This window comes from Bos taurus, chromosome 5 (genome assembly GCF_002263795.3).
Source record: "Bos taurus isolate L1 Dominette 01449 registration number 42190680 breed Hereford chromosome 5, ARS-UCD2.0, whole genome shotgun sequence".
Taxonomy (NCBI): Eukaryota; Metazoa; Chordata; class Mammalia; order Artiodactyla; family Bovidae; genus Bos; species Bos taurus.
The window spans coordinates 18602087-18674175 of record NC_037332.1 but is presented as its reverse complement, the minus strand read 5'-3'; the positions used below and the strand labels follow the sequence as shown (position 1 = coordinate 18674175).

The 72089-nt window shown below is 38.0% G+C and overlaps 1 long non-coding RNA gene across 1 annotated transcript; it reads left to right on the top strand.

Annotated features, from left to right (window-relative positions):
• The first annotated feature begins 18534 nt into the window (after nucleotides 1-18534).
• Nucleotides 18535-69130, top strand: LOC104972350 (uncharacterized). The gene is made up of 2 exons (XR_806532.4): nucleotides 18535-18999; nucleotides 65985-69130. It is a non-coding gene; the product is annotated as an uncharacterized lncRNA (long non-coding RNA).
• Nucleotides 69131-72089: the final 2959 nt, after the last annotated feature.

The following is a 72089-nucleotide window of genomic DNA, read 5'->3' as shown; positions in this document are numbered from 1 at the left end:
CAGTTGTGTCTGACTCTTTGCGACCCCATGAATCGCAGCACGCCAGGCCTCCCTGTCCATCACCAACTTCCGGAGTTCACTCAGACTCATGTCCATCGAGTCAGTGATGCCATCCAGCCATCTCATCCTCTGTCGTCCCCTTCTCCTCTTGCCCCCAATCCCTCCCAGCATCAGAGTCTTTTCCAATGAGTCAACTCTGTGCATGAGGTGGCCAAAGTACTGGAGTTTCAGCTTTAGCATCATTCCTTCCAAAGAAATCCCAGGGCTGATCTCCTTCAGAATGGACTGGTTGGATCTTCTTGCAGTCCAAGGGACTCTCAAGAGTCTTCTCCAACACCACAGTTCAAAAGCATCAATTCTTTGGCGCTTAGCTTTCTTCACAGTCCAACTCTCACATCCATACATAACCACAGGAAAAACCATAGCCTTGACTATACGAACCTTTGTTGGAAAAGTAATGTCTCTGCTTTTCAATATGCTGTCTAGGTTGGTCATAACTTTCCTTCCAAGGAGTAACGTCTTTTAATTTCATGGCTGCAGTCACCATCTGCAGTGATTTTGGAGCCCCCCAAAATAAAGCCTGACACTGTTTCCACTATTTCCCCATATATTTGCCATGAAGTGATGGCACCGGATGCCATGATCTTTGTTTTCTGAATGTTGAGTTTTAAGCTAACTTTTTCACTTTCCACTTTCACTTTCATCAAGAGGCTTTTGAGTTCCTCTTCACTTTCTGCCATAAGGGTGGTGTCATCTGCATATCTGAGGTTATTGATATTTCTCCTGGCACTCTTGATTCCAGCTTGTGCTTCTTCCAGCCCAGTGTTTCTCATGATGTACTCTGCATAGAAGTTAAATAAGCAGGGTGACAATATACAGCCTTGACATACTCTTTTTCCTATTTGGAACCAGTCTGTTGTTCCATGTCCAGTTCTAACTGTTGCTTCCTGACCTGCATATAGGTTTCTCAAGAGGCAGGTCAGGTAGTCTGGTATTCCCATCTCTTTCAGAATTTCCACAGTTTATTGTGATCCACACAGTCAAAGGCTTTGGCATAGTCAATAAGGCAGAAATAGATATTTTTCTGGAACTCTCTTGCTTTTTTAATGATCCAGCGGATGTTGGCAATTTGATCTCTGGTTCCTCTGCCTGTTCTAAAACCAGCTTGAACATCTGTAAGTTCACGGTTCATGTATTGCTGAAGCCTGGCTTGGAGAATTTTGAGCATTACTTTACTAGCGTGTGAGATGAGTGCAATTGTGTGGTAGTTTGAGCATTCCTTGGCATTGCCTTTCTTTGGGATTGGAATGAAAACTGACGTTTTCCAGTCCTGTGGCCACTGCTGAGTTTTCCACATTTGCTGGCATATTGAGTGCAGCACTTTCACAGCATCATCTTTCAGGATTTGAAGTAGCTCCACTGAAATTCCATCACCTCCACTAGCTTTATTCATAGTGATGCTTTCTAAGGCCCACTTGACTTCACATTCCAGGAGGTCTGGCTCTAGGTGAGTGATCACATCATCATGATTATCTGGGTCATGAAGATCTTTTTTGTACAGTTCTTCTGTGTATTCTTGCCATCTCTTCTAAATATCTTGTGCTTCTGTTAGGTCCATACCATTTCTGTCCTTTATCGAGCCCATCTTTGCATGAAATGTTCCCTTGGTATCTCTAATTTTCTGGAAGAGATCTCTAGTCTTTCCCATTCTGTTGTTTTCCTCTATTTCTTTGCATTGATCACTGAGGAAGGCTTTCTTTTCTCTTCTTGCTATTCTTTGGAACTCTGCATTCAGATGCTTATATCTTTCCTTTTCTCCTTTGCTTTTCACTTGTCTTCTTTTTACAGCTATTTGTAAGGCTTTCTCAGAGAACCATTTTGGTTTTTTGCATTTCTTTTCCATGGGAATGGTCTTGATCCCTGTCTCCTGTAAAATGTCACGAACCTCCATCCATAGTTCATCAGGCACTCTATCTATCAGATCTAGTCCCTTAAATCTATTTCTCACTTCCACTGTATAATCATAAGGGATTTGATTTAGGTCGTACTGAATGATCTAGTGGTTTTCCCTACTTTCTTCAATTTCAGTCTGAATTTGGCAATAAGGAGTTCATGATCTGAGCCACAGTCAGCTCCTGGTCTTTTTGTTGACTGTATAGAGCTTCTCCATCTTTGGCTGCAAAGAATATAATCAATCTGATTTCAGTGTTGACCATCTGGTGATGTCCATGTGTAGAGTCCCTTGCGTTGTTGGAAGAGGGTGTTTGCTATGACCAGTGCATTTTCTTGGCAAAACTCTATTAGTCTTTGCCCTGCTTCATTCCGTATTCCAAGGCCAAATTTGCCTGTTACTTACTTCAGGTGTTTCTTGATTTCCTACTTTTGCATTCCAGTCTCCTATAATGAAAAGGACATCTTTTTTGGGTGTTAGTTCTAAAAGGTCTTATAGGTTTTTATAGAATTGTTCATCTTCAGCTTCTTCAGTGTTACTGATTTGGCCATAGACTTGGATTACTGTGATATTGAATGGTTTGCCTTGGAAACGAACAGCGATCATTCTGTTTTTTTTTTTTTTTGAGATTGCATCCAAGTACTGCATTTCGGACTCTTTCGTTGACCATGATGGCTACCCCATTTCTTCTAAGGGATTCTTGCCCACAGTAGTAGATATAATGGTCATCTGAGTTAAATTCACCCATTCCAGTCCATTTTAGTTCACTGATTCCTAGAATGTTGACGTTCACTCTTGCCATCTCCTGTTTGACCACTTCCAATTTGCCTTGATTCATGGAACTGACATTCCAGGTTCCTATGCAATATTGTTCTTTGCAGTATCGGACCTTGCTTCTATCACCAGTCACATCACAACTGAGTATTGTTTTTGCTTTGGCTCCATCCCTTCATTCTTTCTGGAGTTATTTCTCCACTGATCTCCAGTAGCATATTGGGCACCTACTGACCTGGGGAGTTCCTCTTTCAGTATCCTATCATTTTGCCTTTTCATACTGTTCATGGGGTCAAGCAAGAATACTGAAGTGGTTTGCCAGTCCCTTCTCCAGTGGACCACATTCTGTCAGATCTCTCCACCATGACCTGCTCATTTTGGGTGGCCCCACACTGCATGGCTTAGTTTCATTGAGTTAGACAAGGCTGTGGTCCTAGTGTGATTAGATTGACTAGTTTTCTGTGATTATGGTTTCAGTGTGTCTGCCGTCTGATGCCCTCTTGCAAAACCTACTGTCTTACTTGGGTTTCTCTTACCTTGGGCGTGGGGTATCTCTTCACGGCCGCTCCAGCAAAGTGCAACCATTGCTCCTTACCTTGGACGAGGGGTATCTCCTCACTGTCGCCACTCCTGACCTTGAACATGGAATAGCTCCTCTCGGCCCTCCTGCCCCTGCGCAGCCACTGCTCCTTGGACATGGGGTTACAATATTATGAAATACTAAATTCCTATTTTATGCCATATACACTCTTTTAGGCACTTTATATTATCATTAGTCCTCAAAAAGCCAAATAGCATAGAATTTTTATTCCATTGAACATACACATATACACAAGCACACAAATACAGAGTTGGTTAGGTTAATAAGATATAGAGGTTGGTTTAGTTCCAAACCATAGCTCCTTACTCTAGGATACATGACCTTTTGATATGACCATGGCAGACAAACTAGGAGCTGTGTCTACCACCATCCTTTCTACTCTCAGAAAGACCAATTAATCTCAGCTAAAGGATTGCCTGGCTCCCAGGTGGCTCAGTGGTAAAGAGTCTGCCAGCAAATGCAGGAGATACAGTAAGCACAGGTTTGATCCTGAGTTGGGAAGATCTCTTGGAGGAGGAAATGGCAACCCACTCCAGTATTCTTGCTTGGAAAAGTCCCACAGAGAGAGGAGCCTGGTGGGTTACAATCCATGGAGTCACAAAGAGTTGGACGCAACTAAGCAACTGGACACAAAGCAGTTGGACACAAGGAGCACACACAAAGGACTGCTTATTTCTAAAAAGCTTATTTCTTACATTGTTTGTGTCTTATGTTCTCTAATTTCTTCAACAAGAAATATTGGTCATTCACATTTACTTTCAACCAATATGTAAATGCGACTATTTAATAATATTTTTCTTTTGAAAATTGAAAGCTGTGTTTTTTTTCAACAGGGATGTGCACATTTCTGCATCTCTGAAAGGATAGCATATTAACTTTCAAAGCTTACTCAATATTATACTTTTAAACCTGGAAAAGGAAAGTCATACTTATTGTTTTTGTAATGTTAACAGTAGGGATGAGCACTACAGACTCTTCTGTGCTGATTGTGGAGAGGCACATGATACTCACTCTGCGAGGGGTGTAATGGGGAGAGGAAGGTTTTTGCTGCTATGTCAGTGGAAAGCATAGTGGAAGGGAGGAACATTTAAAATACACACATACAGGACTTTCCTTTTTTTTTATTTATTTTTTAAATTTTATTTTATTTTTAAACTTTACAATATTGTATTAGTTTTGCCAAATATTGAAATGAATCTGCCACAGGTATACCCGTGTTCCCTATCCTGAACCCTCCACCCTCCTCCCTCCTCTCCCCTCCCTCTGGGTCGTCCCAGTGCACCGGCCCCAAGCATCCAGGTCCAGTGGGTAAGACTCCGAGCTCCCAGTGCAGGGGGGCCAGTTTCAGTTCCTTGTCAGAGAAGCAGATCTCTAATGCTGCAACTAAGACTCGGTGCAGCCAAGATAAATAATATATATACATAAAACAAAATGCACACACACTCACTCAAAGGGGCTGTGAGATAATAAAAAGATGAAAAATATTTATCTTGCAAAATAAAAAAGAACATAACCTCTTTTTGGATACTCTCTAATCAGTTGACTTTAGCAGAGTCAAGAATCTGCCTGCCAATGCAAGAGACACAAGAAACTTGGGTTCTATCCCTGGGTCGAGAAGGTCCCCTGAAGTAGGAACTGACAACCTGTTCCAGTATTTTTGCCTGGAAAATCCCATGGACAGAGGAGCCTGGCAGACTACAGACCACGGGGTCTCAAACAGTCAAACACAACGGAGCACAACGTGAACACAACCGATTAAATTTTAGGCTTCCATGTGGCTCAGACAGTAAGGAATCTATCTGCAATGCTATAAAAATCTTTTGGTATTCAGCCTTCATTTGTAAGGTTACACTTGAAAACATTTGAGTGATGACTGAATTTCTGAAAGCCTTGGTATATTTAATGAGAACTGAAAATTTTTCTTAGTTCATTTAAGCAAGGAAAAACCCCAAGATAGAATTCTTGCACCCCACAAATAAATCATACCAGAAAAAATTTTCTCATCCTTTGTGAATTGTGAAAGAAGTGACTCTCCCACAGAGAGTTCTCATCTTTTGCTTTGTGTGAAAAACATCAGTTTCACCTGTGTCACCAAATATAACCTGTATCATCTCCACAATGGCTTCCAAATCTCTAACCATTCCAATGGACACCAGGTCAAAAGTTGGTTATAAGCAGGGTAGTTGGCAGCGATCTGAAGGAGTCAAATATTATGGGGAAAGCTGAATTGACTCATTTTTATATATTGTCAAAATATAAGTATTTATTGACTTACTGTTTTTTGTTTTTATTAAGGAAAAGTTTTGCATGTGGCTTATGAATTTAAAAAGCTCATGTTCATACAACTAATGTGTAGGCATTGTTATATAATGCATATGAAACATATAAAAATCAGCATATTCATGATAAAGGTTATCAGCATATAACAATAATAGTTCAGTAACTGTTACTAGTAATATCATTTGCTTGATCAGTGATGCAATATGTATATAAACATTTTTGTGGCATTTTTAAGGAGCTTTTTCTTCTGCAGAATCACATTCTTTCTTGTGTAATATGACATAGCTCAATATAACGATCTCCAAGGGAGTAACCAAACTGTTTTTCTGTACTATACTATTTTGTAATAAATATTGTTTAAAAGGAAGGAATTAGTCTGTGAATTCATTTGCCTTAGCTATGATGTATTTCCCTGGGGCTAAAAATGGATGAAGAAAAGGGAGGACTTGGACACTGGGGACAATGAAAGACAAAATTCAGTAAAGTTTAAAAATTACTCATGAAAGAAGAAAATGCAAATTTGAAGATGAAATAATTTCAAATGACACAAAATAATAATTCTATAAATAAATAGAGAATAATTATCTGCAGCAGATATTGTCATTGGTGGTCTTGATCTCCCCACCTCCCACTTTCCTACTTCCCCTCCTACCCGCCTGCAGGTCCCATTTGCCTGCTGTGTAGGTATTAGCTTCTAAGGACTTATATCTTTCTTTCACTTGAGGCCTGGCCTTGGTTCATAGGAGCTTCCTCATCAGGGGATACTGGAAACCCATTACCACAGATTTGATGAGACAGGAATGTAAGAGCCCAGCTCTCTTGCTTCTAGGTGAAGATAGTCTCTGCGATGCAATCCAAGCTCCAGAACTCCCTACAATATCAGGAGGCTGCACCTCTCCTAAAAGCCTTATTGACTTAGCTATCCCCACATTAACTTACTCCTTTCATACCCTTATAGGTTTCCCATAGGAGTAGTTCTTCAAACCATCACTTGCATTAAGAATCACTGTCTTATCTCAGCATTGAAGGAGCCTGACCAAAGACAATTCCCAGTGTCACATAGTTGTGTAGACAGCAGCTTAACATTTTTAGTTGTGAGACTGTGTTTTATAGAATTATTCCTCTACCTTGCATTGCTGAATAGGTGTCACAGTAATTTTTTATCATCTGGTTGCTTTATTCTTTGAATTTGTTAACTTCTTTTATAGCTTCTTTCACCAAAAGGAAACTGTACAGTTTTAGATAATATATTTGCATAAGATGCAAATCTAAGTGATGAAGCTAATATTTTTTTTTCCAGTAAAGGATCAATACAAAAGACAGAGAGCAGGATTTGGAGCTCAGAAATACTTATATACTAATCTTGACTCAGTCATTTATTAGCCATGGGACTTTGGTCAAATCACATAAATTTTCTGAGCCTTATCCAACTTTTTGTTTTAATTGGAGGAATGATGCCAATGTCACTTCATTGTTATGATTACTAGCATTATGATAATGTAGATGGCATACTTAGTGTATAGCACATAGTAGGTGCTCAGTAAATGAGATATTTAGCAATGAAAAATGATTTAAATACAGATGTCAGCAAATCAGTTAATTAAGCCTGAGTTATCACTCTGCTTTCCATCATTTGGTCAGTTTTCTTAACTGATGATGATGGATGCTTCCTTTAGAAGCTTTCCAACAGGATCTGTTTAACCTGAATCATAGTGTATACATGAATATCCTAAGTGGAACCGCACATTCAGCCTGCTGGGGTAGATAGGAAAATGGTGGTATTCAAGTTGTAGAACTTCTAGGCCAAAAGAGATTGTAAATTAGTAACCCATAGGAAAATCTATTTTTTTCAGACCAATTTTGTCTTATACAGAAAATAAAGATAAAAATAAGAGTTGTTGTTCTTGTTTAGTTGCTAAGTCATGTCCAACTCTTTGAGACCACAAAGAGAGTTGAACTAACATTAAATATCAGGTGACTACACCCCAAATCCAAAGCTGGCTTCTCTTGAAAAAGCAGAGATCTTTTATTCCAACTTGACAGCAGTTTTCTGGAGCCAGGTAGAAGCTTCCTTTTTTAGGTAGAAAATGTGCTCTCCAGTTCTTCAGAGTTAGGGTAGCCACATAATTGATTGCTTAAGCCATCAGACTTTGGACATAATAGGTGTCAGCTCAGCTCAGTTCAGTTGCTCAGTCGTGTCTAACTCTTTGGACCCCATGGACCACAGTACGCCAGGCCTCCCTGTCCATCACCAACTCCCTCAGCTTGCTCAAACTCATGTCCACTGAGTCGGTGATGCCATCCAACCATCTCATCCTCTGTTGTCCCTATCTCCTCCTGCGATTAATCTTTCCCAGCATCAGGGTCTTTTCAAATGAGTCAGCTCTTCGCATCAGGTGGCCAAAGTATTGGAGTTCCAGCTTTAATGATAGGTGTAGAATCAATAATTATACCAAAACAACAGGCATTAATCAGGACTGGCCCTGGGCAAACTGGGATAAGCCCCACCATAGCCACGGTCCTTTCCACTTCATATCCCTTCTCACATGGAATCACTCTATTCTACTTTATCATTTGCCTTTCACCTGTGGGTATCTTAAGACTCTCTTCAAGAGCATCTGGTCCTTTGAGTGAGCGCAAGAATGAGTAATTAATGTATTGGGTTCAGTATTCTTACAAGTAAATTCCTATTAAGTCAAAAGTACCTATACTATCTGACTAGGATATGCAAGATGACATACAGTACTTAAATAATTATGTTTTCTCTATAATTTCTTTGAACTAAAACATTTCATTATTAAAATATTTTTTAAATGTATACAGACTTGTACATAATGAAAACAGAAAAAAAAATAGGCACAGTTTTCATATTAGTGGGATGTCAACAATTTCTCCAAGTCAGCGGGTTTGTGGATTTCATTTGAAGAACACCTCTGCTGTATGTGATGAAACATCTTTTGAAAGGAGTGATGAGTGATCGGTGACCATAGAAAAATGACACAGATGGCATGTAAAGTCGGAGACATGAACACAACCAGCTTCAGAGAGAAACAATGCAAGTGTATTTAGAATGGACAGCAGGCTTTGCAATCTGTTGCACTGGAGTTTTAGGGACTTACCACAGACAGTGTTTGCTATTGCAGAACATTTTGCTTCCCAGGAGGAAGGAAGATTAACCAAAAGAAATACAACATTGAAAAATACACAGATGATACAGCAAAATAAAGTCCTAAACTGTAAACCACAAAAAGCCCAATATATTTGCTTGGGAATTATTAGAGTAGCCCACAATCTAATGCTTCCATCCTAAGGATGTTTATAGAAAGAGAAGATTGAGTAATGCTTGCCCTGGCTTCAACAAAGTCCCTGTTACCACCTCCCACAATCCCTATGCTCTTGAGGCTTCTTGGGCTTCTGTAATTCTCCTTTGACACGTTTGACTTTTGTCTCCTAAAATCTGGCTTGTTTGTGGAATGTGTGTCAAAAAGCAAACCTTATTTACTCATTGGGAAACTGACCACTAGTGTGGAGTTGGGCATACCTAATGTGAAGAAAGGAAGAGGGGCCACGTGCTCACCCACCCACCACAGAGGACAGCCACTTCCAGGCAATGTACCATCTTGTTCCTACTAAGGCAATGAAACCACAAGTCAGGCCTACTGGCATCTCAGGCCTAGAGTACACTGGTTAATTGATGTTCCAGCCAGAAGTCTTCTCTAAGTTCCAGAAATTCCTTCCTTGTATTCTGAGATATCTGAAATTCTTCTTTCTCCCCTAAAAGGATAGTGTTTAGGGTTGTTTAAAACTGCTTTGCTCTTTAATTCAACCACAATTGAGATAGTGTGTGAATAATGTTTCTATGACATTTAACCTAGCTTTGTAAACCAGTAATTACTTTCACTTTTATTTATTCTTCCTAGTATAGCAACCCTATGAAGGAAGGATAAAACATAAAACATTTCAAATAGCCCTATTTGAGGAGGAAGGAGACTATTATTTTTCCTTTAGGGTCATATTCGATAGCTTTGAATACTGTTATGGTAAAGCTGGAGGAATGTATCCATTGACATTCCTACATGTATAGTGGCCATTCTCATGCTATACTTCCTATTATACCTCCATAAAAATAAAAATAACAGCAACAATAACAAAAACAAATATATAAAATATTGGAAGGGATGAATCACAAGCTGGATTCAAGATTTCCTGGAGAAATATCAACATCCTTAGATATGCAGATGATAGCACTCAAATGGCAGAAAGCAAAGAGGAATTAGAGAGTTTCTTGATGAGGGTCAAAGAGGACAGTGAAAAAGCTGACTTAAAATTCAACATTTAAAAAATGAAGATCATGGCATCCACTCCTATCACTTCATGGCAAAAAGAAGGAAAAGTGGAAACAGTGAAAGATTTTATTTTCTTGTGCTCCAAAATCACTGCAGATGGTTAGTGCAGCCATGAAATTAAAAAATGCTTGCTCCTTGGAAGGACAGCTATGACAAACCTAGATAGCATATTCAAAAGCAGAGGCATCACTTTGCCGACAAAGGTCCGTTTAGTCAAAGCTATGGTCTTTCCAGTAGTTATGTATGGATGTGAGAACTGGACCATAAAGAAGGCTGAGCACCAAAGAATTGATGCTTTCAAATTGTGGTGCTAGAGAAGACTCTTGAGAGTCCCTTGGACAGCATGGAGATCAAACGAGTCAATCCTAAAGGAAATCAACCCTGAATATTCATTGGAAGGACTGACACTGAAACTGAAGCTCCAATAGTTTGGCCACCTGATGCAAAGAGCCAACTCATTGGAAAAGACCCTGATGTTAGGAAAGACTGAATGCAGGAGAAGAAGGGGGCCACAGAGAATGAAATGGTTGGATGGCATCATTGACTCAATGAATGTGAGGTTGAGCAAATTCTGGAAGAGAGTGAAGGACAGAGAAGCCTGAAGTGCTGAAGTCCATGGAGTCACAAAGAGTCAGACATGGCTTAGCAACTGAACAAATAAATGAAAATAATAGCATTAAGAATTCTAACTAGAAAACTTTTAACCTCTCATTGAATAGCTTACTTTTGACTCATGTTACTGTACAGTCATTATAATAATTCAATTCAATCAATTCAGTTGCTCAGTCGTGTCTGACTCTTTGCGACCCCATGAATCGCAGCACACCAGGCCTCCCTGTCCATCACCAACTCCCAGAGTTCACCCAAACACATGTCCATTGAGTCGGTGATGCCATCCAACTATTTCATCCTCTGTCATCCCCTTCTCCTCCTGCCCTCAATCTTTCCCAGCATCAGGGTCTTTTCAAATGAGTCAGCTCTTTGCATGATGTGGCCAAAGTACTGGAGTTTCAGCTTCAGCATCAGTCCTTCCAATGAACACCCAAGACTGATCTCCTTTGGAATGGACTGGTTGGATCTCCTTGCAGTCCAAGGGACTCTCAAGAGTCTTCTCCAGCACCATAGTTCAAAAGCATCAATTCTTCGGTGCTCAGCTTTCTTCACAGTCCAACTCTCACATCCATACATGACCACTGGAAAAACCATAGCCTTGACTAGACGGACCTTTGTTGACAAAGTAATGTCTCTGCTTTTTAATATGCTATCTAGGTTGGTCATAACTTTCCTTCCAAGGAGTAAGTGTCTTTTAATTTTATGGCTGCAATCACCATCTGCAGTGATTTTGGAGCCCCCCAAAATAAAGTCAGCCACTGTTTGCACTGTTTCCCCATCTGTTTGACATGAAGTGATGGGACCGGATGCCATGATCTTAGTTTTCTGAATGTTGAGCTTTAAGCCAACTTTTTCACTCTCTTTTTTCACGTTCATCAAGAGGCTCTTCAGTTCTTCTTCACTTTCTGCCATAAGGGTGGTGTCATCTGCATATCTGAGGTTATTGATATTTCTCCTAGAAATCTTGATCCCAGCTTGTGCCTCTTCCAGCCCAGTGTTTCTCATGATGTACTCTGCATAGAAGTTAAATAAGCAGGGTGACAATAGACAGCCTTGATGATTGCTTTTCCTATTTGGAACCAGTCTGTTGTTCCATGTCCAGTTCTAACTGTTGCTTCCTGACCTGCATACAGGTTTCTCAAGAGGCAGGTCAGGTAGTCTGGTATTCCCATCTCTTGAAGAATTTTCCACAGTTTATTGTGATCCACACAGTCAAATAACTGTTGCTTAATATGGGTTTACTTTGTACCAGGTGACTTTCTAAGCACTTTATATTTATTTTCACATTTAACCAATAAGATAGCCCTTTAAAATAGTATGACTAATATCTCTATTTTATAGTTTTTTTTTATTGATGTTTAAAGAAATAAGCAGTTTATTAGAGATTATGTAGCTTACTAGTGACAAAGTGGGGATTACAATGTGTATATGTGTCTGACTCTAATGTCCCCAAGTTCTTTAACCACTGCTATACTTATTACTTCTATTGTCCTTAGGCTCTTACACAAGCCAGGTTCTCTGAAGTGTTGGTCTGCTCTTTGGGGCTCAGATGGTAAAGTATCTGCCTGCAATGCAGGAGACCCAGGTTCAATCTCTGGGTCAGGAACATCCCCTGGAGAAAGGAATGGCAACCCCCTCCAGTATTCTTGCCTGGAGAATCGCTGGTGTTCTACCGTCCATGGGGTCACGATGAGTCGGACAAAACTGAGCAACTAACACTTTGACTTTAAGCTCAACTAAATTTCAACTAAGACTTGTTGAACCCTTGCACAGTCCCAGGCATACAACCAAAATATTTTTCTAGACAGAGGTGTCTTTGCCTCTCTTCTTTGCAGTTTCTTTAATGTAAATAAAGATAACAGTATCTGCCTCACAGGATTGTTGAGTATAGTATCAGTAAAGGATAGCTATTATTATTATTAAAAATAAGTTCCTGGAATAAGGTGGTTAATCAATAAATATTGGATGGATTAATGAATGAATGAATGAAGGTATAATGAAACAGAGTCTTGTCTATAAGAAGTTAATAGTCTGGTTATAGGAGCAACAGAAATACCTAAGTATCTGTGCTTCAGTGGCATGAGTTTTATATTAATAAGACACATAGGTATTGCTGAGGCAGAAATGAGCAAGTTAACCTTGAGAAGGAATGACAAGGCAGCAAATTCTGGGAGGTTTTTTGGCGGAGGAAAGAAAAAAAAAAAGGCAGTCTGAAAATGTCAAGGTGGCTCAAGGATTAGAGTGAAAAAGACAAGAAATAGGAAAATGAATTAGAAGATTATTCGATTATTACAATCCTTAGGACAAAAAAAAAATTTTGATGAAAGTTTGAACTTGGCAGTAATAGGAAATGAAAAGATAAAGATGAATTCTGGGGGTACTGGAGTGTTTGGCAAGGCTTAGTGACTGATTAAATGAAGGAGGTGGAGGAGAAGGAAACAAAACCAGGCTTCTGGTTTATTAAACTCAGTAGAGGATGATGTCGTTGAGATGAGAAACCCAGGTTCCAAAGTGCAATTCTAGGGAATTTATTATCTTCTTAATCTTTGCTTTCCTGTTCTATAAACTTATGATTGTAACAGTCCTTATCATATTCAGTTGGGGCGAGGATAGAGATACGACAACAGATGAAGAATTTAGCACAGTGGCTGGCACGTTGAAGTGCTCAGGAGATAGCTCTCTTACTCTATGGGACTAGCAGGCGGGCTGGAACAGCAAAGAGCAAATACATTCAGTGTTGTGGTATCTGAGTTTGAATTACATATAAGTTATCCAAATCAGTATGTGGATCCTGGAAGACCATCTGATAGTTTGTGAACGTCAGGAAAAGAAGACGAACCCTTTTATCTGAAATGTGATTTTTAAGGACTTTTTCAACTTAAATAAAAGCAATCACAAAATCAATCATGGAACTTTCTGAGGGTTGGTAATAGGATTAGCCAGTAAGGAAGGGATGTTTGAGGAGGAGTCTCTATCACCCCCATTAGAGGACAAATCTAGGACTCTCACAGTCTCTATAACTCCATCTTGAAAAGCAGACTGATTGCTCATTTCTGGAATGCAGTGCTGCTGCTGCTGCTGCTAAGTCGCTTCAGTCGTGTCCGCGACCCCATAGACGGCAGCCCACCAAGCTTCCCCATCCCTGGGATTCTCCAGGCAAGAACACTGGAGTGGGTTTCCATTTCCTTCTCCAGTGCAAGAAAGTGAAAAGTGAAAGTGAAGCCAGTCAGTCGTGTCCGACTCTAGCGACCCCATGGACTGCAGCCTACCAGGCTCCTCCATCCATGGGATTTTCTAGGCAAAAGTACTGGAGTGGGTGCCATTGCCTTCTCCACTGGAATGCAGTAGTCACCACCCAAACCCAAAAAACTATCTTCCTTCCTTCAAGTTGCGCTTTAGAGGTCATAATCACTCTTGACCTACTAACGGGGGGAGGGGGTTAAATTTACTCTTTAATTCAATTTTAATTAATATATTAGCATGCTCGATCTCTTGCTATTTTGTATTTGACCACTATTTGCTCTGTAATCATTTCTCCTGCTTTCTCTGTATATTCTTTTGCTGCTTGAAATTGGATTTTGGTTCATACTGCCATTTAAAATTTCCTCACGGTGTTGATATTTAAAATAGTTTATGGTCTTTGGTTCCTTTTGATGAAATAAAATTACATCTAGCTTATTCCTTGGTGAAACTCATCTTCTACTTTACTCAGGAACTGGAGTGGGATGTGATGGATCCTTTTATTTTGGGGGATTTTTAGTGGGTGCCTGTATTTTAAGAGTATATAGTGTGTGTGTGTGTGTGTGTGTGTGTGTTGTGTGTTGTGTGTTAGTCCCTCAGTTGTTTCTGACTCTTTGCAACTCCGTGGACTGTAGCCCACCAGTATCCTCTGTCCATGGGATTTTCCAGGCAAGAGAACTGAAGTGGATTGCCATTTCCTTCTCCAAGAGATCTTCCCAACCCAGGGATTAAACCTGTGTCTCTTGCATTGCAAGCAGATCCTTTACATTTGAACCACCAGGAAGCCCCTATTGTAAGAGTAAGTGAATTGCAAAGATGAACTCTTTTTTCATACTATATCCAACCATTTAACTCTCAGCCACAGAAAATTCATTATATTCTATAGTCAATTATTTGCCAAATTAGTGAAGTATCTGGCTCTAGGATGTTTATGTCAATTTTTGATAGCAAAGAACTGACATGTATATTAACTTCAGTTCCTAAGGCAGCATGTAGACATGTGGATATATTCTTTTTTTAATTATAGTGCAAACTAACTCAAGTCAGAAAAAGTACGATTCAGTTTCTTGAGGCAAAGTGAAGCACAGTTATATATATATATATATATATATATATATATATATAGATAGATCTTCTGATGAAAGTAAAGCAGAACTATTTCCTGTTAACTGAACATTCAACAAACACAAAAAACAATTTGAAGAACATTTTCAGCTAAGGAATTTGGAGCATAAATTAATAGCACAGCTTGTTGGATCTTTGCCTGACATGTATTGTTTATGCAAAATGTTACTAGTAGACTCACATCTTAATTCACCAACACCAAATGCAGCCCAGACTGTTTATGTAACCTAAAAACACACTCTATAAGTGACTGTTTCTTCTTGAATTAGTATTTATGAAGGAAACCACTTAACTATTCATAGTAAATAAGAAAGACATTTTAAATATTACTTCGATATGGAAGCTGTTTAATATTTAGAGAATGGAATATGCTCCAAAGATGAGAAAGTGAACATCTTTGGCAGTCTGTACTAAGGCATAGAGTAAATTTCTGATTATATTTTACACACTTTGAATATTTCAGAGTGCACATTCATTTTTATTTGTCAAAATTTCAATCCATTTGTTAAGTTGCAGAATATGTGTCTCATTGAATATTTATCTTGTAGATTTTTTTCCCTTTTTCTTTTCATGACCAGAGACTCACCTTGCTGTTTTTAGCATGGTAAGCTACCTTTGAGGAAATCAATTATTCCCTTTCTGACTCTGTGTGTGTGTGTGTGTGTGTGTGCATGCACACAGGTGGGAGGAGGAAATTATAGGGTTCTTTGAGGCAATTTGAATTACCACCTCAGGTAGTTAGGTTACCCCATAGCAGTGTTTATTGAAAAAGGGTGTCATGATCATCTCTGTCTTTCAAGAGCATAAAAAGAATAACCTAAAATTTTGGGATGTGACACCCCAGTGAAGGAAAGGGCAAGGTGGTTTTAAGTTTTCAGCTGGACATGTGAATTAATTCTGACACTATTGAAGCAGCATTTTAAGGGACTGGCCAGCCTGAAGTGTTGTAAACAATATCAGGCTGAGATTGGCTTGGGAGAAAATTCATGTTCCTGTCCAAGGACCTGGATCCAGGGCACATCAGTATCACCTCTGTGGCCATAAAGCTTTTAGAACCAAAGGCAGTGACAGTCTTCTCTCCTTGGGGAGTGGAGGTCAGTCTTCCCACCCTTCAGATTCCTTGGACCATGGGCTTCCTACCAATCCAACAGGTGAGGATTTGACTGGTTTTATCATTTTTTTTAAATAAGCAAAACTACCATAATTTGAAACTTACATAGCAATTTATAGTAGCTTTATTTTAGGTGACTTCAGCATTTTTTATTTTTTTGCAACATGTACCAGGATTAAGCACTATGCCCTAATGTCAGAGCCAATTGCATTTGGTCATAAATCACTGGGTACCTTCCTGTGCAGAGTCTGAACTTGCTCAGGACTGATTTGGGGGATTACAGGGACTGTTAAAAGACTGAGCCTATCAAGATGTTGTAGACTGCTTCCCTGTCTGGATAGCAGAGTAGTCAGAGGGGAGAAGAGGGGGCAGATGCAGACTAATGTGAGTTTTCTAAACATCTGAATTTATGTTTTGCCTCTAGAGCACTACCTGAAAAAGGAACACTGAAAGTAACTCTCAGACTATTTTCTAAAAGGAAAAACAAAGGCTAAAAAAGCTAAACTTCTTTATGGAGAAAGAGCGGGGTCATACCACGTCAACCATCACCAGATTCCTTAATCCTAGAGTATAAGATCACCCTTACTGTTCTTGGCCCAAAACAAAGAAAGCTGTCAATGATATGGGCTACCATGTTGGGGGCAAGTGATCAGAAATACAAAATGAGAAGCAGAAACTGAGGAGTCTTTTTTAAATATAGACTTTCCATCTCACTTGAAGATATATTAATCCCTTGGGTAATTCAGAGTACTGAACTGTCTCTACAATGGCAAATAGAATGAAATAGAGACAGCTAAGGGATAACTTATGTAGTTGTGTCTGGAAGGAACTGAAGTGTTCTGAGACAAGCTCACAATGACTACAACACGAATTTTTAAAGAGCTAAAACTGCTTGGGAATATAAGCCATGCTGGTCAAATTTCTTAAGTCTTAACAAAATATATCAAAATTAAAATGCCTGTATACACCCTTTAATCTAACAACTCTGCTATTGAAAGTGTTTCCTAAAGAAGTAAAAGCACTATTATGTGAGAAGAAATGTAAATGTAGGAAGGGGTGGAGAAGAGATGTTTATATTAATTTACTGACACATATAGAGATGTTACAAAGAAGGCAATGGCACCCCACTCCAGTACTCTTGCCCGGAAAATCCCATGGACGGAGGAGTCTGGTAGGCTGCAGTCCATGGGGGCGCGAAGAGTCGGACACGACTGAACGACTTCACTTTCACTTTTCACTTTCCTGCATTGGAGAAGGAAATGGCAACCCACTCCAGTGTTCTTGCCTGGAGAATCCCAGGGACAGGAGAGCCTGGTGGGCTGCCGTCTATGGGGTCGCACAGAGTCGGACACGACTGAAGTGACTTAGCAGCAGCAGCAGCATAGAGATGTTAATGGCAGGATTTTTGTGGTGGACAAAACAGACTGGGAAATTGGGAATATCAGTACAGGAATGGTTGAATACATTTTGGCACATAATACTGCATGACCTACAATTATATGCATTGTTCCAGATGGGCATAATATGATAACAGTATCCTTTTGTACTACATCAAAATAAAGCTGTGTGTGGGGGTGTGTGTGTATGGTGCATATGTGCAGGTGTACATTTGAGTATAGAGAAAGATGTAAAAGCATACACCAGACTGTTATTGGTTATCTCCGTGGAACAGGGTTAGAGGAGTTGATGGGGTAGGAGGTAGGATCTAGAAACTAAATCACTTTTAATGACTAGATTTGTTTTGAGTTGCTTATCTTATTTTCAAACTTAGTTTCCACACTCAGTCTCTTTAAAATGAAAAGCAAAACAAACACCAAAAAAAAAAAAAAAAAAATCACCAAAAAAATGGGCCTTGAGTTGCCTTTTTTTTTTCCACTTTGTAAAAATAGAACATTTTAAAATACATCTCTATTTTCAATATTTTATAAAAGAAAAGACATTTAAAACAAAAAAAGAAGAAAAGGTATGAGCTAGAGGTGTTCTTTCCAAAAAAGTTAACCTTTCTTTCTCGGAAATATAACCACATGGAATATTGCTGTTATTTTTCTCAACAAGATTCAGTGCAAACCTTATCATGGAACAAGTTTATGATCTCGTGTCTAGTGCAAAGCAGTGCACTCAGTCAGGACATTCAGATTCTAGCATGGCTTTCGCAGCTTTAGACAACTCCTCTAGGTTAGCACATCAGGAAGGTTCCTCAGATAAGCTTCTAAAAACCCCTTTGCCTTGTAACATCCTATTATTCATGATGATTTTACTTCTCACTCTTCAAACAATTCCTCTGTTTTTGTTTTTATTCATTCATTTAGCAAATTTTTATTGAACATTTATCTATATATCAGGCATTTAATTGCCACTGGGAATGTAGCCAGGCTACACAAAGTCCTTTTTCTCCTAAAGCTTACATTCTCTTGAGGGGGGCAATAAGGAAGCCAGTGAGTAAATATACAGAGAATTGTAGATTATGGCAAGTGCTTCAGGAACAATAAATAGACTGGTGTGATGCAGTGTGAATGTGGAGGCTTTAAGGAGAAATAACCTGAGCTGAGTTTCCACAGAAGAGCTTTCTGTGGGGTTGAGCTGAAACCTGAAGAATGAGTAGGCATCAGCCACATGAGGTCTGGATAGAGAGCATGTCATGCAGAGGTAACAGTTCATGAGCTGGTAAAGGGCTTGGTTATTCCAGGGACAGAGAGGAGGCTGGTGAGGCTGCAGTGTAATGAGCAAATGGGAGAGGGAAGTGAAGGAACAGGTTTGACAAAGAAGGATGAAGTGGGCATGCATTATCACAGATTGAATTTTCATGTAAATGCAATGAGAAGCCATTAAAAGGTTCTAAGCAAGGGGACAATATGATCTGATTGATACTTTTAAATGACCACTGGCTGCTGCGTGAACAATGGATGGTTTCGATACAGGAAGCAAGGACAACAATTTGGAAGTTATTCCAGCAGTCCAGGTAAGATATAACATTACTTTGGATTAGGACTGTAATGAGGAAAATAGAGTGAAGCCGAACAATCCAATAATATTTTGGAAGGCAAGCAGACTAGAATTTCTGGATTGAATGCAGGGGATGAAAGGAAAGAAAGAACCAAGTTTCACTCCATTGTTTCTAAATTAGGAAATTAGAAGGTGGTACCACTTACTGAAATGGAGAGAGGACCCAGAATGTAACAGGATTTTTTTTTCCTTATTGGAAGTTGGGTGTTGGAATCAATAAATTGGTTTCAACTGTGACGAACTTCTGATTAGCTGTCCTGGTAGAGGTATCAACACGGGGTTAGGGACTCAGGGGAAAAAGTCAGGGCCAGAGATAGACACAAAGACTCATCAGCATATGGGTGGTATTCGAAGTCATTTAAAGAGAAAAAGGGTGTTACAGCTCAGACCCAGGCAGCTCAACACCTGTAGTTACTTTCAGATCGACCAGCAAAGCCACCAAAGAAACAGGGCTCAGTGAGGTAGGAAGGAAATCCATGGTGTGCTATAATGCCAGTAATTTATTTTAAAATACCTCAGCATAGACACTGTAATATAATGTGTGTGTCTTCAGCTGCCTTACTTAGGGGTTTGTGCAAAATAGTAGACTCAACATTTAATCGGAAAAGATTACACTCTGGGACATCGCTGTCTTGTGCGGACGTGAGAAGTTCTGCTATTATTGGAAGAGTTGTTTCATTGATGAAATTAACTTTTCAATTAGCAAAGGATGTTTATAAAAGGGTTTTAATTATTAAAAATTAGTTTTGTTTGAGTTTTGTGAGATACACAGGATGGTAAGAATATGTAATTTGGTACCTGGAAGCTATCACTAATTGTTGGATGTTTGTTTTTTCATTCCTTTGAAACCAATACAATATTTCTCCAAGATTCCTAACTTGTATAAAATTTCCAAAACATTCTTTATCTGTTTTCTTACTCTGAAACTTCTACCATGTTATTTGATCTCTTTAAGGCACTTAAAAATTTTACTTGCTTCTTGGAACAATAGTTAATGGCAGACCTATCTTTATAAATCATCAGAATTAACAAAAGGTCTTAAAATACACACAACGTTATTTCCTCCCAGGGGCCTATTATTAAACACTCAAAATATTGAAAGACTATTTGATGTCAATTATGGGAGGAAAGACTTAGAAAAAGATTTAAAATAGTGAAGTAGAAGAGCAGAAAGAAGAAACAAGTACAGTCTGAGGAGGTGAGTAGACTGGGGAGCAGCGCGCACACACACGCCAAATATAAACTATTTCTGTCAATGGTCATTTTTGCTACTGGGCCACAGAAATGGACCACGTTGTTCCCCGGTGATCTTCAGTAGGGGTAAAGAAGATGGTTTGCTGCTATTCAACCACACTAAAATATTGCCCCAGGAGAGCATGTTTTTGAAATTTTAGAACTCCCATCACACTGTGGTTTGTGATTTGTACACACTGCCCTAGAATGAGCTCTGAAACAGCTCAAATATTGCAGCCTGACTCATGTTCTGGTCCAAACTGCTCACAGTAAAAGACAAGCAAAGTATCCCCAAATGCCACAGAGTAGGCCCTTCAGATAACACAATTTTACTGGTGGAAAATATAAACACTGTTTTTGACCAAATTTCCATTGTGATCAAGGAACATTTGCTGAGAAAGCACTACTAATCTACAGAGAATTGTGAAACTGATGAGAGGTTCAAATTACTCACAATTTGCCTTTGAGCCAAAACAAATGCAATATTTAGAAGCTCTTTCCCATAGGTATCTAAGGGAAAAGGGGAATTTTCACTGTGATACAAATACTTTTTTTTTTTAGGAAAAGGATATTGTGATCCTGGTAAGAGAAAGCATGTTCTTAATTTGTGTCTCTAGATTACTTACATCAGATGAGCAAATTCATGAGTTATGTTTTTTTTTAACCTAAAATAACTCATTACCCCATACCAATTATCTACAGGTTTTCTAATTAGGTGAAGGGAAGTTGTAACTTAGCCAGATTCTCTGCCCAAGTCTTTTCATTGTATCTCTTAATAAGAATTTCTGTATCAAAGCTTGTTCAAAGAATCTTGCTAAATTTTTAGGCCACAAAAGTAAATCTAATGAAAGTAAATATGCATTCTATGTACCCATAGAAAACTGCTTCTTTCTGAAATCATCTGCTTCTATTGCCCTATAGGAATGGTCTTAGGCTGTATGTATGCAAAGTCACAGATTCATTCACAAAAGTAAAGGCACAGTTTATTTGCTGACCTTGGGCAAACTTTATGGGTTCAGATTAAGATACACTGACAAACCCAAAGGCAAAGAGCAAGTAAATGCTCCTTTGTAATATAGAACTCCAGGAAGAAGACTGAGTATAAATACCGATGGATCATTTTAAAATTTATAAAATACTATAATCCACATACAGATATATGCTTTATAATACAGCAAGTATTATGGGCAGTTCTCACAATACTCCTACTGGAGGTAGTTAGTGAGGTGGTTACGTTCCTGAAGAGAAAAGCGCCTGTGTTTACGTGGAATCTTTTGCAAAATTTTCTTTCTCTGGTCACTTTGGGAAGGAGTATGAAGTAGTAGTTAAGAGCATAGACTCTGATGTCACACTGCTCTCTTATCCCAGGTCTATCACCTGCTCACTGCCTGGTATTGATCAAGTTACTCAATCTCTCTGGACTTCCACTTTGCATCTATACAAGAAGAGTTACAATAATATTTAACTCTTAGGGCTATTTTGGAATAGTTGAGATTGACCTCTTTAGGAAATTCTTAATAGACTATTTTTAAAGATCAGATTTAGATTCACAGCAAAACTGAGAGGAGCAAGGTACAGAAATTCTCTTTATTGCCCCTGACCACACATGTGCATAACTTCTCCCCAAATCAACATCCCTATCAGAGTGGTACATTTGCTACAACTCATAACCCTACCCTGACCCACTGTAATCACCATACTTTACACTGGGATTCACTCTTGGTGTTGTACAGGCTATGGGTTTTGAGGCATGTGACATATATAATGCCATGCATCCACCATCACAATATCATTCAGAGTAGTTTCACGGCCCTAAAAAACATCTGTGCCTCATCTAATCCACCATCTTCCCCTCTAACCCAAACCCCTGACCCTTTTACTGTGTTCATACTTTCACCTTTCCTAGAATTTCGTTTAGGTGGAATTGTATAGTATGTAGCCTTTTCTAGATTAATCTTTTTTTAAACTTAGTAATATGCATTTAAAGTTCATGTCTTTTCATATCTTGATAGCTCTTTTTCTTTGGCTCTCCTGAGCTATAATTGACAAAATTATAATCTATTGAAAGTGTACAATGTGATGATTTGATACATGTACACATTATGAAAGGCTTCCCACAGAAGAGTTAATCAACACATCCATCACCTAACATAGTTACCTTTTTCTTGGTGAGAACCCAAGTTCAACTCAGCCAATTCCAATTACATCACATAGTGTTAACAACTATAGGCACCGTGTTAGACATTTGATCTGTATTCATCTTATAACTGAATGTTTGTATTATTCTACAGTGTTTCTACGAGCTCTACTTCTTTTCCTTTCTTTCTAAAAAATGTTATTCATTTTTATTTATTTATTTTTTAGATTCCATGTCTAAGCGTTACCATACAGTATTTATCTTTTACTGTCTGGCTTATTTCACTTAGCATAAAGTCCTCCAGGTCGACCTTGTAATGACAAGATTTCCTTCTTTCTCACAGTTGAATACTATCTACTGAATATATACTGTATTTTCTTGATCCATTCATCTGTTAACAGATACAAGGTTCCATACCTTGATTATTACTAATAATCCTGCAATGAACATGGAAGTACAGATAGCTCTTTGAAATACTGCTTTTGTATCCTTTCAATAGATACTTAGAAGTGGGATTGCTGGATCACATGGTAGTTCTATTTTTAATTTCTTTAAAGAAACTGCATACTATTTTCCATAGTAGCTGTGGTAGTTGTGGTGCTTTAGTTGCCAAGTCGTGTCCAACTCTCTGTGACCCCCATGGACTGCAGCCCTCCAGGCTCCTCTGTCCATAGGATTTCCCAGGCAAGAATACTGGAGTGGGTTTTCATTTCCCTCTCCAGGGATCTTCCCAATCCAGGGATCGAAGATGTATCTCCTGCATTGCAGGTGGATTCTTTACCAACTGAGCCACCAGGGAAGTCTGGTAGCCATACTAGTTTGCACCCCCACCAACAGTGCACAGGGTTCTCTTTTCTCCACATCCTTACCAGCATTTGCCATCTCTTGAATTTTTGATTATACACATCCTGTGTATACACAGCTGTGAGGTGATATCTCATTGTAATTTGCATCTCTCTAATGATTAGTGATATTAAGCAGTTTTTTATATACCTGTTGACCACTTGGATATCTTCTTTTTTCAAAATGTTGGCTTATTTTTTCATTGAAATATAATTGGCATATAACATTATATTAGTTTTAGGTGTACAACATAACGATTCAATATTTGTACACATTACTAAATGATCAATAAATCTAGTTAACATCTATCATGACACATAATATAAATTTTTTCCCTGTGATAAGAACTTTTAAAATCTATTCTCTTAGCAATATTCAAAGATACAATTCAGTATTGTTACACTGTAGTCATCATGCTGTATATTATATCCCTCAGACTTATTTATTTTTATAACAGGAAGTTTGTATCTTTTGACCACCTTCACCCATTTTGCCCACCCCTACCTCTGGTAACCACCAGATCATTCTTTGTATCTGTGAATTCATCATGGGGGGACGTTCGATTAGACATACAAGTGAGATCATATGGTATTGACCTTTCTCTGTCTGACTTATTTCACTTAGAATAATGCTCTCAAGATTCATCCATGTTGCTCCCAAAGGAAAATTTCCTTCTTTTTTCTAGCTGCATAATATCCCATTGTTTATATATATTTATCACAATTTCTTTTCTTTCATTCATTCATCAGTGGACACAGGTTGCTTCCATGTCTTGGCTGTTCTAAATAATGCTCTAATGAACACGGGGATTCAAATATCTTTTCAAGTTAGTGTTTCCATTTCCTTTAAATAAATACACAGAAGTGGAACTGCTAGATTATATGCAGTTCTATTTTTAATGTTTTGAGGAATCGCCATACTGTTTTCCATAGTGGCTGCACCGATTTACATTCCTACCAACAGTGCAGAAGGGCTCCCTTCTCTCACATCCTCACCAACTCTTGTTACTTGTTGTGTTTTCGATAATAGCCGTTCTAACAGTTGTGAGGTTTGGTTTTGACGTGCATTTCCCTGATGATTTGTACTGTCGAGCACTATTTTATGTACTTGTTGGCTGTCTGTATGTCTTCTTGAAAAATATCTGTTCAGATCTCTGCTCACATTGCAATCAAACTGTTTGAATTTTGTTATTGAGTTGTATGAATTCCTTACGTATTTTAGATTATTAACCCTTTATGAGATATAGGATTTGCAAATATTTTATTCTTTTTGATACACTGTCATTTCGTTTATTACCTTTTCTGTGCAGAAACTTTTTAGTTTCATAAAATCCTGCTTATTTATTTCTGGTTTTGTTGCTTTTGCTTTGCGTGTCAAATCCAAAAGACCCATTGCTAAGACCAATGTCAAGGGGCTTCGCTCCTATATTTTCTTCAAATAATTTTATGGTTTCAGGTTTTACATTCAAGTCTAACTTATTTTGAATTAATTTTTGTGTATGGCATAAGATAGTGACTCAGTTTCTTACTTTTGCATGTGGCCATTCATTTTCCCAAAACCATTTATTGAAGATACTGTTCTCTTCCCATTGCACATTTTTAGTTCCTTTGTCATTAATTATATATACATATGGGATTATTTCTGGGATCTCCCTTTTTTCCATTGATTTATGTATTGTTATATGCCAATAATATGTTGATTATTACAACTTTATAATATAATTTGAAGCCATGAAGCATGATGCTTCCAGCTTTGTTATTCTTTCCAAGATTGCTTATCTGTTTAATGTTTTTTAACGTGTTTTTTTGCATTGCTATACATATTTTGCATTGTCCTATTTTGTGAAAAATGCCATTGGAATTTTTGTAGTTATTACATTGAATCTATAGATTGCTTTTGGTAGCATGAACCCTGTAACAATATTAATTTTTTCAATCCATGAGCATAATATATCTTTCCATTTGTGTCTTCTTAAATTTGTTTCATCAATGTCTTATCGTTTTTCAGTATAGTTATTTTTTACCTTCTCGGTTAAATTTATTCCTATGGGTTTTTCGATGCACTTATAAATTTCTTAATTTCTCTTTCTGATAGTCCATTATTACTTTATAGAAGTGCAACTGATTTTTGTTATATAGATTCTGCAGTTACAATTCTACTGAATTCATTTATTACTTCTAACAGAGTTTTTCTGGTAGACTTTTTAGGGTCTTTTATCTATAATATCATTCCATCTGCAAGTAGTGACAGTTGCACTTCTTACTTCCTGAGTTAGATTCATTTTATTTATTTATTTATTTTCCTTTAATTGCTTTGGCTAGGGATTCCAGTATTACGTTGAATAAAATTGGAGAGAGTGAACATCCTTGTCTTGTTCCTGATCTTAGGAAAAAAAGTTATCAGCTTTTCACTGTTAAGTAGGATGTTGCCTGTGGACTTGACATGTATTGACTTTATTATATTGAAGTATGTTCCCTCTACGTTCACTTTGTTGAGAGTTTTTGCTGCTCCCTCTATGCAGAGCCTGGGTATATAGCTGGGGTAGTGTTCTCTTACCTATTTAACAAACTGCTACTTTGCTACATTATGAAATTCAGAAATACAAGCTCCATTGGCTTTCAGTTCAGTTCAGTCAGTTCAGTCACTCAGTTGTGTCCTACTCTTTGTGACCCTATGAATTGCAGTACGCCAGGCCTCCCTGTCCATCATCAACTACCGGAGTTCACTCAAACTCATGTCCATCGAGTCGGTGATGCCATCCAGCCATCTCATCCTCTATTGTCCCCTTCTCCTCCTGCCCTCAATCCCTCCCAGCATCAGAGTCTTTTCCAATGACTCAACTCTTCGCATGAGGTGGCCAAAGTATTGGAGTTTCAGCTTCAGCATCAGTCCTTCCAGAGAATACCCAGGACTGATCTCCTTCAGAATGGACTGGTTGGATCTCCTTGCAGTCCAAGGGACTCTCAAGAGTCTTCTCCAACACCACAGTTCAAAAGCATCAATTCTTCAGTGCTCAGCTTTCTTCACAGTCCAACTTTCACATCCATACATGACCACTGGAAAAACCATAGCCTTGACTAGATGGACTTTTGTTGGCAAAGTAATGTCTCTGCTTTTGAATATGCTATCTAGGCTGGTCATAACTTTCCTCCCAAGGAGTAAGTATCTTTTAATTTCATGGCTGCAATCACCATCTGCAGTGATTTTGCTTTCAGAGCTAGGCAATTATGGGACTGGTCCTACAGGTGTCAGTCATAAAAGTTGGGAGACTGGATGTGCAAACAATCTCCTTCTAGAGTAAAGCTGGCAACTTGGTTCTGTTGCTGGAGCAAGCCAAATGGAGAAGGTAAGGAATGCCCACCACCTCTTTCAGGCACTAAGGAAGATCCCAGTCAGCAAGTAGATGTGGGTGAATTAGGAGCTGACTCTCAGCAGCAGCTGGGAAAATATGCCATCAAATCTCTTCCAGGGTGAGTTGTGTGAAATAACGTTGTGTTGTGTTGTGCTCAGTCATGTCCAACTCTTTGCAACCTCATTGACTGTAGCCTGCGAGGCTTCTCTGTCCATGGAATTTTCTAGGCAAGAACACTGGTGTGGAATGCCATTTCTTACCTCAGGGGATCTTCCCAACTCAGGGATCGAACAACTCACATCTCTTGCATCCCCTGTATCTGGCAGGCAGCTTCTTAACCACTGCGCCACCTGAGAAGCCCTAAAGAACCTGTTAAACAAAGGGGCCTAAATGGTGCCATGTGTCTATGACAGAGGCAAAGTAACCAAAGAATACTCGAGGTCCTCAGTTCTCACTGATTTTTCTATAAGTTATAAACTTATCTCTAATTAATGCAAAATCAACATAATCCAATGTCAGTCTTTCTGTCCACGTAATAACTATTAAATCATAGTATCTGTAGCCTAATATTTCACAATACTAATACATTCACTTAACAGAATTAAAAGAAACCAGAAATTCCAGTTTCTGCCAGTTTGTTTTCAATCAAAGGAAACTGAGAACACTAATATTTGCTTATCTCATTAAACACGCACTAAACCACCTGACTAGACAGAAAAGAGAATTGGGGTTGGATTAACTCTTTGTCTAAATCTAGACCCAGAGAAGTTTTGGGGGAAAGATAGTTGCTTACTTTGCTTTGGAATAATAAAATGAAAAATGTTTGATACACTATCCTTGTTCTAAAGTACTTGCAATTGTTAAATTTCATATTTTTTCAAATGCTAATACCACAGGGAACACATACTTTAAAACATACTTATTGACTTCCCAAAGTTGTGGGACAGCAATAATAGTTTTAAAATCTTCCTTCAACTGAATTAATGAAATTTTGTTTCAAAAAACAACATTAGTGAACACTCAATGAATGGGATTGCATTTCTTTCCATCTCTGCTTGCAGACTGGCTGGCTTGACTGTGCACATAACTTTGTTATAGAACTGTGCTTTTAATTGTCTCTCCCATTTCTCTTAATGGTCATCATGTTGAGCTATAAGAAATAAATGTATTTGTTTTATCAAAGTATACCAAAGTTCATCATCTCTTTAGAATATAACATCTGAGTACTCCCCATCTTCCATTCAGTTACTTAATAAATGCCAAATATAGTGGCTCAGTGGCAAAGAATTCGCCCGCAATGTAGGAGACCTGGGTTCTATCCGTGAGTTGGGAATATCTCCTGGAGGATAGAATGGCAACCTACTCCAGTATTCCTTCTTGGGAAAATGCCATGGACAGAGGAGCCTGGAGGGCTACAATCCATGGGGTCATGAAGAGTCGGACATGACTGAGCAAGCACACTTCTATTACATGCAACCCTCAATTTCAAGTTCTAAATACCTTTGCATTCAGCATTTACTCACAGATTAAAGAAGTCACCCTAGCTAGTTTAAGCTTAAAAAGATTTCGTATTGGAAATTAGGTGCTTGGAAATCATTTGAGGGGCTAAAAAGCCACCTTTATGTCGAATCTCCAGAAACAACTCCCAGAACAGCCCTATAGAATTGTGCCATCAAGCAAGTTTCTACCTTCACCATGATCAAAAGATCAAGGAAGCAAGCATGATTCCACACATCTTCTGCCAGGATATAGGAAAATGAGGCTCCCACCATATTCAGCTCCAGGAACAATCTCACTTAGACAACATTCAAGCCAGTAAAGTGGATGCCAAGGACCCTGCCTAATAACACCTATGAAGTTAGGTACCATGCATAGGCCAGTAATTACTGTTTCATAAACTAAATGCCACAACTAAAGGCACTAACAGAAATAGCATGATTACCAACCTGCATTGCCAATAGACAAGTGTGTCTGCTCAATGAAAGCTAAGGCCATTTGGATCCTGAGTTGTGAAGGAGTCTGAGAAAAGCAGTCTGTAATTTTTCAACCTTTATCATTCAATTAAGCATGTTCCAAGACACCTGAAATGGACTGAAGTCAGTCAATGTGCAATATAGATCATAAGACCTAAGAGTCAACCAGTAAAAGGAGCTTAATGAGTAATAGAACATTTATGCTAAAGGAATTAACATGCTATTATAAGGAATACATACAATGAAATGGAAAAGCCTATAGTGCATATATTAAGTATAAAATCAAATGTCAGAAAAGCTACGTACACATATATTCAAATATATATGTCTAATTAAATATATGAGGATATATAGTTATATTACGTAAAGGTACAATTGAACAAATTCAAATCTGTAGAAGACAGAAGTTTGCACAACAAGCTATTTATAGTGTTACTTTTGGAAAAGATGGTAGAAACGTGAAAAAAGTAGCCAAAGTGACAAATGTACACTTTTCTATCAATATTTCTCTATTGTTTAAATATAGATAGAAGATAACTTTTTAAATATAATTTTACAAAGTTGGAAAATCATATATTTAGATATATACTGACATAAAGAGACATCTATAATATGTTGTGAAACTAAAAATGTATACTGCAAATTATTATGTTCAATATGATCTCATTTGGGAAAAAACATGTTTTTTCTACTTTATATTTATATACACATACACGTATATAAGATATACGGTGGTGGTGGTTTAGTCACTAAGTTGTGTCCAACTCTTGTGACCTCATGGACTATAGCCCACCAGGCTCCTCTGTCATGGGATTTCCCAGGCAAGAATACTGAAGTGGGTTTCTATTTCCTTCTCCAGGGAATCAACCCAACACAAGGATCAAATTTGCCTCTCCTGAATTGCAGGTGAATTATTTACTTCTGAACCACGAGGGAAGCCCATATAACATATATATACAATAATGTTAATAGAATATATATTATTATTAATATATACATGATTGTATATACATATATATTATATACATGTGTATATATACATATTTTATATATACACACATATGTGATGTGTATATATATATACATTTATCCATACTTTAACGCTTCTATATACATTGAAAAGATATGGATGTATATACATCACTCAGTGTGTACCTTTGGGAATTGGGCTGTCTAGAGTGAAACTTTAACATTTTCCTATCTGCACTTTCATATTATTTGACTTTTTCAAATGTAACATTTTTAGATTAAAGCCTATTATTTTCATAAAATAACAGGTATTTGTTATTTAAAAAAAATTAAAGCAATATGGAAAGAAAAAAAGGGAAGTAAAAATCAGTTTCAAAATCCACTCCAGCTCCTACTCCCCATAAATAAATGTTAAATTTTGGTGGGTAACATTTAAAATATCATGATTTGCCTTTGTTCATATGTGATAATGATATAGATGGATATGTAGATAGAAAAAACTGGAATCTGCTTCTGCTAATGTTATAATAATATACTAAATTTAATTTTGCTTGATTTAGAAATGAAAATTAAGAATTAAGATAAAAACCAAAGTAACTACTTCTCAAATAAGTATATTCACAAGTATCATCCCTCTCAGAGTAAGACAATATTATATTGGAGGTTCTTGCTGTAAAGATACTAACACATAACCACTTATTTAAAGACTGGAAAGAGGAAATGAAAGTCATTATTTCTAATGTGTGATATAATTATCCACATAGGGAAACCCATAGACTCTCATTCAAGTATCTAGAAATAAGCAAGAGTTGACTAAACTAACTGGATGTAATATCAACATATAAAAGTCAAGTAATTGGACATCTGCTTCTGAGTATTTGGAGAAGGAAATGGCAACCCACTCCAGTGTTCTTGCCTGGAGAATCCCATGGACGGAGAAGCCTGGTAGGCTGCAGTCCATGGGGTCGCACAGAGTTGGACACAACTGAAGCGACTTAGCAGCAGCAGCTTCTGAACATAATGGAGAACATGGGCCATACATAATATTTTCCATAAATCATTAGAAAACTGGACAAATGGAGAAACAACTATTTTTGGACACACAGGCAGTACTGTGGTCCATGAGAGAAAGGAAGCAGGTGAGGTGAGCCTAAAGAATCATGCTGGCTTTCTGCCTGGAGGCAGTATCCAGACCATTGGCACAGGAAAGGAGAATCCAGTCAGCCTTGGCGCTCTCACTTAGTTTAGGGATGGAGAAGGAACTTAGGAAAGCTGAGACAGCTGTAAATTGCATGGCAGAATTTTATAGAAGAAGGAGCTATTAAGGAAAAAAACTTCAGAAACAGGCATTGAGGTACCTTGAGTCTTCGATATATACTGCTAGTCTATGCAGATGTAGGTAAAACTCAGTGAAGTCAGACAAAGAGTTGTGAGGTAAACAATCCTCAGTTCCTGCGTAAGGCAGGAAGGCATCTGAGCTCTGACTAGCCAGTGTAGAGATTCTCCAGTCATCATTAAGGTATTCAAGAGATCCCAAGAGGGGTCATATCTTGGTAAAGAAATCAAAGTATACCCCATAGAAAAATATATACTATGTATATATACTAAATATATAGTATATATATATATACTATATATTACATATTATATATATTAAAATATATACTCTATATATACTAAAAATGTATAATATATACATGCCATAGAAATGCTTAAAAGTAAAAACTGAATGGATTAAGTTAATCTTTAAGTAAGTTAAAGAACAAACCACAACACTCTTTGGATAGTAAGGAAATCGAAACAGTCAATCCTAAAGGAAATCAACCCTGAATTTTCTTTGGAAGGACTGATGCTGAAGCTGAAGCTCTAATCCTTTGCCCACCTGATGCGTAGAGCCAACTAATTGGAAAAGTCCCTGATGCTGGGAAAGACTGAGGTTAAGAGGAGAAGGGGGTGACAGAGGATGAGATGGTTGGATGGTATCACTGACTCAACGGACGTGAATTTGAGCAAACTCTGCGAGATAGTGAAGGACAAGGAAGCCTGCTATGCTGCAGTTCATGGAGTCACAAAGAGTCTGACACAACTTAGCGACTGAACAACATAAATCTATGACATTATAGATATTCAACAATATAACTTCATGTCTAGCATACAATTTTAAAAGTTACCGCGCATGCAAAGAAACAGGAAGTTATAGCACACAGGAGAAAAATCAGTCAACAGAAGCAGACTAAAATATGATAGGGAGGACAGATTAGCAAATAAGGACAACAGCTATAATAAATGCATGCAATATGTTCAGAGATTTAAAAACAAAACAGAAATGATGAAGACAGAAATAAAAGCTACAAAATGTGCCAAATAAAATGCCTAGAGATAAAAGAAATATGAAATAAAAAATTCACAGGATGGGATTAAGAGGGAATTAGACTGTGCAGATATTGCAATAGAATCAATCCAAACTGAAGACTAAATACTAATGCATAGAGCTTCAGTGACCCGTGGGACAATAGGAAGCAGTCCTGTATACCTTTATTTGGAGTCTCAGAAGGCAAAGCAATAAGTGAATTAAGCAAGATCACAAGATAGAAGGTATAGTCAAAATCAATTTCACTCTTCTATACTAGCAATAAATAGTTGGATGCTTAAGTTTAAAAACATTATTCATAATAGCTTAAAAAATGTAAACTACTTCAAAATACATTTAGTAAAAGATATGCACATCCTGCCCATTAAAAATTATAAAATATGGTTAAAAGCAGGCAGACTCTTTACCATCTGAACTACCAGAGAAACCCTGGCCAAAAAGAAGTTGAGACCTTAATAAATGGTGAGATATGCCATATTCATAGGTTGGAAGATTCAATGGTGTTAAGATGTCAGTTCTCCAACTGGTCTACAGATTCATCTTCATTTACGTGAAACTATAGGAAAGACAAATTTTATTCAAAATGAAGAAAGCACATCAATGGTAACCAGAGCAGATATTAATAGAATGAGTGACTGTTAAAGGACGCAGGTTATATGAGTGCATGCATTTATCAATACTTACAGAACTGAGCATTTGAAATGGGTGCATTTTCTTATATGTAAATTATACTTTAATAAAGACAATTTAGAAATAAGTCAATTGACTTTCAATATGCTAGCAAAAATTGGAAACCTTGAAAAAATACCCCATTTATAATAGCAACTAAAATTAAAAATTATCTAGAAAGAAATCTTCCAAAAGTCTATAACCCTTATGTTTGTACAAATGTCTGTGTGTGTGTTTTCCTATAGTCAATCAACCTATGCTTGATTGTATTTTCAGTTATTAGCATTCTGTTTTGTTACGGTCTCTGTATTAGTAAGCCTTTATTTTCTGTAAAGGGGTTTTTTTGCTTCTATTTCTTTTTCATGATTTACAAGCTTCCTTTCCAAATATTCTTATTGTCTTATCACATTTTGGCTACTTTATTCTTTGAGATTCTGTTCGTTCATGTTACTATGTTATTTTAATGTTTTTGAAATTATGAAGAACAATGTATCTGAACTATTTTTGTCTCTCTTTGGTTAAGTCTTTGTATGATGTAGATCTTTTGCTTGCTTTTAGCTTATGTATACTTCCTGCATTTTTATATAGTACTTATGTTTAGGTTCTGCATTTTGTTTTTGATAATTACTCATTTTTATATTTCATAAATATATATTTTACAGTAATATACTTTGTTTTTCTAAAAAAATTTTATTTTATATTGCAGTATAGTTGATTAACAATGGTGTTAGTTTTAGGTGTACGGAATATATGCTGGAGAAGGAAATGGCAACCCACTCCAGTATTCTTGCCTGGAAAATCCCATGGACAGAGGAGCCTGGCAAGCTACAGTTCATGGGGTCGCAAAGAGTCAGACATGCCTGAGCGACTGAGCACAGAATATTGATCACAGTTCTCTGTGCTATACAGTAGGTCCTTGTTGGTCATCTATTTAAAATAGCAGTGTGTACATGTCAATCCCCAACTCCCTAACTATTGCTCCCCACCAACTCTTCCCCCTTAGTAACCATAAATTCATTCTCTGTCTATGAATCTGTCTCTGTTTGAAACAGGGTGGGTAGCATATGGAAAATAAACAGAGTACTTAACCAATTTCTTTCCCATTTATTGTTCTGAAACCATCTTAACAAATGCTTTATTTCCCTTGCCCTGATAATTCATTTTTCCTTAGTGTTTCATGTTTAAGATATTTAAATATTAATAGCTTAAAACAAAGCCTTAAGTCATAGGATTTTGGTTGAAGTATAGGAATTAGTGGCTCACCTCCATAATTTATCCCACTTCTCCTCAGGAAGTTTCCCTTGTCTAGGGTTACAATTCATAGAAAATGTAAATGAGTAGTAAATATAATTTCTTATTTAGCTCTATTTCCTAGCCTTTATGCTGTGTTCCAACCAAGTTTATGTGATGATACTCCTTATTTCTGTTGTGATCTAACCACACCTCAAAATCTTGTCAGTTTAATCAAGATATTTGGATAGGACAAACACTTCACGACCAAGATAATCACAATGGTGTGATCAATCACCTAGAGCCAGACATCCTGGAATGTGAAGTCAAGTGGGCCTTAGAAAGCATCACTACGAACAAAGCTAGTGGAGGTGATGGAATTCCAGTGGAGCTATTTCAAATCCTGAAAGATGATGCTGTGAAAGTGCTGCACTCAGTATGCCAGCAAATTTGGAAAACTCAGCGGTGGCCACAGGACTGGAAAAGGTCAGTTTTCATTCCAATCCCAAAGAAAGGCAATGCCAAAGAATGCTCAAACTACTGCACAATTGCACTCATCTCACACTCTAGTAAAGTAATGCTCAAAATTCTCCAAGCCAGGCTTCAGCAATCATGAACTGCGAACTTCCAGATGTTCAAGCTGGTTTTAGAAAAGACAGAGGAACCAGAGATCAAATTGCCAACATCTGCTGGATCATCAAAAAAGCAAGAGAGTTCAAGAAAAACATCTATTTCTGCTTTATTGACTATGCCAAAGCCTTTGACTGTGTGGATCACAATAAACTGTGGAAAATTCTGAAAGAGATGGGAATACCAGACCACCTGACCTGCCTCTTGAGAAACCTATATGCAGGTCAGGAAGCAACAGTTAGAACTGGACATGGAACAACAGACTGGTTCCAAATAGGAAAAGGAGTACTTCAAGGCTGTCTATTGTCACCCTGCTTATTTAACTTATATGCAGAGTATATCATGAGAAACGCTGGTCTGGAAGAAGCACAAGCTGGAATCAAGATTGCCGGGAGAAATATAAACAACCTCAGATATGCAGATGACACTACCCTTATGGCAGAAAGTGAAGAGGAACTCAAAAGCCTCTTGATGAAAGTGAAAGAGGAGAGTGAAAAAGTTGGCTTAAAGCTCAACATTCAGAAAATGAAGATCATGGCATCTGGTCCCATCACTTCATGGCAAATAGATGGGGAAACAGTGGAAATAGTGTCAGACTTTATTTTTTGGGGCTCCAAAATCACTGCAGATGGTGACTGCAGCCATGAAATTAAAAGACGCTTACTCCTTGGAAGGAAAGTTATGACCAACCTAGATAGCATATTCAAAAGCAGAGACATTACTTTGCCAACAAAGGTCCATCTGTTCAAGGCTATGGTTTTTCCTGTGGTCATGTATGGATGTGAGAGTTGGAATGTGAAGCACCGAAGAATTGATGCTTTTGAACTGTGGTGTTGGAGAAGACTCTTGAGAGTCCCTTGGACTGCAAGGAGATCCAACCAGTCCATCCTAAAAAAGATCAGTCCTGTGTGTTCATTGGAAGGACTGATGTTGAAGCTGAAACTCCAATACTTTGGTTACCTCATGCAAAGAGTTGACTCACTGGAAAAGACCCTAATGCTGGGAGGGATTGGGGGCAGGAGGAGAAGGGGACAACAGAGGATGAGATGGTTGGATGCATCACCAACTCGATAGACATGAGTCTGATTGAACTCCAGGAGTTGGTGATGTTCAGGGAGGCCTGGAGTGCTGTGATTCATGGGGTCACAGGGAGTTGGACATGACTGAGTGACTGAACTGAACACTTTTAGGGGAACTTGTTTCCTCCTCAAATTTTGAAAACTTATGTCAGCTCTTACTTTTGTCCCGGGTAGTCCAAATTCAATGTAATTGACTAGAGTACTTTATTATACATTTTTTGTATGTAGCCAAATACCAAAATGTGTAAATCAATGCCTCCTTCATTGACGACAGTGATTTTGGTGAGTTCTAGTATAAAACTGTCTCTGCAATTTTCATATGCTAATTTTAAAAATTAACCAACTTCATAAAAAAGAATAAAAGTATACCCAAAGTAATTTAACACACTAAATATACAGGTAGGGAGCAGTTACCCCAAAATAGATTAATTCCTCTTAGCTACGTCTAGACTATATTGCTTAGATATAAAATGCTTATTTATACCCATTCTAATCAAAATTTCCCACAAATAGGATGTCCCTTAATAATGAGCAAGAACAATAACCAAGGGATCTCCAGAAAGTAACTCCAGTTGTTTACATGACACACAAACTGAGTGGAGAATAAATGTTAAAAGCCCCATTTTTATTATAATAACAAACCAGCTCTGCTGTATCACTTTTATTTCTTCTCATATTGTGAGCTTCACTGATCCTTAAGGAAAATTCTTTTTATCAGCCTGTGCCACAATAAGTGAATATACCCTTGAAATGATGATATAGCTCACTTTTTAAAGAAGCTGTCCAAATCATTAGATTCAGTTATTTCTAAATCTACTTAATTGTTATGAATCCAACATAATTCATTTTTATTAAGCAAAAAAAATAATGTTACCATCTCTGGCAGGTATCTCTTCCTGTAGATGGTAATCATCAGGGACCCAGTGTGAAAGACTAGCCAACCTCTGAACTGTCGTTGTTAAAAACGAATTCTGGAGGATCCAAAACTAGCTATTAAATCTTGGTCTAGAAAACACACACATCACTTTCACTTAAAACATCACTAGTCAGAACTAGTCACACAGTCCCATTCAACCATAAGATGGTCAAGGCTTTAAGTATACCATTGCCCAGAACTTTGAGAACTAACTTTAATGACTATAGAGTGAATCCCCCAGGGAAAAAAAAAACAAAACAAAAAACTCCAGTACTTTGGCCACCTCGTGCGAAGAGTTGACTCATTGGAAAAGACTCTGATGCTGGGAGGGATTGGGGACAGGAGGAGAAGGAATCGACAGAGGATGAGACGGCTGGATGGCGTCACTGACTCGATGGACTTGAGTCTGGGTGAACTCCGGGAGTTGGTGATGGACAGGGAGGCCTGGCGTGCTGCGATGCATGGGGTCGCAAAGAGTCGGACACGACTGAGAGACTGGACTGAAGTGAACTGAACTGAACTGATCCAAATATGAGATAGTCACCAAAAACACCACATTACCTAAACTTCCTGAGGAGACCACTTATTATGCTGTTGAGCCAATATTATGTAAAATAGGGTATAGTAACATAGGACAGTTACATAAGTAAGTAAAGTAGGCTTCCAATGAAGCCAATTCAAGGATTTAACAATCATTTTTTTATTATGCTACATAATTTATATAAAAAAAATCATTGGCAGAGAAAAATATTGCATATTGACACATACTGCCAAAGTTATTATTAAGGGTAAAGAAGTAAGGATTGGGAGTCTTATTTGCCTTTTATTTTTGCTGGCACGTATTCTGGAAGAAATTTTCCACATTGTAGCCAATGAAGATTTATTTTTATTGTTATTGTAAAGTTTTACAAGCTTTTCATCTTTGGCCAGTCAATTTCTGCTTAACAAATGTCTTTCATAAATCAAATTTGCTTATCTTCTAGACAGTTTCTAAGACATCACATTAATTTTAAAAACAAATATTTGCTGTGTCATACTGCTTTTTAAAATCAACTAACTTATTTGAGGTTCCAAACAGTTTCATACAGAAAATAGGTCTTGTGACTTTGATCATCAGAAACAGTTCATTTTCTGGCTGTTGATGTGTTTCTTTTTCTCACATCATGAATTGGAGCTCTGTCTGTATTATTCTTCATTATGGATGATAAATGTGAAACTTTACTTGTATTGCGATCCTCAGTCTTTTTCAAAGTTAATACTTTCTGGTAGTTGACAAAAGAGATGCTGATGGCTAATCAGAAGCCTGCTTGAGCATATCTGAGGGTGTCCCTTAGATTATGAAAATAAAGTATCCTGTTGCATAAATTTGAATTCTGCTAAAATTACTTATTGATTTATAACCCTATAGCCCAAAGAGCTACTGAGGAAACACAACAGGGTCATTTATATATAGTGTAAGCGCTTAAAAATAAAAAGAACCATCAAATTTTTTTAAAGTTAATACTTCAAATTGTAAAAACAAAAAGCATGTCTAAAAAAGGGAAAGATTTCTCAAAAGCCTGTGGGAAATTCTATGCTCATAGAATTTTCACTGAAAGTATTTGCAGACGTTGATAACCCTGCAATTTCAGAAGTGTTAGAAAATACATCATCATCTTTGGGATTTGTTTAAAAGCAACCCAAATATGTAAAAATATAGTCATCTTGTTAGTAGAGTATGTAATGGTGAAAGTTCACAAGGGTGAAGTGTTAGTTGTTTAGTCAGGTCTGACTTTGTGACCCCATGGATTGTACACTCCCAGGCTCCTCTGTCCATGGAGTTCTCCAGGCAAGAATACTGGAGTGTGTAGCCAATTTCTTCTCCAGGGAACCTTTCTGACCCAGGGATTGAACCTGGGTCTTCTGCACTGCAGGCAGATTCTTTACCATCTAGGCCACCAGGTGGACTATAGCCCGCCAGACATAAGGGTAAAGTCCATGCTTATTTTATAATTACTCCATGCATGGTGTTACATGTAGCAGCCACTAATAAATACTTGTTTATTAAATGAGTGAAATGTCCAACTATAGCGTAATTAAATAAATTATTAAAAAACTGAGTAGGACTTCCATTGTGCTCCAATGGTTAAGAGTCCGTTTTGCAATGCCGGGACGCTTGCTCAGTCCCTAGTCAGGGAACTAAGATCCCACATGCTATGAAGCAACCAAGCCCGCCAGCCCCAACAACTGAGTGTATGCATTCCAGAGCCCTTGTGCCACAACCAGAGTCTGTGAACCTTGAAAGATCTGAAGTGCTGCAACTAAGATCCAAGGCAGCCAAATAAATAAATATTTAAAAAAATAATACATTACTGAATAATTCACTCAGCTGACTATTGTAAATTCTTTAGGAAGAGTTTCATTAGGAAACAGATTCTCATACAATAATGGTGGAATATAAAGTGATGTATTATTTTGGGGAGAGTAATTTGCCTTTGTGTAGCAAAAAGTTTTTTAAATTGGCCTACTTGTTTTTCTATCAAGTTTATTTCTAGGAATTTATTCTAAGAAAATAATTACAATTTGTGACATCACTTTGCTATAAAGAGGTGTATTGAAGAATTATTCAAATTAGCCAAAATTTATGGAACTATGCTTATTATTTTTCTTTTCTTTCTTTTCCATATTGTCTGCAATGTGCTTATATTATTTATAAATCATTACACATTTTAAAATTATGTCACAGAAAAAGATACTACTACGACAATGGAATTTAACTATTCTATAGGCTTTAAAGTCAAGAAGAAAACAATCAAAAAATCATAAAATTAAATCATTATTAAAATGGTAAAAAAATTCTGACAACTCTTAAAGATCATTAAATAATTTTTAAATGATGCTATTGAAGACCTACAGAACTGTTTTGGAAAAATTTGGAAAAAAGGTCCAGCCCCTCCCTTAGCCTCACTGCCATGCTACAAGTCATTTATTTTTCCTTCAACCTCAAGTAATTGTTTTTCTGTCCAGTTGTCCTATCAATTACTAATATCAAAGTGTGGGCAACTTCAGCTATTAATATTGACTTGTCTGCTTCCACGTTTCCCCCTTCTATTTGCCATAAAATAATGGGGCCAGATGCCATTCTTAGTTTTTTGAATGTTGGTTTTAAGCCAGCTTTTTCACTCTCTTTCACTCTTATCAAGAGGCTCTTTAGTTCCACTTCAATTTCTGCATTTCGAGTGGTATCATCTGCATATCCAAAGTTGTTGATATTTCTCCCAGCAATCTTGCTTCTAGCTTGTGACTCATCCAGCCTGGCATTTCTATACATATGTGTACTATACATATAAATATATATGTATACATATGTGTACTATACATATAAATTAAATAAAGTGACAGTAGACAGCCTTGTCATACTCCTTTCCCAATTTTGAACTACTCAGTTGTTTTAATTCCAGTTTTAACTGTTGATTCTTGACACATCTATGGGTTTCTCAGGAGACAGGTAAGGTGGTCTGTTATTTCCATCTTTTGAAGAATTTTCCAGTTTGTTGTGATCCATCCAGTCAAAGGCTTTAGTGTAGTCAATGAAGCAGATGTTTTTCTGGAATTCTCTTGCTTTCTCCATGGTCTAATGAATGTTGGCAATTTGATCCCTGGTTCCTAAGCCTCTTCAAAACTCAGCTTGTACATCTGGAAATTCTCAGTTCATATACCGTTGAAGGTAACTTGAGAGATTTTGAGCATTACCTTGCTAGCATGTGAAATAAGCACAACTGTATGGTAGTTTGAGCAGTCTGGCATTGTCCTTCTTTGAGGTTGAAATGAAAACTGACCTTTTCCAGTCCTGTGGCCACTGCTGAGTTTTCCAAATTTACTGGCATGAGTGCAGAACTTTAATAGCATCATCTTTTCGGGTTTGAAATAACTCAGCTGGAATTCCATCATCTCTGCTAGCTTTATTTGTGGTCATACTTCTTATAGCTCATTTGAATTCACACTCCAGGATGTCTGGCTCTAGGGAGTGACCACACCATCATGGTTATCCAGGTCATTATGACCTTCTTTGTATAGTTCTGTGTATTCTTGCCACCTGTTCTTAATCTTTTCTGCTTCTTTTAGATCCATACCATTTCTGTCCTTTATTGTGCCCATCCTTGTATGAAATGCTCCCCTGATATCTCCTTGATATACATGCACATATCTCTATGTGCGTGCTAAGTCACTTCAGTCATGTCTGACTCTTTGCAACCCTTTGGACTGTAGCCCACCAGGCTCCTCTGTCCATGGGATCTTCTAGGCAAGAATACTGGAGTGGGTTGCCATATTCTTCTCCAAGGGATCTTCCAGACCCAGGGATCAAACCTGCATCTCCATAGTTTCATATTTTCTTTAATTCTTAAAACATGGTTTCCTTTAATGAAGCATTTATGTTGCCTCAAAGACAATTTCTACTGACCACTTTCATTTTTCTGTATATTGGCTAAACTTTCCTCTTTATTTTCATGTCTCTTAATTTGTTGTTCAAAACCAGAAAATTTAGATAATAGAGTGGATGATTTTTGTTCATGGTGGTTATACTCTATAAAGCCACTGCAAACCCGAATTAATAAATACTGAATTGGTGCACATTTGTAACCATATAAATTACAATCTTAAATCCTGAAAGCAACACATCCTGGTAGACTGTTTTATTTTACAAACAGAAAATAAGGTTTAGAAATGTTACTAATTTGCCTGAGGTTGCCCTACTACTGTCTTCATCTTGCGGTCACCTCTGATGAGAACTAAAACAAGAAGGCAGAGAACCACCTTGTTTGACCTCACCTGAACATCTGTATCAGGTGACTTTAAATTTTTGCTACTCTGTACATTCAATTTTTGAATTCTCTGTGCATTCACACTAAACATCCATGTGAATGACTGTAAAACGCCATGAGTATTTTGGTGTCATAAATAAATTGTAGTGAGTAGGCAGCAAATATGGAATCTGGGAATAATAAGGACCAACTGTATGATGTGGCAACTCTGGAGTCTGACACTCCTTTCTACAATTTTGGTTTTACTCTTTTATGTGCTGTTGCTGCTGCTGCTGTTTGTTTGGTGACTTTTCATGGCTAATTCAAGAGTATTCCCTGCAGTGTGTGGCCACTGAATCTTTGCTTTTTAACTTTCTTTTTTGTTGTTTGTATTTTTAAGCCTGGATTTGTTGGGTTTACCCCTGGGTCAGCATAGCTTACTGGTCAGTCACTGGTTGGTCACAAGTTTTCCATCAGCCAACAAATCTCCCGCCCTTTCCAAGGGGATCTGTGTGCACACAAAGGCAAACTTCCTGCAGGAAGTTTACACATCTGCTTTCACCTTCATTCTTGCTTGATAAGGGCACCAAGGCCAGCCAGACATGAGGAAGTGACTGGGTCTTTCTCCAGTTTTCTTGCACATGTGCATAACCTACACATGTGTGTGGATCCTTAGCAATATTTGGGGCTTTTCCAACCCTCCAAAATCACTGCAGGTGGTGATTACAGCCATGAAATTAAAAGATGTTTGTTCCTTGGAAGAAAAGCTATGACCAACCTAGACAGCATACTAAAAAGCAGAGACATTACTTTGCTGACAAAGGTCTGTCTAGTCAAAGCTATGGTTTTTCCAGTGGTCATGTATGGATTGAGAGTTGGACCATAAAGAAAGCTGAGTGCTGAAGAATTGATGCTTTTGAACTGTGGTGTTGGAGAAGACTCTTGAGAGTCCCTTGGACTGCAAGGAGATCCAACCAATCAATCCTAAAGGAAATCAGTTCTGAATATTCATTGGAAGGATTGATGCTGAAGCTCCAATACTTTGGCCACTTGATGGGAAGAACTGACTCACTGGACAAACACTGATGCTGGGAGAGACTGAAGGCAGAAGAAGGGACAACAGAGGATGAGATGGTTGGATGGCATCACTGACTCGATGTACAAGAGTTTGAGCAATCTCTGGGAGTTGGTGATGGACAGGGAAGCCTGGTGTGCTGCAGTCCATGGGGTCACAAAGAGTCAGACATGACTGAGCGACTAAACTGAACTGAACTTCCAACCCTTTAAGGTTGACTCATTCCCTAAATCATCCTGTCAAAAATTTTGGCAGCTTCTCATTTGTCCCAACTGGTACTTCCTTCTGCCTTAGACAGCTGTAATGATGATTCCTGTAGCTAAATATACTTGTTTTTGATAATGCCTGAATGTAGGGCTTCTCTGCCAAGCTGAACTCCAAGTCAGGTTAAATAGCAACAAGGTCCTGAGAATGGGACTTTTTCAGAAAGCTCCAAGTCTGGTCAAATAATGACAACACTCTGGGGAATGGGGTTTTTGCAGAGCTCCAAAAGGAATTTAGTCCGCTTCAGTGGTTGTGAGACGGGCAGTTGCTGCACCTGTCATGCCATGGAAAGAGGGGTACAGACAGGAGTATACTCAAAATGACACAGGTCCTGCTTTAGCTACTGAAACTTTAGTTACTAAAGTAGCTTCTCTTTAAATCAACACTATATATACACCCACAAATATATACACAATAAAATGCCCAGGTATTTAATATTCAGCTCCCTGAGTTTTTCAAAAAAATTTTTGTTGAGGTAAAATTGACCTGTAACATTATATTTGTTTCAGTGTACAACACGATGATTCAGTACTTGTGTACACTGAGAAATGATCACCACAGTAAGTCTAGTTAACATCTGTCACCGTATACAGTTGAATTTAAATTTTCCTGTGACAAGAACTTTTAAGATTTACTCTCTTAGCAACGTTCAAACATACAGTGTGATTAACTATCATCAAAATCAGTCCTGAATATTCACTGGAAAGACTGATGTTGAAGCTGAAGCTCCAATACTTTGGCCACCTGATGTGAAAAACTGACTCATTAGAAAAGACCCTGATGCTGGGAAAGATTGAAGGCAGGAGAAGGGGACGACAGAGGATGAGATGGTTGGATGGCATCACCAACTCAATGACATGAATTTGTGCAAGCTCTGGGAGTTGGTGATGGGGCAGGGAAGCCTGGTGTGCTGTAGTCCATGCAGAGTCAGACATGACTGAGAGACTGCACTGAACTATAGTCACCACGCTGTCCATTACAGCCCTGTGACTTATTTTTATAACTGAAATTTTGTACCTTTTGACCTGCTTCACCCATTTCATATCCCACCTCAGACACTTTTCCCCTGGTGACCATCAATCTGTTCTATGTATCTATAATCTTGGGGGTTTTTGTGATTTTGGTTTTTTAGATTCCACTTATATAAAGCTGAGATTATATGATATTTTGGAGAGGGCAATGGCAACCCACTCCAGTACTCTTGCCTGGAAAATCCCATGGATGGAGGAGCCTGGTAGGCTGCAGTCCAAGGGATCTCTAAGGGTGGGACACGACTGAGCAACCTCACTTTCACTTTTCACTTTCACGCATTGGAGAAGGAACACTCCAGTGTTCTTGCCTGGAGAATCCCAGGGACAGGGGAGCCTGGTGGGCTGCCATCTATGGGGTCACACAGAGTCAGACACGACTGAAGTGACTTAGAATATGATATTTATTTCTCTCTGTCTGACTTATTTCACTTGGCATGATTCTCTCAGAATCTATTTATGTTATCATAAAGGCAATATTTCTTTCTTTCAAGGCTGAAATACACATAAACACAAATATGTGCCATATTTTTTTTATCCATTCATCCACCGATGGACACTTAGACTGTTTCCATATCTTGGCTATTGTATACGGCACTGCAATGAACATGGGGGTGCATATATCTTTTTAAGATGATGTTTTCATTTTCTTTACCTAGTAGCTTTTCTTAAATAAACATTTTCTACTTTGAACTATGCCTTTGGTTAATTTCTAGGTTTCTGTAATGGCTGATGTAGATAATTTCTGCTAGTATTTTCTTTGTTCTTCTGGAGGCAATTTACCAAGGTTCTCTCTCTGTCATTCTGAAAGTTTCACCTCAAGCAATTATTTTTATCACTTTGCTTGGAAACTAACTTTTGTAGCAACAACCTATACCTTTTTTCGCCATCATATTATGCTTACCTGGTATGCTTTCCCAAGCTCAGCTGATAGGGTAATCAATTTTAATATAGTCATTTCTTTTTTTCATTTATTTATCAGCTTTTTAAGCATCCATAATATACACAATCCTTGCTATTTACTGTGGAAAAATTAAAAAAGAAAACTTCACAAACCCACTTCACTTCATCCTGAAGGATCTTACAGTCAAACTGAATAAGACAGATATAATACAGATATAATTGTATTGGTGATGGACAGGGGAGGCTGATGCGGTGCAGTCCATGGGGTCACAAAGAGTCGGACATGACTGAGTCACTGAAATGAACTGAACTGAATACAGATAAATATAAAACCTTAAAGTATGTAATAAGTTCTATAAAATGATTAAAGCAGACAACTCAAACACTTTTAAGTAGTAAGTGATATTTCACCTAGAGACATCATGAAATGCTTCATGAAGTTATGGCATAAAAGTCCATGTATTAATGGTGATAACATTATCCATTCTAGTTTCTAAATGTATATTTTTAAGATGTCAGCTTACCTGCAGTGTTATACGAATTTAAGTGCTTTAATCATGGAGACAGGTCAATGGGAGACATATTGGAGCAAGCAGGTTTTCACCATCCCTCTAAGCTTGCTATCTCAGAAACTTTCTATTCCAGCTGTGCTATGGCATAACCCTCAGTATTTGTCATTATAGTGTTTTATCTTAAAGGCTACAAAATCATCTAGCAGTTGCCTATGCCTATCATCACCACCCTCTTGAAAATTATAATGAGAAACAGTTTTTTGTTGGAGGGCAAGGGTAATATTCCACATAGTTAGAGAACACTAGAAAGCGGAGCATGTACTAACAGACCTACACTGCTGCTATTTTCATGATCAGACAGTGTGAACTTTCCTCTGTGAGCAGGCTGGTCGTGTCCATATTTGGTGCACTAGAGATGTTGAATGAATAAGTGGGGCATCTGTGGAAGCCCAAAGAGAATGAACATCTTCCAAATAAATGTCCAGGTAAAAATAAACAATCAAAGCACAGGTCTGTTAAATTCCACTGTTCGCTCTAAAAATAGTTGTACATGAAAATAGAGTCAAGTGTTTTACAAAGTACCTTGGCAATAAGAAGTGCTATTCCAGTGAAGTGTAAGTCCTAGGAATTCAAAAGAGTTGGGCAAAGCAACTAAATGGTGAAGTTATAAACACAGGTTGCTAAAGAAAGAAGCATTAGTAATAATGACATCCATGTGGGAACCCCTGCACAGAGCACCATAAATCTGACTGACTCATGTCAACAAGACAGAAAACAGTGACCGAAACAAAAGATCTGAAAAACTTGCTGCAAAAAGGTCAGTGGGGGACTGTGAATAATTTAGCACGAATAGTAAAGGACAATACCAGCCAGTCTTTATACGTGACCAGAACATTACAGTTTGAAAGTACTCAAATAAAGATGAAATACTAGATGTTAAAATGCATTCTGTGTGTTTACTGGAAGGTAGTTCATGTTAATCCTTTTAAATCTCTGCTCAGTATTAAAGCTTAGAGAATCCTTCATATGGCAGCAAGGAGTCATTTTTCAAAGGGAGTGTAATGGAAGGATAATCCTAATATTTGTTGCTTGATTTTTAGTCCTCATTCAGCTCATGTAAAATTGGGACTCGTTTTGCAGGTTGATTATAAAACATTATAAATCTCAAAATTTAGCCAAAACATAATATACAAGAGTGAGTTCCAAGTTATCAGTCATGTGAAGTGGGAGAGTAAGGAGGATGGAAGCTCAGCTTCAATAATGATGCTGCCTTTTTCTATACATGTGCTACTTTTTGGATGCTTTAAGCTATCAAGAACTCTTTACAATAACATATTTAATAAGCCAAATAAATCTGGATACCACAACAAAGACTACTGCTTGAGATTTCAACTTCCGCATCACTCCCCTGGGGACACTCTGTGTCATATAAAATAGCACAGCAGCCTCCTGGCCACTTAATGTGGCACAATAACACTTGAACTGAAAGCCAGGTCAACTGATGCTAATTTGTAATTCTTCTAAGCATAGCAGGTGAGTTAGTTAATTTTATGCATTGAGTTAGCTAGGTCATGGTAATGAGTTTTTGTTAAACATCAGTTTAGATATTGCTGTGAAGGTATTTCTTAGCTGTGATTAATATTTAAAATAGTAGACTTTGATTAAAGCAGATTGCCCTCCATATGGTGGGTGGGTCTCATTTAATTAGTTGAAGGTCTTAGGAAAAAAGACCAAGGGTGCCCAAGGAAGTGAGAATTCTACCTTGGACTGCCCTTGGACTTGAGGTCACATTATCAACTCTTCCTTCAGTCTCCAGCCTGCTGGCCTGCCTGTGTGTGTGTGCTAAGTTGTTTCAGTCATGTTTTACTCTTTGTGACTGCATGGACTGTATAGCTCACCAGACTCCTCTGTCCATGGGATTCTCCAGGAAAAAATACTGAAATGGGTTGCCATGCCCTCCTCCAGGGGATCTTCCTAATCCAGGGATCTAACCCGGACCTCTTATGTCTCCTGCATTGGCAGGTGAGTTCATTGGCAGGTAAGCACCACCTGGGTCTGCCTGTAGATTTCAGAATTACCTACTCCTACAAATCATGTGAGCCAATTCCTTAAAATATCTATCTATCTAGCATCCATCAATCTACACACATCCCATTGGTTCAATTTCTCTGGAGAACATTGACCATCATACCAAACAAAATAGAAACCCAACAATGTCTTCCATGTTTGACCATCAGTGTGTCTGAACTACCTGTAAATGCAAGTTGGTCAACACTCACTAGAAATGTTGAAGACTGTGGTATACATACACATGCTGAATAGAATTCCTGTAGCTCTTGACTTGAAGTAATAGGCTTTTCCTAAAACATTGAAATGAATAGCATACCTCTGAATGCTTTATTTTTTTCCCTAGTTGCCTACCAGAAGTGAAAGCGATTCATTATATGCATTAGGAATTGAACTGCAACATAAATCTGATGGCTTTCTGTGCAAAAATGATGATCCTATTCCAAAACCAACACAAAATGTTGCGGTATGATTTTACAGTTGTGATGGTGTCTTAAGACATGCTATATCTCCATATTTATTTGGTTCCCTCTTATAACCAATAAAATATTTGAAAAATATAACCCTCTCTACCTCAATTCAAAAACATCTGTTGAGGACCCACTATGTTCAGTGCTAGAGATAAAAAGATGAGGAATAACTTCAAAGAGGTCAATGTTCAGTAGGAACACAACATATAAATATTTATTTTAAAAAATGTCTAAGTAAGGCAATGTATTAAAGACACATTTACTCTAACCTTCAACCTCAAATCCCATCAAAAATAGCAAAAAAAAAAAAAAAAAAGACAAGTAAATATAAAATATTCATTAAGATGAAGAGATTCCTGTGACTTCTCAGACACATTATGGATCACACCCAGACTGAGAGAAGAGAACATGCTTAGTTCCAACATACGTTGTTTTGGATTTTGAGTCAGAAATAAACCACACCCCAGTTGACATAATGGCAACCTACTCCAGTATTCTTGCCTGAAGAATCCCATGGATGGAGGAGCCTGATGGGCTACAGTCCACCAGGTCGCAAAGAGTCGGACAAGACTGAGAGACTTAACTTTCAACTTTAACTTTTCAATGGGCATATACGATAATATTTTTTATTAGATTGCCATGTTAGACCGATTTTAAACTGTGATTTAGACCAATTTTCAGAACTGTGAAACAGGGAACACTTAAGGAAAATTTGTAGAGGTGCTTATGTCATTTCTACTGTTAGTTTCTCTGCCAAAAGGGAGGGATAAGTCAATGGAAAAGAAGATTAAAGAACTTTTAAAAAGACTGTTAAGTAAAGTTTCTATACTTTGCAAGCTAAGGAGACATTTATTCCTCGGGTAAAGAAAATAACTTGAAGAGAGCAATGTTTGAAACAAGTCCCCAAACTATTCATCAGCAGGTACTTACCACCACTCAAAGCTCAGTAATGTTCAGAAAAGAAATTATCATGGGACCTAAGCCTGAAAAATTAAGAGGGGAAAGATAGACTGGAAGCAAGCAAGAAAAAGAAACATGAGGAAAAGAGAGCTGAAAAACACAAAAATAGTTAAATCACATAATTCTATGTAGTAAAATTGTGGAGGATGATTTTAAGAAAAGATATTAAAACGTTCAAAACAGTTATATAAGTGTACAAAGAAGCACTCAATAGAGCATGGAAAAGAATGTAAAGCACCTTATAAAACTCAGGCATTAGAAGAAGACAAAAGCATCATAATGATGAAAAACATTCTAGAAACAACCCTCCTAAATGGAATAAATGCAACTGAAAAAGTCAGAAATATGGAGACTAGGTTTGAGAAGCTATCCTCAAATGAAGTGGAAGAACTAGGCATGCAGGACTTCAGGCAAGATAGTTGGGAAGACCTAATACACACAGGCTTCAGCAATACATGAACCGTGAACTTCCAGATGTTCAAGCTGGTTTTAGAAAAGGCAGAGGAACCAGAGATCAAATTGCCAACATCCGCTGGATCATGGGAAAAGCAAGAGAGTTCCAGAAAAACATCTATTTCTGCTTCATTGACTATGCCAAAGCCTTTGACTGTGTGGATCACAATAAACTGTGGAAAATTCTGAAAGAGATGGGAATACCAGACCACCTGACCTGCCTCTTGAGAAACCTATATGCAGGTCAGGAAGCAGCAATTAGAACTGGAAATGGAACAACAGACTGGTTCCAAATAGGAAAAGGAGTACTTCAAGGCTATCTATTGTCACCCTGCTTATTTAACTTATATGCAGAGTACATCATGAGAAACACTGGGCTGGAAGAAGCACAAGCTGGAATCAAGATTGCCGGGAGAAATATCAATAACTTCAGATATGCAGATGTCACCACCCTTATGGCAGAAAGTGAAGAGGAACTCAAAAGCCTCTTGATGAAAGTGAAAGAGGAGAGTGAAAAAGTTGGCTTAAAGCTCAACATTCAGAAAACAAAGATCATGGCATCTTGTCATATCATTTCATGGGAAAAAGATGGGGAAACAGTGGAAACAGTGTCAGACATTATTTTTTTGGGCTCCAAAATCACTGCAGATGGTGACTGCAGCCATGGAATTAAAAGATGCTTATTCCTTGGAAGGAAAGTTATGACCAACCTAGATAGCATATGAAAAAGCAGAGACATTACTTTGCCAACAAAGGTCCGTCTATTCTAAGCTATGGTTTTTCCTGTGGTCATGTATGGATGTGAGAGTTGGACTGTGAAGAAAGCTGAGTGCCGAAGAATTGATGCTTTTGAACTGTGGTGTTGGAGAGGACTCTTGAGAGTCCCTTGGACTACAAGGAGATCCAACCAGTCCATTCTAACGGAAATCAGTCCTGGGTGTTCATTGGAAGGACCGATGTTGAAGCTGAAACTCCAGTACTTTGGCCACCTCATGCGAAGAGTTGACTCATTGGAAAAGACTCTGATGCTGGGAGGTACTGGGGGCAGGAGAAGGGGACGACAGAGGATGAGATGGCTGGATGGCATCACCAACTCAATGGACATGAGTTTGGGTGAACTCCAGGAGTTGGTGATGAACAGGGAGGCCTGGCGTGCTGTAATTCATGGGGTCGCAAAGAGTCGGACACGACTGAGCGACTGAACTGAACTGAATACATACATAATGTCAGTTTCTGAAGAAGAGAAAAGTGTCCTGGAAGCCAATAATGCTATTCATGTAGATTCTGATTTTTCACTCATTCCAGGAACGCAAGATTGCAATTTTCATTTCCTTTGATAGTCATGGCCATGTGACTAGACTGGACCCCATAAATGTGAATGATAAAGGCTTTAGGAGTTAGCATTCAATTTACTGCATTCCCTTTTCTCTGCATTTGGTCAACTTTTAAACATGTGTCAGCAAGGAGACTTCAATACTGCATATCAATAATATGTGAAGTTTTTTTTAAAGGTCAAACTCTTAGAAACAAAGAGAAGAAAGGTGACTAGGGGTGGGGTAAATACAAGTTGGAATCAAGAGTGCTGGGAGAAATATCAATAACCTCAGATATGCAGATGACACCACCCTAATAGCAGAAAGCGAAGAGGAATTGAAGAATCTCTTAATGAAGGTGAAAGAGGTGAGTGAAAAAACTGACTTAAAACTCAACATTCAGAAAATTAAGATCATGGCATCTGGTCCCATCACTTCATGGGAAATAGATGGGGAAACAATGGAAACAATGACAGACTTTATTTTTGGGGGGCTCCAAAATCACTGCAGATGGTGACTACAGCCATGAAATTAAGACACTTGCTCCTTGGAAGACAAGCTATGAAAAACCTAGACAGCATATTAAAAAACAGAGAGATCACTTTTTTGACAAAGGTTCATATAGTAAAAGCTATGGGTTTTTCAGTAGTCATGTATGGATGTGAGAATTGGACCAAAAAGAAGGCTGAGTGCCAAAGAATTGATGCTTTCAAACTCTGGTGCTGGAGAAAACTCTTGAGAGTCCCTTAGATGGAAAGGAGATCAAACCAGTCAGTCCTAAAGGAAATCAACACTGAATATTCATTGGAAGAATTGAAGCTGAAGCTGAAGCTCTAATACTTTGGCCAGATGATGTGAAGAGCCAACTCATTGGAAAAGACTCTAATGGTGGGAAAGATTGAGGGTAGGAGGAGAAGGGAGTGACCGAGGATGAGATGGCTGGATGGCATCATTGACTCAATGGAAATGAATTTGAGCAAACTTCAGAAGATAGTGAAGGACAGGGAAGCCTGGCATGCTATAGTCCATCGGGTCTCAGAGTCAGACACAACTAAGCAACTGAATAGCAAAGTAAAAGTGTATAAACACTCAACTATAAGATGAACAAGGTCTGAGGATCTAATGAATAATATGATGACTATAGTTAATAATATGACATTGTATAATTGAGAGGAGGGAATGGTTACCCATTCCAGAATGTTTGCCTACAGAATTCCATGGACAGAGGAGCCTGGCAGGCTACATACAGACCATAGGGTCACAAAGAGTCAGACATGACTGAATGAAGAACACTTTCTCTTTTTTTTTCAAGAGAACAGAAATTAAATGTTATCACTGAAAAAAAAAGATAAATTTGTGAGGTGATGAATGTGTTATTAGATGGTGGGAATCCTTTCACAATTCACACGTATTTCAGATCACCATGATGTACACCTTAAGACATAGATGTACACCTTAAGATGAAATTCATCTAGCATCAATTATATCTCATTAAAGCTGGAAAAATAAAATTAAAATAGAAAAGGAATCTCCATTAGCTTGGGTTCTTGAGTGACTGTAATCAATACTGCTCTAATGACCCATATTGGACTTGTAATATCAACAAGAAATAAAATTTAATGTGTAATGACATTAAGATTTTAATACTACAGCATAACTTAGACTGATACAAATGTAGTGTGAAAAATATTTTAAGAAAAATAGTCTATCCCAAAAGTCTTAGTACAGTTTTAAGCCTTCTTGTTCAGTAGTATAAATGATACCAACTTAAAGAAAAAAAACAAAAGCAGAATTTGAAAGTTTATTTACATTTCCTCTATACTTATTTTTGTTGTTGCCAATGCATTTTTGTTTTTCTGTGGTTGTTTCTTCCAATTTTCACCATATTAAATTAGAAGTACTTAAAAAGTTAAAATTACAAATGCATTGATTGAAATTTACAAAACTAAATAAGTATAAAAACATATAAGTAACTTTCAAGTGATGAAATTGGTGAGGCATTATTTGCTTGCCTCACTAGTTTGTGAAGGCAGGAGGAGAAGGGCATGGCAAAGCATGAGATGATTGGATGGTATCACCAGTTCAATGGATATGAGTGTGAGCAAGCTCTGGGAGATGGTGAAGGACAGGGAAGCCTTGCGTGTTGCAGTCCACGGGGTCGCAAAGAGTAGGAAATGACTGAGCAACAGCTAGTTTGTGAACTACGTGAAGAAAGAGACTATGCCTTTCTTCTTTTTAAATCAAGTAGAGGGCCTGGCATTGTATAGATCTTAAGTAAACTTTCTTGGACAAGACTGATTTGTTACTGCCTTTAGTGTCTCCATGTAGATCGTTTGAGACTGATATATTTGACTAAGAATTATGACTGGGACCCTTTTGACTTGACATATATACATACAGTTACAAAGGTCTCTAGTTTCTTTACTTTTGATAGTATGGCTTTTATTTAAGTCAATTTAGCTGCAGAGGCTACTGAAGATACTTTAAGCTTCAAATTGTAAAAGATATGATTGATAGAAGCCGTTATATAATTATGTCAAACTAATCCTTTATAAACTGGTTTAGAAATGACATAACAGCATTTTACAGTTAAAATGAAGTTCAAATTGAGACATCCGAACATGTAACTGACAGGGTTTTACTCTTTCTCTCTTTGAAAGCAAAGTGATCAGTCATGTTCTGCAAATGGATTACATACATGAGATTTAATGCATAAATATCTCAGTTTAAATCTTTTAAAATGCCATAATTCTTCTTCTCCATTACCCACTTGACTCTATCCAGATAATATATGTAGTCTTTAAAAGCCATTACAGATCTTTAACCTTTAACTTTAACATAGAAAAGAGATGGTTAGAGGAATTCTTTTCAGGTAAATCACATAAGTACAAGTGACTCTTATCCTCCCTGGCTTATATTTTAGCTCCAATCTTTGACTAAATATGTTATCACACTTCTCTGAGTCTCCCCTGCTTCTATTATCACTGTTACTTGGTTTCCTTTGCTGACTCTTCTTTTGTCCTCCTGCCCCTTTGATTGTGGATAATTTATTGAATTCAATCTTCAGGTTTCTTTTTTCCCCCCTGTCTCTCTTTGATGATCTTTTCAACATCTATGGCTTAAAATATCATCTCCATACTGAAAATTTTCAATTTAATGTCTTCAGCTCTAATCAATTACTTCCGTCTCAATTTTTTGTCACACATGCCACCTGGAATTCTCTGCAACCTCTGCAAACTTAGCATATCTAAAAACTGATTTCTCCCCTGGGCATGTCTTACCAGAATTTTTAAAACTTTAAATTTATTTATTTTTAATTGGAGGATAATTGCTTTACAATATTGTGTTGGTTTCTGCCATACATCAATCCGCCATAGGTATACATATATCCCCTCCCTCTTGAAGCTCCTTCTCACCTCCCACCCCATCCCACCCCTCTAGATTGTCTCAGAGTACTTGAGTCATACATAAAATGCCCACCACTACCTATTTTACATATGATAATGTATATGTTTCCATGCTCCTCTCTCAGTTTGTCCACCCTCTCCTTCCTCCGTTGGGTCCACAAGTCCGTTCATATCTATATCTCCATTGCTGCCCTGCGAATAGGTTCATAAGTGTTCTCTTTCTAGATTCCATATATATGTGTTAATATGTGATATTTGTTTTTCTCTTTCTGACTTACTTCACTCTGTGTAACAAGCTCTAGGCAAATTTTAAATCAGTGGTTCTCAACTCAAATTTTGGAGAGGAAACCTGAAGTTGTTAGAAAGTGAAGTTGAATCAGAATCATATATGGAGGTTTTCAAATCAACCTCTCTACAATACACTGTGTCAGAACTTCCTGGGGTGGGGAATTGGGAAAATGGACATAAAGTGAAAAGAGTTTATGGGTGATTTTGCCCAATCTTTTTTTTTTTTTTGAAGGCTTATTTGCTTTATTTTTTTTTTTTAACTTTACAATATTGTATTGGTTTTGCAATACATCAACATGAATCCACCACAGGTATACATGTGTTCCCCATCCTGAACCCTCCTCCCTCCCCATACCATCCCTCTGGGTCGTCCCAGTGCACCAGCCCCAAGCATCCAGTATCGTGCATCGAACCTGGACTGGCGACTCGTTTCATATATGATATTATACATGTTTCAATGCCATTCTCCCAAATCCTCCCACCCTCTCCCTCTCCCACAGAGTCCAAAACACTGTTCTATACATCAGTGTCTCTTTTGCTGTCTCGTATACAGGGTTATTGTTACCATCTTTCTAAATTCCATATATATGCGTTAGTATACTGTATTGGTGTTTTTCTTTCTGGCTTACTTCACTCTGTATAATAGGCTCCAGTTTCATCCACTTCATTAGAACTGATCCAAATGTATTCTTTTTAATGGCTGAATAATACTCCACTGTGTATATGTACCACTGCTTTCTTATCCATTCATCTGCTGATGGACATCTAGGTTGCTTCCATGTCCTGGCTATTATAAACAGTGCTGCGATGAACATTGGGGTACATGTGTCTTTTTCAATTCTGGTTTCCTCAGTGTGTATGCCCAGCAGTGGGATTGCTGGGTCATAAGGCAGTTCTATTTCCAGTTTTTTAAGGAATCTCCACACTGTTCTCCATAGTGGCTGTACTAGTTTGCATTCCCACCAACAGTGTAAGAGGGTTCCCTTTTCTCCACACCCTCTCCAGCATTTATTGCTTGTAGACTTTTGGATCACAGCCATTCTGACTGGCGTGAAATGGTACCTCATAGTGGTTTTGATTTGCATTTCTCTGATAATGAGTGATGTTGAGCATTTTTTCATGTGTTTGTTAGCCATCTGTATGTCTTCTTTGGAGAAATGTCTAGTTCTTTGGCTCATTTTTTGATTGGGTCATTTATTTTTCTGGAATTGAGCTGTAGGAGTTGCTTGTATATTTTTGAGATTAGTTGTTTGTCAGTTGCTTCATTTCCTATTATTTTCTCCCATTCTGAAGGCTGTTTTGCCTAATCTTAACCTCCCACTATCCCCAGTTAAGATGGCTATGTGAGGCCCATGTATATCCACAGCTCCTTTTTCCTTGTCCATTCCTTGCAACTGCTGCTACATACATAATCAAATGTGTCTGAGACAAGGTGAGGGATTTCTTATTTACACCAAAAGAAAAGAGAAAGAAAGGAGCTAGCAAATTACATGGAATAGTCCTAATCTGAAACACCTCTAACAGCTATTTCATGTTCAACATCTCCAACATTTCTTTCATGTTCTTTACTCCCATTCTGTCTACAGGATGCCTTTCTTCAGGATTACTAGGATTATCTTGACTTCCTAATACATTCAGTTTTTTTTTTTTTTCCTTTTTCTTTATTCCCAGTGTTTCTTTGTTCTAATTTATTTTTAATTGAAATATAGTTGATCCTTTAGTCTTTTTTCAATTTCATCCACCCTACATCTACTACCAAATGTATAAGTTATATGTGTATGTGGGGCTTCCATAGTGGCTCAGATGGTAAAGGGTCTGCCTGCAATACAGGAGACTTGGGTTCAATCTCTGGGTTGGGAAGATCCCCTGGAGGAGGGCATGGCAACCCACTCCAGTGTTCTTGCCTGGAGAATCCCTATGGACAAAGGAGCTTGGCAGGCTACAGTATATGGGGTCACAAAGAGTCAGACACGATTGAGCGACTAAACACACAGCACATCCTTTTAATTTTAGCCATTCTAGTAGAAATATAGTTATAGTTCATTGTGGTTTTAATTTTCATTTTCCTGATGACTAATTATGTTGAATATTTTTTCTGTGCTTGTATGTCATTTATGTTTTTCTTTGTGAAATGCCTGTTAAAATCTTTGTGTTTTTTTTTTTTTTTTCCAGACTTGTGTCTTCTAATTATTGAGCTATGTCTTAGCATGTGTGTGTGCTCATTCCTGTCCAACTCTTTGTGATCCCATGGACTGTAACCCTCCAGGAGCCTCTGTCCATGGAATTTTCTAAGAATACTGAAGTGGGTTGCCATTTCCTCCTCCAGGGGATCTTCCTGGCCCAGGGTTTGAACTTGTATCTCTTGTGTCTCCTGCATGGGCAGGTGGACTCTTTACCATTGTGTCACCTGGGAAGCCCCAGTTATGAGTTATAGTTGTTTCTTTTTATTGTCAGGATATGAATGCTTTCAAAGATATGTATTTCACATATATTTTCCCCAAACTTTGCCATACCTTTTCAGTTTTTTTAAAATTTTATTTTATTTTTAAACTTTACATAATTGTATTAGTTTTGCCAAATATCAAAATGAATCCACCACAGGTATACATGTGTTCCCCATCCTGAACCCTCCTCCCTCCTCCCTCCCCATACCATCCCTCTGGGTCATCCCAGTGCACCAGCCCCAAGCATCCAGTATCGTGCATTGAACCTGGACTGGCATCTCGTTTCATACATGATATTTTACATGTTTCAATGCCATTCTCCCAAATCCTTCCACCCTCTCCCTCTCCCACAGAGTCCAAAACACTGTTCTATACATCAGTGTCTCTTTTGCTGTCTCGTACACAGGGTTATTGTTACCCTCTTTCTAAATTCCATATATATGCGTTAGTATACTGTATTGGTGTTTTTCTTTCTGGCTTACTTCACTCTGTATAATAGGCTCCAGTTTCATCCACCTCATTAGAACTGATCCAAATGTATTCTTTTTAATGGCTGAGTAATACTCCATTGTGTATATGTACCAAAGCTTTCTTATCCATTCATCTGCTGATGGACATCTAGGTTGCTTCCATGTCCTGGCTATTATAAACAGTGCTGCGATGAACATTGGGGTACACATGTCTCTTTCCCTTCTGGTTTCCTCAGTGTGTATGCCCAGCAGTGGGATTGCTGGATCATAGGGCAGTTCTATTTCCAGTTTTTTAAGGAATCTCCACACTGTTCTCCATAGTGGCTGTACTAGTTTGCATTCCCACCAACCGTGTAAGAGGGTTCCCTTTTCTCCATACCCTCTCCAGCATTTATTATTTGTAGACTTTTGGATCGCAGCCATTCTGACTGGTGTGAAATGGTACCTCATAGTGGTTTTGATTTGCATTTCTCTGATAATGAGTGATGTTGAGCATCTTTTCATGTGTTTGTTAGCCATCTGTATGTCTTCTTTGGAGAAATGTCTATTTAGTTCTTTGGCCCATTTTTTGATTGGGTCATTTATTTTTCTGGAGTTGAGCTGTAGGAGTTGCTTGTATATTTTTGAGAACAGTTGTTTGTCAGTTGCTTCATTTGCTATTATTTTCTCCCATTCTGAAGGCTGTCTTTTCACCTTGCTAATAGTTTCCTTTGATGTGCAGAAGCTTTTAAGGTTAATTAGGTCCCATTTGTTTATTTTTGCTTTTATTTCCAATATTCTGGGAGGTGAGTCATAGAGGATCCTGCTGTGGTGTATGTCAGAGAGTGTTTTGCCTATGTTCTCCTCTAGGAGTTTTATAGTTTCTGGTCTTACGTTTAGATCTTTAATCCATTTTGAGCTTATTTTTGTGTATGGTGTTAGAAAGTGTTCTAGTTTCATTCTTTTACAAGTGGTTGACCAGATTTCCCAGCACCACTTGTTAAAGAGGTTGTCTTTAATCCATTGTATATTCTTGCCTCCTTCGTCAAAGATAAGGTGTCCATATGTGTGTGGATTTATCTCGGGGCTTTCTATTTTGTTCCATTGATCTATATTTCTGTCTTTGTGCCAGTACCATACTGTCTTGATAACTGTGGCTTTGTAGTAGAGCCTGAAGTCAGGCAGGTTGATTCCTCCAGTTCCATTCTTCTTTCTCAAGATCGCTCTGGCTATTCGAGGTTTTTTGTATTTCCATACAAATTGTGAAATTATTTGTTCTAGCTCTGTGAAGAATACTGTTGGTAGCTTGATAGGGATTGCGTTGAATCTATATATTGCTTTGGGTAGTATACTCATTTTCACTATATTGATTCTTCCAATCCATGAACATGGTATATTTCTCCATCTATTAGTGTCCTCTTTGATTTCTTTCACCAGTGTTTTATAGTTTTCTGTATACAGGTTTTAGTTTCTTTAGGTAGATATATTCCTAAGTATTTTATTCTTTCTGTTGCAATGGTGAATGGAATTGTTTCCTTAATTTCTCTTTCTGTTTTCTCATTATTAGTGTATAGAAATGCAAGGGATTCCTGTGTGTTGATTTTATATCCTGCAGCTTTACTATAGTCATTGATTAGTTCTAGTAATTTTCTGGTGGAGTCTTTAGGGTTTTCTATGTAGAGGATCATGTCATCTGCAAATAGTGAGAGTTTTACTTCTTTTCCAATTTGGATTCCTTTTATTTCTTTTTCTGCTCTGATTGCTGTGGCCAAACTTCCAAAACTATGTTGAATAGTAATGGTGAAAGTGGGCACCCTTGTCTTGTTCCTGACTTTAGAGGAAATGCTTTCAATTTTTCACCATTGAGGATAATGTTTGCTGTGGGTTTGTCATATATAGCTTTTTTTATGTTGAGGTATGTTCCTTCTATTCCTGCTTTCTGGAGAGTTTTTATCATAAATGGGTGTTGAATTTTGTCAAAGGCTTTCTCTGCATCTATTGAGATAATCATATGGTTTTTATTTTTCAATTTGTTAATGTGGTGTATTACATTGATTGATTTGCGGGTATTGAAGAATCCTTGCATCCCTGGGATAAAGCCCACTTGGTCATGGTGTATGATCTTTTTAATGTGTTGTTGGATTCTGATTGCTAGAATTTTGTTAAGGATTTTTGCATCTATGTTCATCAGTGATGTTGGCCTGTAATTTTCTTTTTTTGTGGGATCTTTGTCAGGTTTTGGTATTAGGGTGATGGTGGCCTCATAGAATGAGTTTGGCAGTTTACCTTCCTCTGCAATTTTCTGGAAGAGTTTGAGCAGGATAGGTGTTAGCTCTTCTCTAAATTTTTGGTAGAATTCAGCTGTGAAGCAGTCTGGATCTGTGCTTTTGTTTGCTGGAAGATTTTTTATTACAGTTTCAATTTCCGTGCTTGTGATGGGTCTGTTAAGATTTTCTATTTCTTCATGGTCGAGTTTTGGAAAGTTGTACTTTTCTAAGAATTTGTCCATTTCTTCCACGTTGTCCATTTTATTGGCATATAATTGTTGATAGTAGTCTCTTATGATCCTTTGTATTTCTGTGTTGTCTGTTGTGATCTCTCCATTTTCATTTCTAATTTTATTGATTTGATTTTTCTCCCTTTGTTTCTTGATGAGTCTGGCTAATGGTTTGTCAATTTTATTTATCCTTTCAAAGAACCAGCTTTTGGTTTTATTGATTTTTGCTATGGTCTCTTTTGTTTCTTATGCATTTATTTCTGCTCTAATTTTTAAGATTTCTTTCCTTCTACTAACCCTGGGGTTCTTCATTTCTTCCTTTTCTAGTTGCTTTAGGTGTAGAGTTAGGTTATTTATTTGACTTTTTTCTTGTTTCTTGAGGTGTGCCTGTATTGCTATGAACTTTCCCCTTAGGACTGCTTTTACCGTGTCCCACAGGTTTTGGGTTGTTGTGTTTTCATTTTCATTCGTTTCTATGCAAATTTTGATTTCTTTTTTGATTTCTTCTGTGATTTGTTGGTTATTCAGCAGCGTGTTGTTCAGCCTCCATATGTTGGAATTTTAAATAGTTTTTCTCCTGTAATTGAGATCTAATCTTACTGCATTGTGGTCAGAAAAGATGCTTGGAATGATTTCTATTTTTTTGAATTTACCAAGGCTAGATTTATGGCCCAGGATGTGATCTATCCTGGAGAAGGTTCCATGTGCGCTTGAGAAAAAGGTGAAGTTCATTGTTTTGGGATGAAATGTCCTATAGATATCAATTAGGTCTAACTGGTCTATTGTATCGTTTAAAGTTTGTGTTTCCTTGTTAATTTTCTGTTTAGTTGATCTATCCATAGGTGTGAGTGGGGTATTAAAGTCTCCCACTATTATTGTGTTATTGTTAATTTCTCCTTTCATACTTGTTAGCATTTGTCTTACATACTGCGGTGCTCCCGTGTTGGGTGCATATATATTTATAATTGTTATATCTTCTTCTTGGATTGAACCTTTGATCATTATGTAGTGACCTTCTTTGTCTCTTTTCACAGCCTTTGTTTTAAAGTCTATTTTATCTGATATGAGTATTGCTACTCCTGCTTTCTTTTCGTCCCTATTTGCATGGAAAATCTTTTTCCAGCCCTTCACTTTCAGTCTGTATGTGTCCCCTGTTTTGAGGTGGGTCTCCTGTAGACAACATATGTAGGGGTCTTGTTTTTGTATCCATTCAGCCAGTCTTTGTCTTTTGGTTGGGGCATTCAACCCATTTACGTTTAAGATAATTACTGATAAGTATGATCCCGTTGCCATTTACTTTATTGTTTGGGGTTCGAATTTATACACCATTTTTGTGTTTCCTGTCTAGAGAATATCCTTTAGTATTTGTTGGAGAGCTGGTTTGGTGGTGCAGAATTCTCTCAGCTTTTGCTTGTCTGAAAAGCTTTTGATTTCTCCTTCATACTTGAATGAAATCCTTGCTGGGTACAATAATCTGGGCTGTAGGTTATTTTCTTTCATCATTTTAAGTATGTCTTGCCATTCCCTCCTGGCTTGAAGAGTTTCTATTGAAAGATCAGCTGTTATCCTTATGGGAATTCCCCTGTGTGTTATTTGTTGTTTTTCCCTTGCTGCTTTTAATATTTGTTCTTTGTGTTTGATCTTTGTTAATTTGATTAATATGTGTCTTGGGGTGTTTCGCCTTGGGTTTATCCTGTTTGGGACTCTCTGGGTTTCTTGAACTTGGGTGATTACTTCCTTCCCCATTTTTGGGAAGTTTTCAACTATTATTTCCTCAAGTATTTTCTCATGGTCTTTCTTTTTGTCTTCTTCTTCTGGAATCCCTATGATTCGAATGTTGTAGCATTTAATATTGTCCTGGAGGTCTCTGAGATTGTCCTCATTTCTTTTAATTTGTTTTTCTTTTATCCTCTCTGATTCATTTATTTCTACCATTCTATCTTCTAATTCACTAATCCTATCTTCTGCCTCTGTTATTCTACTATTTGTTGCCTCCAGAGTGTTTTTAATTTCATTCATTGCATTATTCATTATATATTGACTCTTTTTTATTTCTTCTAGGTCCTTGTTAAACCTTTCTTGCATCTTCTCAATCCTTGTCTCCAGGCTATTTATCTGTGATTCCATTTTAATTTCGAGATTTTGGATCAATTTCACTATCATTATTCGGAATTCTTTATCAGGTAGATTCCCTATCTCTTCCTCTTTTGTTTGGTTTGGTGGGCATTTATCCTGTTCCTTTATCTGCTGGGTATTCCTCTGTCTCTTCATCTTGTTTATATTGTTGGTTTTGGGGTGTCCTTTCTGTATTCTGGCAGTTTGTGGAGTTCTCTTTATTGTGGCTTTTCTTTGCTGTGTGTGGGTTTGTACAGGTGGCTTGTCAAGGTTTCCTGGTTAGGGAAGCTTGTGTCGGTGTTCTGGTGGCTGGAGCTGTATTTCTTCTCTCTGGAGTGCAATGAAATGTCCAGTAATGAGTTATGAGATGTCTTTGGTTTTGGGGTGACTTTGGGCAGCTTGTACCTTGAAGCTCAGGGCTGTGTTCCTTTGTTGCTGGAGAATTTGCTTGGTATGTCTTGACCTGGAACTTGTTGGCCCTTGTGTGGTGCTTGGTTTCAGTGTTGGTATGGAGGCGTTTGATGAGCTCCTGTCAATTAATGTTCCTTGAAGTCAGGAGTTCCCTGGAGTCAGGGTTTGGACTTAAGCCTCCTGCTTCCAGTTATTGGTCTTATTTTTACAGTAGTTTCAAAACTTCTCCTTCTATACAGCACCATTGATAAAACATCTACGTTAAAGATGAAAAGTTTCTCTACTGTGAGGGTCACTCAGAGAGGTTCACAGTGTTACATGGAGAAGAGAAGAGGGAGGAGAGAGTTGGAGGTGACCCAAATGAGATGAGGTGGAATCAATAGTGGAGAGAGTGGGGTAGCCAGTAGTCACTTCCTTATGTGCACTCCACAACTGGACCAGTCAGAGATGTTCACGGAGTTATACAGAGAAGAGAAGAAGGAGGAAGGAGACAGAGGTGGCCAGAAGGATAAAAGGGGGGAATGAAAAGAAGGGAGACAGCTCCATCCAGTAATCAGTTCCCTAAGTGTTCTCCACCGTCTGGAACACACAGAAACTCACAGAGTTGGGTAGAGTAGAGAGGGGTTAGGGAGGAGACACAGGCGACCTGGTGGAAAAAAAGGAGAGTCCAAAGGGAGGGAGAGCAGTCAAGCCAGTAATCTCGCTCCCTAGTGAAAAATGGGTCCTGAGGATTGGGTTCTTAAAGGTACAAAATTGGTAACAAATACATAAAAGCAAAAATTAAAAATCTAGAGTAGAGTTTGGAATTTCAAAAATACAATGTTAAAGAAAAGAAGAAGGAAAAGAAAGAGAGAAAAAACGAACAAAGAAAAACAAACAAGGTCACAAAAATTATAAAGAAAATACAGGTACAAAATTGATAACTAATACCAAAAAGCAGAAATTAAAAATCTAGAGTAGAGTTTGGAATTTCAAAAATACAATGTTAAACAAAAGGAAGAAGAGACATAAAGAGAGAAAACAAACAAACAAACAAAAACAAACAATGTCGCAAAAATTATAAAGAAAATACAGGTACAAAATTAATATCAAATACCAAAAAGCATGAATTAAAAATCTAGAGTAGAGTTTGGAATTTCAGATATACAACGTTATATAAAAGAAGAAGAGAAAGAAACAGAAAAAAAAAGTCACAGAAATTATAAAAAAAACTATAGGTACAAAATTGATAACATATACCAAAAAGCTAAAATTAAAAAACTAGAGTAGAGTTTGGAATTTCAAAAATACAATGTTAAAGAAAAGAAGAAAAGAAGGAAAAAAAAACCAAGGTTGAAAAATTATAAAATATATATATATATGAAGTTTGCTGAAGAAGAAAAAAATAGGGTCTTTTTTTTTTTTTTTTGCAAAGTAATAGGTTATAAAAGTGAAAATTAAAGGAACAATAGAGGACTTAAAAAAATTTTTTTTTCTAAAAATTAAAAAAAAAGAGAGAAAGAAAGAATGATCATAAAAATAGTAAAAATATATCTAGGACTTTCTCTGGTTTTGTTGTGAGTATTGTGGGTTCAGTTCATTTTTGGCTAGTTCCTTGGTCTGACTTATATTTCTCAAGATCTATAGGCCCCTTCCTATGTAGTCTGTAGTAACCATGGGGTTTTAATCTATTGCCTGTAGCGTCCAAGGCGTTTCCCTCTGTTATAGCTTCTTCTGTTTGCTGGTCTCTTCAGTGTCTGGTTACCGCCCTGACACAAAGGGGACGGTGGGGGAAACTTTGTTTTTTTTTTTTTTAGGCTCACTTGTTCAGTCGCACTGTGGGGAGGGAGGGAGGGATGCTGCAAACAAATAACACTGGCGTGCGCTCGCAGTGCCTCAGCCACCCTGGGTCTGCCCCCGCTCACAGCGCGTGTAGCCTCCCTGCCCACACTGCTTGGGCTCTAGGTTGTTCCGCCGGGAACAATCCGAGGCCGGCCCTGGACTGCATGCACCTCCCAGGTCCAAGCCGCTCAGGTTCAGGCACGCGGGTAGTCCTCAGAGGCGCAGACTCGGTTGGGCCTGCGTTTTGTGCACTTCCCAGGTCCAAGCAGCTCAGGTAATGAGGTGTTTGGCGAGCGCCAATGCTGTGACTTATCGCCTCCCCGTCACTCGGTTATCTGGGTGTAAAACCGGCGCACCTTCTCAGGCAGATGTTGACCGTCCAGACCCCCAAGAAGTTTTAGTTAGCAAAGAAGCCTGCTTACAGTTTTATAGATAATGTCTCTCTGGGGCTGCGATTGCCCCCTTCCAGCTCTGGCTGCCTGTTACCGGAGGGGGAAGGTCTGCAGCCGGCTATCTCTGTTCAGTCCTTTGTTCCGTGCGCGGGCCTGGCGGTGTCTTAGGTTGGGGCTGGCTTTTCGCGTGGTAGATATCCCACAGTCTGGTTTGCTAGCCCAGATTATTTCGCTCAGATAGTGCTCAGGGTATTCAGGCCAGATTCTTACTCTGAGCGATGCAGCCCGCGCCACGCCTCCCTGCCCAGCCCCCGCTTGCTAATGGTGTGTGCAGGCGTCTGCGCTGCTTCTCCGCTGGGGGAGTTACCATAGGGCTTGCAATCTGTGAGTTTTAATTGTTAATTTATTTTTTCTCCCTGTTATGTTGCCCTCTGTGCTTCCAAAGCTCAGCACAGATTTGGCAGTGAGAAAGTTTCCTGGTATTTGGAAACTTCTCTCTTTTTAATACTCCCTTCCCGGGACGGAGCTCCGTCCCTCCCTCTTTTGTCTCTTTTTTTGTCTTCTATATTTTTTCCTACTTCCTTTCGAAGAGTTGGGTTGCTTTTCTGGGTGCCTGATGTCCTCTGCCGGCATTCAGTATTTGTTTTGTGGAATTTACTCGATGTTTAAATGCTCTTTTGATGAATTTGTGGGGGAGAAAGTGTTCTCCCCGTCCTACTCCTCTGCCATCTTGGCTCCTCCCCCCCTTTTCAGTTTTTAAATAGTGTCTTTAGAAAAGCAAAAGTTTTAATTTAATGAAGTCTAATTTAACCATCTTTTTCTTCCATTGTCCATGCATTTTGTGACATATCTAACTTTTGTTGTTGTTGTTGTTTAACCTAAGGCCACAAAGATTTTCTCCTCCTTTTTTTCCCAGAATTTTTATATTTTATTTTTGTTTAGGCCTACAATCCTTTCAGAATAATTTGTATATATAAGATAAGGGCCAAAGTTCTTATTTGCATGTGCTTAGTTGCTCAGTCGTGTCCAACTCTTTGTAACCCTTTGGACTGTGGCCTACCAGGCTCCTCTGTCCATGGGATTTTCCAGGCAAGAATACTGGAGTGGGTTACCATTTCCTCCTCCAGGGAAACTTTCTGACCCAGGGATCAAACCTGCTTCTCCTATATCTCCTGCATTGGCAGGTGGATTCTTCACCCACTGAGCCATACCAGTAGCCAATTATTCCAGCACTATTTGTTGAAAAGACCATCCTTTGCCCATTGAATTACTCTAGCTCCTTTGTTGAAATTCTTGCTCTCTCTTCTATTCCACTGATCTCTACATTAATCCTAATGCTAGTACTACACTGTTTCGATTAGTAAAATTTCATGGTAAACCATGAAATCGAGTGGTATAGGCTTTTAATTTTTTTCTTTTCATCAAAGTTCATCTTTTCATCATGAATCACTTGGCTATTCTATGTATGTAGAATTCTCATGTGGATTTAAGAGTAACTTTATTAAATTCTTAAAAAAAAACAAAAAAACAACCCAATGGGTTTTTGACTAGAATAGCATTGACACCACAAGCCATAATGGGAAAAACTTGAAATCTTAATAGTAAAGGCTCTTCTATAAAGCTCAATATATGTCATGTATTTGTATCTTCTTTAATTAATTCCAGCAATGTTTTATAGTTTTTAGTTTATAAAATTTGAACACAGTTTGTTAAATATGTCCACGAGTATTTCATATTTTTATGCTATTTAACTGGTATTGATTTTTAAATGTCATCTTTTAGTTATGCCTTGCTAACATTTAGAAACAAAATTGATTTTGTATAATTGCTTTGAATATACAATCTTGCTAAATTTGCTTATACATTTTTCCTTTTTTTTTTTTTTGTAGAATGCATAGCATTTTATTCATAAACATTCCTTAAGCAGGTAAGGTCAGTTTTATTCTTCTATTATAATTTATATGGATTTTTTTGGGGGAGTGTGGTTATTCTTCTGGCTAGGTCTTCCAGTGCAATGTAGGAAAAAAGGTGGAGGTGGGGGACATATTTGGCTCTTTGCAACTAGGGAGAAAATACTCAGCATTTCATTATTAAGTATAGGCTGTGGGTTTCTCATAGATACTCTTTGTTATATGGATAATCTACTATCAAATTGCTTGCCTAGTAAGAGTTTTCTATCAGGAATTGATGTTGAATTTTGTCAAATGCTTTTTCTGTATCTATGCTGATAATTTTGGAGAAGGCAACGGCACCCCACTCCAGTACTCTTGCCTGGAAAATCCCATGGGTGGAGGAGCCTGGTAGGCCGCAGTCCGTGGGGTCACGAAGAGTTGGACACGACTGAGTGACTTCACTTTCACTTTTCACTTTCATGTATTGGAGAAGGAAATGGCAACCTACTTGTGTGTTCTTGCCTGGAGAATCCCAGGGACAGGGGAGCCTGGTGGGCTGCCGTCTATGGGGTCGCACAGAGTCGGACACGACTGAAGCAACTTAGCAGTAGCAGCAGCAGCAGCAGCAGCGTGCTGACAATTATATCATTTTTTGCTTTAAAACCTGTTAGTAGGTGTATTACATTGACTACTGTACAAATGTCTCCACAAATGTCAACACTGCATTAGTGAGAGAAAACCCACTTGCTTATGTTGTATTTTTTCTTCAATTATTGCTAGATTATATTTGTTAAAGTATATTTTATAAACTTTAAGTTATAAGCATATCCATTTTGTCTTGCCTTATTGCTTGCACTGTTTCTGACAATGCTATTAGTCTTATTTTTGTTCCCCTGTATGCAATGTGCCACTTTTTTCCTGGCTGCTTTTAACATTTGATCTTTTACAATGGTTTTGAGATATTTGATTTATACACATCTTGGTGTAGTTTGCTTCATGATTCTTGTCTTCAGGTTTATTGAGCTTCTTTGAAATGTGGATTGATAGTTTTCAACAAATTTATAAAATTATATTTTCAAACATTTTTGAAAATATTTTTCATACAAATATGATGTTTCCTGCTGCAATGCAGGGGACCCCAATTCAATTCCTGGGTCAGGAAGATCCACTGGAGAAGGGATAGGCTACCCACTTCAGTATTCTTGGGCTTCCCTTGTGACTCAGCTGGTAAAGAATCCATCTGCAATGTGGGAGACCTGGGTTTGATCCCTGGGTTGGAAAGATCCCCTGGAGGGGGGAAGGGTACCCCCTCCAGTTTTATGGCCTGGAGAATTCCATGGATTATACAGGAGAGTCAGACATGACTGAGACTTTCACTTCACTTCATGATGTTTTTCATATAATATAAATGCTATTATATTTTCAAACATTTTTCTATCTTTTCTTCTCTCTCATTTCCTTCCTCAACTTGGAATACATGTAAATTAGGTAGCTTGAAGTGGTCCCACAACTCACTGATGTTTCATTCACTACTTTTACTTGTGAAATACTCATATTTGTTGGCCTTTTACCCATACAATGGCACTGAGAGGGAAATACTATGCTGTTCATGTTGTAAAGGAGGAAACCAAGACTAAGAGGTTGACTTCCTTGACATTTGTTATTTAGCAAATAGTTTTAAGCATCGGTGATTAGCTGAACACTGGGGATCCAGTGTTTATATATTGAACACAAATAAATATGACATGGCCCCTGATTTTGTTTTTTACTCAGTATATACAAATCAGAATAATTATAATAAATGTCCTCATACCCATCACTCTGCATCAGTAATGATTAATTTATGACAAGTTTATTTCACCCATATGAAGGAGGCAGCAGAGAATGAGATGGTTAGATAGTATCACCAACTCAAAGGAAATGACTTTGAGCAAACTCTGGGAGAATAGTGGAGCACAGAGGAGCCCGGCATGCTGTAGTTCACACAGCGTGTCAGACATGACTTCGCAACTGAACAACAAAGTTCATCCTATCCCCTCCTCTCAGCTTTTATATAGTGCTTTTTAACATTTTATTTTGAAATAATTATCAATTCACATGAAGCTACAAAGATAGTACAGAGAAGACTGAGGTATCTTTTACCCCATTTTTCGTGGTTATATCTTAGGTAAGCAAAGTACAATATCAAAAACATCGACACTGATACAACATGTGAATAGTGTTTTGTTTGTTTGCTGTAATTGCATATTGGATTCATTTAACCACCACTGAAATCAAAATAAAAACCATTTTATCCCATGAATATCTCACTTATATTACTACTTTAGAGTCATACTAACCGTCTTCCTAACTTTTGTCCCAGATGGTCAAGGCTGAAATCAGATTGATTATATTTTTTGCAGCCAAAGAAGGAGAAGCTCTATACAGTCAGCAAAAACAAGACTAGGAGCTGACTGTGGCTCAGATCATGAAGTCCTTATTGCCAAATTCAGACTTAAATTGAAGTAAGTAGGGAAAACAACTAGACCTTTCAGGTATGACCTATATCAAATCCTTTATGATTATACAGTAGAAGTGACAAGTAGATTCAAGGGATTAGATCTGATAGAGTGCCTGAAGAACTATGGATGGAGGTTCGTGACTTTGTACAGGATGCAGTGATCAAGACCATCCTCAAGAAAAAGAAAGGCAAAAAAGCAAACTGGTTGTCTGAGGAGGACTTACAAATAGCTGAGAAAAGAAGGGAAGCTAAAGGCAAAGGAGTAAAGGAAAGATATACCCATTTGAATGCAGAGTTCTTTTCTTTGGGATGCTATTCCAAAGAATAGCAAGGAGAGATAAGAAAGCCTTCCTCATTGATCAATGTAAAGAAAGAGAAGAAAACAATAGAATGGGAAGGACTAGAGATCTGTTCCCTGGAGGAGGGCATGGCAACCCACTCCAGTATTTTTGCCTGGAGAATACCATGGACAGAGGAGCCTGGCAGGCTATGGTCCATGGGGTCGCAAAGAGCTGGACATGACTGAGTGACTTTGTATGCACACAGAGATCTCTTCAAGAAAATTATAGATACCAAGGAAACATTTATTGCAAAAATAGGCACAATAAAGGACAGAAATTGTATGGACCTAACAGAAGCAGAAGATATTAAGAATAGGTGACAAGAATACACAGAAGAACTGTACAAAAAAGACAATAATGACCCAGATAACCACAATGGTGTGGTCAGTCACCTACAGCCAGACATCCTGGAATACAAAGTCAGTGGCCTTTAGGAAGCATCACTATGAACAAAGCTAGTGGAGGTGATGGAATTCCAGTTGAGCTATTTCAAAACCGAAAAAATGATGCTGTGAAAGTGCTATACTCAATATGCCAGAAAATCTGGAAAACTCAGCAGTGGCCACAGGACTTGAAAAGGTCAGTTTTCTTTTCAGTCCTAAAGAAAGACAATGCCAAAGAATATTCAAACTACTGCACAATAGCACTCATCTCACATACTAGCAAAGTAATGCTCAAAATTCTCCAGGCCAGGCTTCAACAGTACATGAACTATGAAATTCCAATGTTCAAGCTGGATTTAGAAAAGGCAGAGGAACCAGAGATCAAATTGTCAACATCTGTTGAATCATTGAAAAACCAAGAAAATTCCAGAAAAATATCTACTTCTGCTTTATTCACTATGCCAAAGCCTCTGACTGTGTGGTCACAAGACACTATGGAAAATTCTTCAAGAGATGGGAATACCAGACCACCTGACCTGCCTGTTGAGAAATCTGTATGCAGGTCAAGAAGAAACAGACCCAGACATGGAAAAACAGACTGGTTCCAAACTGGGAAAGGAGTACGTCAAGCTGTATACTGTTACCTTGCTTTTTTAACTTGCATGCAGAGTACATCATGAGAAATGCTGGACTAAGTGAAGCAAAAGCTGGAATCAAGATTTCTGGGAGAAATATCAATAACCTCAGATATGCAGATGACACTACACTATGGCAGAAAGTGGAGAAGAACTAAAAAGCCTCTTAATGAAGGTGAAAAAAGAGAGTGAAAAAGCTGGTTTAAAACTCAATATTCAAAAAACAAAGATCATGGCATCCAGTCCCATCACTTCATGGCAAACAGATGGAGAAACAATGGAAACAGTGACAGACTTATGTTTTGGGCTACAAAAATCACTGCAGATGGTGACTGCAGCCATGAAATTAAAAGACTCTTACTCCTTGGAAGGAAAGTTATGACCAACCTAGATAGCATATTCAAAAGCAGAGACATTACTTTGCCAACAAAGGTCTGTCTAGTCAAGGCTATGGTTTTTCCAGTGGTCATGTATGGATGTGAGAGTTGGACTGTGAAGAAAGCTGAGTGCCAAGGAATTGATGCTTTTGAACTGTGGTGTTGGACTCTTTAGAGTCCCTTGGACTGCAAGGAGATCAAACCAGTCAATCCTAAAGGAAATCAGTCCTGAATAATCTTTGGAAGGTTGACACTCCAATACTTTGGCTACCTGATGCAAGAACTGACTCATTTGAAAAGACCCTGATGTTTGGAAAGATTGAAGGCAGGAAGAGAAGGGGATGACAGAGGATGAGATAGTTGGATGGCATCACTGACTCAAAGAACATGAGTTTGAGTAAACTCCGGGAGTTGGTAATGGACAGGGAAGCCTGGCATACTGCAGTCCATGGGGTCACAATGAGTTGGACATGACTGAGCTACTGAACTTAACTGAACTTTAATCCCTAACCCCTAGAAACCACTGATTTAACTATCATCCTTTTTATTATATCATTTTAAAAGAGTTATAGGGGACTGGAATGCAAAAGTAGGAAGTCAGAAAACACCTGGAGCAACAGGCAAATTTGGCCTTGGAATACAGAATGAATCAGGGCAAAGGCTTATAGAGTTTTGCCAAGAAAATGTACTGGTCATAGGAAACACCCTCTTCCAACAACACAAGAGAAGACTCTACACATGGACATCACCAGATGGCCAACACCGAAATCAGATTGATTATATTCTTTGCAGCCAAAGTTGGAGAGGTTCTATACAGTCAGCAAAACAAGACCAGGAGCGAACTGTGGCTCAGATCATGAGCTCCTTATTGCCAAATTTAGATTTAAGTTGAAGAAAGTAGGGAAAACCATTAGACTATTTAGGTATAACCTAAATCAAATCCCTTATGATTATACAGTGGAAGTGAGAAATAGATTTAAGGGAATAGATCTGATAGACAGAGTACCTGATGAACTATGGACAGAGGTTCATGACATTGTATGGGAGACAGGGATCAAGACCATCCCCAGGAAAAAGAAATGCAAAAAAAGCCAAATGGCTATCTGAGGAGGCCTTACAAATAGCTGTGAAAAGAAGAGAAGTGGAAAGCAAAGGAGAAAAGGACAGATATACATATTTGAATGCAGAGTTTCAAAGAATAGCAAGGAGAAATAAGAAAGCCCTTCCTAGTGATCAATGCAAAGAAATAGAGGAAAACAATAGAATGGGAAAGACTAGAGATCTCTTCAAGAAAATTAGAGATACCAAGGGAACATTTCATGCAGAGATGGGCTCAATAAAGGACAGAAATGATATGGACCTAACAGAAGCAGAAGATATTAAGAAGAGGTGGCAAGAATACACAGAAGTGTACAAAAAAGATTTTCACCACCCAGTTAATCACAGTGGTGTGATCACTGAATTAGAGCCAGACATCCTGGAATGTGAAGTGAAGTGGGCCTTAGGAAGCATCACTACAAACAAAGCTAGTGGAGGTGATAGAATTCCAGTTGAGCTATTTCAAATCTTAAAACATGGTGCTGTGAAAATGCTGCACTCAATATGTTATCAAATTTGAAAAACTCAGCAGTGGCCACAGGACTGGAAAAGGTCAGTTTTCATTCCAATCCCAAAGAAAGGCAATTTCAAAGAGAGGCAATTCCAAAGAATGCTCATATTACCACACAATTGCACTCATCTCACATGCTAGTAAAGTAATGCTCAAAATTCTCCAAGCCAGACTTCAACAATACGTGAATTTCCAGACGTTCAAGCTGGTTTTAAAAGAGGCAGAGGAACCAGAGATCAAATTGCCAACAATCGCTG